This window comes from Periplaneta americana, chromosome 1, assembly GCF_040183065.1.
Source record: "Periplaneta americana isolate PAMFEO1 chromosome 1, P.americana_PAMFEO1_priV1, whole genome shotgun sequence".
NCBI lineage: Eukaryota > Metazoa > Arthropoda > Insecta > Blattodea > Blattidae > Periplaneta > Periplaneta americana.
This window is the reverse complement of record NC_091117.1, coordinates 57,838,452-57,910,540: the sequence shown is the minus strand read 5'-3', so window position 1 is coordinate 57,910,540 and position 72,089 is coordinate 57,838,452.

Sequence of the window (72,089 nt, the reverse complement as noted above, 5' to 3'; positions counted from 1 at the left end):
CTGGTCTAGATAAATTGCACGTTAACGTCATGTCTTTATATTACAAATTATATTAAGTCTCACCGAAATTTCAGCCGACATCTCTAGGGCGGAAAGCCGTAGCATTAGCCGTTCGACTAACGGTAAAATCACTCGTCTTCGGCGAACCCAGGTTCGATCTCCTGCTTTGATTGAGATGAATTCGTCCATTTTCTGCCCATACTGAATATCAACTCTAAATAACATAGCCATCTCATTTCATCTACAGTACCTCTTTCCCTTCATTCCATATTATTTGATCTCATCAAGAAATATGAAACAAGATGATTTATTTTCCTCGCTGGCACCTAAAGGAGATGATTAACCAGATAGAACTTTCTCCTTCAATGCTCGCGATTATGGACAAATGAAGAAAATGAGATAGAACAGACATATTTCTCTAATTTCTTTGCGGCTGCAAATCCACCAGTCACTTCGTATATTTACCCCCAGAAAATCATTAAGTACAATAAAAACTGAAGTCTGAGTACAAAAGAAAATGCAGATCTTTGTGACTTCATAAAATTGCGGTTCGTGCTATGAACATAAAATTACTCACAGCATAAGACACATTTTCAGGTTTATGTCTACTTATTCGAATATCTTACTTCATTGCACAAGCCGCCTCTTATGGCGAAGAACTTTTATGAAGACAGACTGCCTTTATATTCTTCTGTATTTAGAGTCCACATCGCATTGCGTGTTAGCAGGATTACTGCTCTGTTCGCAATCCTTCCAGTACAGGATATCGTGTAATAACATTTACGTCCCGCTAATACAGTGATCGTGCTTGTCAGCTTTGTTGTGATTACTCAATCCTCACACTGTAACGGACAAGAAGTAATAGCAATGCTTTAAGTACGGTATTTGTAACTTTCCTCATAGTGTGCAGCACATCAAGAGTATGGACACATTCTTAGATTGAAGCCATAGAACAGACAGTTCTGTGTTTAGGCCTTTGGCACCCTGAGGAAAGTGAATTTTGGAGCTCCCTTTCCCTTTCACTATTTAGCAAAGGGAAAAAAAAAGAGTGAAACAATTCTGTTAGTTCGCCAAACAAGAAGCTATTTGTAATAATAATAATAATAATAATAATAATAATAATAATAATAATAATAATAATAATAATACAGGGACATCATTTTATCTTTACTAACATTTTTAATATTAACCTGGCTATATCTTTGGATTAACGGTTTCTACCCTTTTCCACGACTGGAGTTCGATGATACTGGCGTAAAATACAAACAAATCACTTCACTAGATATATAGGAGGGAAAAAAAGTAGTTCATCCATTTACGTAAACTAAGAAATATCGCGATTTTGAGTTTGATAATTTTCATTAGATTTTTCTTTAATCAAAATACAGTACTGTATTAACAATAAGTGTTTTTACTTACGAACTGAGCTATCCATTCGGATGTACTCATTATGCAGTGTACATTATACTGTCTACAGCACATTAGCGTACAATATAGAGAATGAAGTTAAATTGAAAAATAATCATAATATGGATATTGAAACAGAATTTTTAAAATAGTGGCCGTTCATTTCGAAACAGGCTTCAGTTTTTTTTTTTTTTTTTGCATATTATCGCACTATATACTATTGCACCTAATTCCAGTTACCAGTAACTCATGTTGAAATAATTCTGTACCTGCTCTATAAAAGATTACCTTACGTACTGTAAATTCAATCTTCACTTCTGCCCGATCCGAAAAGATAAAATTACTCAGATATGCTATCTACTGTCCGTCCAAGTGGTTCTGTCGCAGAGTCGTAGAAAGGAGGAAAACCACGTCACAATTAATTAACGAGGCCCTTTTATTTAAGTTATTTTAAACATTTGTATAACATTACGTAGACGTCCAATTCTTAACAGAAATTAATGTTTTCAGAAAAGAGCTAAGACAGCCCAGACACTAGCCTTTACAGAGGGGAGAGCGGAAGCGGGTGGGGGAAACCGGGATGCGACATAGGCAAACGGAGATTGTCACGTGGGTATGAAACAATCTTATATTTATTTTTATACCAGAAACTGTTCATTCATTCATTCATTCAATCAACTGCGAATTAATGAATGGATAATTTTGAGTTACTGTGTGTATTAAGATCCGTTATAGAGCCATTCTTGATATGCGTCATTTCCATTCTTGATGTGCTCCATTTCTATCTTTCCATTATTGATCTACATCATTTTCCCATTCTTGACCTGCATCATTTCATTCTTGATCTGCATTGATCTATATCATTTGCATTCTTGATCTGCATCATTTTCATTCTTGATCTCCGTCATTTTCATTCTTCGTCTTCATTTTCATTCTTGATTTCCGTAATTCCTATTCTTGATCTCCATAGTTTCTAGTCTTAATGTCTATAATTTTCATTCTTGAGCCCATAATTTCCGTTATTGAGCTGCGTCATTTTCGTTACTGATCTTCGTAATTTGCATTCTTGATTTCTATAACTTTCATACCAAATTAGGATATACTGCCATATTTTGGTCTGTATTATTTTGATACTTGACATTTAATTTTCGTACTTCAGTTACAGACTACAGTAATTCCAAATAACACACCCCATGATTAATGTTTCGTCTGTATAACCAGGAACAATGAAACCATTCAGAGGGAAGCCAGTGTCACACGTCATTACCTGCACTTTATGGTACGACAGCATTCTTTAGAGACCACCACAGAGGCGGCTCAGCTGTTTTGTCTCGTGAGGGTCAGTGCTGGAGGTGAATGTCGCCATAAGCCTGCTGTTTTATTGCCTTCATTTAGAGCTACACGAAGGAGTGACCGCATTATTTAGTGGCTGTGGTTGCTATTGTCTTGTCCTCTCCTCGCCTTACTCGACTCACTTTATCTTCCGACGTCTTAACTCGTTCGTTGAGGCCATTAAAGCAGACTGCAATAATGCTATGTTGCTGTATATGTAAGATTGTTACATTGATGTTCTCTTCATGGACGGACTTTTCACACTTTTTCGAGAAGAGAATTTTTACTGTTTCCTTCTCCAAGATGGGTAGCATTTGTTTAGCATATGAATCAGCGTTGTAGAACGTTGGAATCGGTGGTCTTCAGCCTTTTGTAGAAGAATGCCGCATTGAAAGCAACCAGTTGCATGCGTAGCACGTAATTATTGTGAAAAATAACAGTAGTGACACCAGGTCTTCAAATTCTAAAAGATCAGCTCTAAGGGACAGTAGACTGAATTCATGTGTGTTAACATGGACTGCAGCCAGGAAGTCAAAAGGAGGATAGCAACGGCAAAGGAAGGTTTTAATAGAAAAAGGAGCATCTTCTGCGGACCTCTGGAAAAATAATTGAGGAAGAGACTAGTAAAGTGCTTTGTGTGGAGTGTGCACTGTAGGGGGCAGAAACATGGACATTACGACGAAATGAAGAAAAACGAATACAAGCATTTGAAATTTGGATATGGATAAGAAATTAAGCTATGTTGGAAAGAGTGGGTGAAGAAAGAATGATCAGAAAGAGGAAAAGAAACTGGTTGGGTCACTGGCTGAGAAAAAACTGCCTATTGAAGGATGCACTGGAAGGAATGGTGAACAGGAGAAGAGTTCGAGGCAGAAGAATATATCAGATCATAGAGGACATTAAGATATATGGATTATATGAGGAAAAAAAAAGAGTAAAGCAGAAAATAGGGAAGACTGGAGAATTCTGGGTTACAGTGAAATACCTGTCCTTGAGCAGAACACTAAATGAATGAATAATAATGTTGTTAATCTAAATAATAGTGTAGTTAAACTGAATGACCATTTTTTTTAGGTACGAGGTATCACTTCTTAGCCCTCGATAAAATTTATGCATGGGTTTTCCTACTGCAGAATTCCTTCAGAGAGGATAAAGATTATGATAACGCCTAATGGAGAAATTACTGTATGTAAATTAACTATTACAAGATCTCAAAGTGAACAGTGTCAATTTGAACACAACTGCCGTGACCACACAGTTGGTCTTTGGTGCTTAGTCGACTGCTGACAAAGGCAGGTCTGTAGTTGAACAGAATTATTCTAAAATGACATAACCTGATCAAAACTGGCTGCATGCGACTCTTTGGCCCAGTTCAACTTACGAGTTCAAAACGTGCAAACTGGTAGATATGCACCAATCTTCAGCTCGAGAAGTGCACATCCGGGTTCCGTGCGGATTGCACACACGATCTGTTTCGTGACACTGGTAGCGTGATCTGCCAGTGGCAGACAGGAACTAGTGTCAGTAGCCGAGACGTTTGAACATACAGGCCTATTCAGTAACAGTGATGGACAAGCAATGAAAACCATGTACTATTGAAAGGCAAAACTTGAGTATTTTCTACAAAGAATCATTTCATGCCTGCTACTCATGCGTTATGGATAATCTATTGACTTGGAATGAACATTCTGGTCTTACTGCTAAAAAAACTAAGAGAGATGTTAAATATAAAACTATTAATCTTAATTTATTACTAACTTGCTTATTCATATCTTAGTTATGCTGTCTTTTTATGAGATAATTCTACTGACCAAATAGCATATTTATTGCTCTAAAGAGAATTATTAGATCACTCTTTAAATTAAACAGTATGAAGTCATAAACTTTATTTTAAACAATACTCAATTATTTTAATATCTCCCTCCATTTATATTGACACATGTTCCATTTTATTTAAGTAGAATGAGAATAAATACAACAAGAATCCATATTTTCATAACTGTAGCATGCAAAATGCACGTCTAGTTATTATCGCTGCTCTCTCATGGTTAACATTCGGCAGGTCTTTGAGCGGCCTCGTGCATAACATTCGGCAGGTCTTTGAAATTTAACTGTATTATTGTTTTCAATTTCTTATGTCGCCGCTCCAATCACTTGCCTCAATCTCAATATTGCAACCAACAAGCTGGTTCCATTATTAAATGACACCTACTTGTCTAATCCACGTGGACTAAAACCGAGGTTGCAATGTCTTGTGCTGAGGACGAACATTAAGGTATGTGATTACAAATTATTACTATTATTAAAGAGTTATTATTGAGAGTTAAGAATGTCAACGTACTCGTATATGAAATAATAATAATAATAATAATAATAATAATAATAATAATAATAATAATAATAACCCGACTACCAGGTTTCAAAGAGATGCACAACAGCCAAAACTTACTGATGATGAAAAGAGAATCATCTATGAACCTTGCATTCCTTATTTTAGCAAGCACTATAACATCATAGCTAATGGTTGGTCATTACACGGGCTTCTTTTTGGAGTTCGTGGTACCATCTCCAAATACACTTATAAGCTTTTAAAATCAAAGGGAGTCACATTTTACAATGTTGAAAAAATCCTTATAGAAATTGTAAAGGACTCAATTCAAATTTTGCAATTCATCTCTATTTAAGTAATATGATTCACTTCAATTTTCTTTTGAAATTTATTGTATTTATTTTCATTGTCAACTTTTATACATGTATTTGTTGTCTGGATCCTTGTGGTCACCCTTATTTTATTTTTTATTTAATAGGGTTATTTTACGACGCTTTATCAACAGCTTAGGTTATTTAGCGTCTGAATGAGATGAAGGTGATAATGTCGGTGAAATGAGTCTGGAGTCCAGCAACGAAAGTTTTCCACCCCGGAAAAAACCTCAACCAGATAACTTGCCCCGACCAGGATTCGAACCCGGGGCACATAGTTTCGCGGCCAGACGCGCTAACCGTTACTCCACAGGTGTGGACTCACCCTTATATTGAAGGGCAGATTGTTTTATTTTATAAATCCGATGTGTACACGTGTGTATATATACATACAGGGACATCATTTTATTTTTACTTCAATTTTTATTGTACCTGAGTTTTTTAATGTACTTCACTCCCACCCCTTCTACTAAGGAAGTTCCAACTCCACACAGAACCAAGACCGCAGATAGTAAGCAGTACTGAGTTACTGAGTATAGCACGTTCCAGAAATATGTTCGCGTTTTCCAGTGACGAAACAGCTTTCAATATTGAATCATATTTTCGCACAGGTACTGTCCGTTTGCCTACGTCGCATCCCGATTTCCCCCACCTGCTTCTGCTCGCCCCTCTGTAATAGCTGGGTTGTCTTAGCTCTTTTCTGAAAACATTAATTTCTCTTAGGAATTGGAAGTTTACGTAATATTATACAGCTGTTTAATTTAACTTAAATAAAAGGGCCTCGTTAAGTAATTAACTGTCACGTGATTTCCTCCCTTTCTACAATCCTGCGGCATAACCACTTGGACGGACAGTAGATAGCATGTCTGAGTAATTTTATATTTTCGGGTCGGGCAGAAGTGAAGATTGAATTTACAGTACGTAGAGTAGGTACAGAATTATTTCAACATGAGTTACTAGTACGAAGGACGAAACTGGCAATTGGAATTAGATGCAATAGTCTATAGTGCGATAATATGCACAAAAGAACTGAAGCCTGTATCGAAATGAACGGCCACCATTTTTCAAAATTGTGTTTAAATATTCATATTATGATTATTTTTCAATTTAACTTCTTTCTCTATATTGTACGCTAATGTGCTGTAGATAGTATACACTGCATAATGAATACGTTGGCATGGATAACTCACTTCGTGAGTAAAAACACTTACTCTTAATACAGTACTGTACTTTGATTAAAGAAAAACCTAATGAAAATTATCAAACTCAAAATCGCGATATTTCCTAGTTTACGTAAACGGATGAACTACTTTTCTTCCATCCTATACCTAGTAGAGTGATTTGTGTTTTACGCCAGTATCATCGAACTCCAGTCTTGGAGGGGGGAGCAAGCGGTGTTTTCGGTTCTCTAAAGGCATAGACAGGTTAATATTAAAAATGTTAGTAAAAATAAAATGATGTCCCTGTATATGTATATGTATTTGTATGTATGTATTTTTTTTATTTTAGTAGGTTATTTTACGACGCTTTATCAACATCTTAGGTTATTTAGCGTCTGAATGAGATGAAGGTGATAATGCCGGTGAAATGAGTCCGGAGTCCAGCACCGAAAGCTACCCAGCATTTGCTCATATTGGTTTGAGGGAAAACCCCGGAAAAACCTCAACCAGGTAACTTGCCCCAACTGGGAATCGAACCCGGGCCACCTGGTTTCGCGGCCAGACGCACTAGCCGTTACTCCACAGGTGTGGACTGTATGTATGTATGTATGTATGTAAAGCAATCTGAAATCGAAATACAGTATATAGGCCTACTTACTTACTTTTGACTTTTACGGAACTCGGAGGTTCATTGCCGCCCTCACATAAGTCCGTCATCGGTCCCTATCCTAAGCAAGATTAATCCAGTCTCTACCATCATATCTCACCTCCCTCAAATCCATTTTTAATATTATCCTTCCATCTACGTTTCGGCCTCCCCAAAGGTCTTTTTCCTTCCGGTCTCCCAACTAACACTCTATATGCATTTCTGGATTCGCCAATACGTGCTTCAGATATTATTACTATCGGCTACTATTTTTTTTTGTATGTCTCTGCTTACTTCGCCCACGCTGTTACTTGAAATATCGATTGAGAAATGTTGGGATTACGGGTGATGAAGTGATGGAAATTTACAGGTAGTACAGGATGAAGCACCGGAGTTCATTACTGCATAATCGGATTTTCACAGGCTCGCTCGCAGTCCTCTGAAATGTCGTGCTCGAAATGTGTAATGGCTAGCGAACCACAAGCCACGCAGTGATAAAGCGAGGATCATGCGTTGAAAATTGAAATATCGTAGATATTATTCAGTTTAGTCGGTCGTAACTCCCATGCACTCGTGGTCTGATCTCTACAAACCGTCACTTCCTTCACGGAATGAAAACATTTGTACACACGTACAAACTAGCAACACTTTCAGTGATTCCGTAACACTGCATTAGGTAATTTATTCTCTATTGTTCACATTGTACACTATAATGTAATTTCACCACCACTTTAATCGTCGCTCGTATTCAGATTCGACGTCTTCGACTAGTTTCGGTCGTTATAAGATTTTCGAAATTTTAAGGAGAATTCTAGGGAGGCCTACTCCCATGCCGAATCCTGGGACTCATCTCGTCAAAAATTCCATTAGTTTTGAATTAATCCATCAACAATAAATATCCGCTCAAATGAAGTAACGCAAAACTGATTTTATATTAAAACAGTGCTCTAGCTAATTCATATCTCATTTACGAAGGAAATCCTACCTTATTTTATGACCTCGAAAGTTCTCTTTTCAACCAAATTAGACAACTATTAATTTCAATCTTCCTTAGAATTCATGATTAGACCATGGTTATCGAAAGGAAAATAGAGAAGGTAAACGTGCGAATTCGAAATGAGGCATTATAGCAAGTGGGTGCTTCAAATACTTGGGGTGTACTACAGGCAGAAACATAAGCCAGGAAGTCCAAAGGAGGATAGCAATGGCAAAGGAAGTTTTTAATAGAAAAGGAGCATCTTCTGCCTCTGGAAAAAGAACTAAGGAAGAGACTTGTGAAGTGCTTTGTGTGGAGTGTGGCATTGTGTGATGCAGAAACATGGACATTACGAAGAAGTGAAGGGAAACGACTATGAAATTGCCTGCGTCACTGGATAAGAAGAAACTGTCTACTGAAGGATGCACCAGAAGGAAGGGAGAACGGGAGAAAATTTGGGGATACAAGAATAAATGAGAGATAAACAACATTAAGATACATGAATCATATGTGAAAATAGGAAAATGATTGTGTAGCCTATAAGCGAGGTAAAAGTGAAATATATACTAAGCTTTCAAATGTTCGCGCAATGAAAGACAACAGATTAGCGTTAAATGTAATATTATATTGTTACTCTCAATATTCTTCAGAATTCTAAAATTAACTGAAGACTACAGGAGAAAAATAATCAAAGTCACAGCTCTCATATGGGTGACATCATCCAATTCAGTATATTACTGCGAACTTAAGTGTTCTTTTTTATATAAAAACTGGTATTATCACCTTGATAGTCATCCTTTCCTACTTTTCCATTAAGAACGACAATAAATTTTGCAGTTATATACTGAATTAGAAGATGACTTCATCCTTAAGACAAATGACTTTGATTGTTTTTCCCTTATACTCTTCAATTGATTTGTGATAGCTAAAATAAGGTAAGAAAACAGAAGCATACAAAAGAATATTGATTGTTTATAAATTGTTTTGAAATATTTGACGAGCACTTTTATTTGATTTGAAATCTTTATATGGCGAACTACAAATTCGATTTAATTCTAAGTCACACAATTTGGATCAGGCACCACGCTCGGGGGTTCATTTACACGTTGTCTATCGCGCCATACTTTCGTTCGTTCAATCCCTTATTTCGGAATATTTTATATCAGAAAGCTTCGCAGCAATAAAACAGAAGCACACAAAAGAATATTGATTGTTTATAAATTGTTTTGAAATATATGACGAGCACTTTTATTTGATTTGAAATCTTTATATGGCGAACTACAAATTCGATTTAATTCTAAGTCACACAATTTGGATCAGGCACCACGCTCGGGGGTTCATTTACACGTTGTCTATCGCGCCATACTTTCGTTCGTTCAATCCCTTATTTCGGAATATTTTATATCAGAAAGCTTCGCAGCAATAAAACAGAAGCACACAAAAGAATATTGATTGTTTATAAATTGTTTTGAAATATATGACGAGCACTTTTATTTGATTTGAAATCTTTATATGGCGAACTACAAATTCGATTTAATTCTAAGTCACACAATTTGGATCAGGCACCACGCTCGGGGGTTCATTTACACGTTGTCTTTCGCGCCATACTTTCGTTCGTTCAATCCCTTATTTCGGAATATTTTATATCAAAAAGCTTCGCAGCAATGCAATTTCAATCACTGGTCTAGACTGTGTAATGTCACAACAGTGATACAGAAGTCGCACTGTCCGGCAGCAGTCCCACTTGCACTATTTATCCATTAATCTGCGTAAATTGGTGGAAAATCGCAAATATCAAGATTTCATTAACGCTTAACATAGCAACGTACACAATCCAATAACAACAACACACAAAGCTCTCTCTAAATGTCCATCACAGAATTTTGTTTCACAGAGTTCGAATCGTACCCTCCCTGAATGTTTCACTTAAAAAAAATTCTCAAAATTAGAGTATGAACATTCAACTGATTCCTGATAGTTATTTAATTCGCATCCATACTTTTCACTTAGTCTTCATGATTAACCTGTGTTGTTCCGTTTCATGCTAATTATTTGGTCAATATTATTAATTATTTTCATTCTGGCACCTAAAAATCCGTTCCCTGATAAATACTAAGTAATGTTAGTATTTTAAACGCACATATATTCTGTAAATTAGTAAATATAACAATAACTTAGCTTCCGCCGGGTTAGCTCTGTGGCAGCACGTCTGCCTCCAGAATAACCAGCCCGGGTTCGATTCCCAGTGGGGTCAGACATTTTCATGTAAAATTTATACCTCGGGACTAGTAGAGATGGCGGTGCACAACTTCTAATCATTAAATTGTGCACCAATATGCCTGGGTTAAATCCCAAATCTCTCCGCAGTGCATATGAAGAGAAGGCATATGTCACTGTTGATAGTTGACGTTAAGCCTGGCGGCCACCTTGGTGCTATTCGACAGGAGTAGGCAATGTGCCGGCACCAGGTTTCCCCTTCTCCCTTCCTCACAATCATCATCCTCACCCATTAGGAACCCGAATTACCCAAGTGAAGTGGGTAGGCATTACACACACACGCACGCACACACACACACAATAACTTAGCTGAGAACAAAAGAATGTAGCCTAGTGCAATTCAATAAAAATATTAATTCCAATATTCATTTCTTTATAATATCATGATTCTTAGCTGCTTTGCCACATACAAAACCCACGAACCTCGGTTTCTTCTCAAACCGCGTCTCGACTTCGTTTTAGAAATCGCATAAAGATTCAGACCTCGATCGCGGTTTAAAAGCCGAGGTTTGGAACCATGATTTCGGCCGTGTTTTAGAAATCGATCCTTTGATTACACTTGAATACTAATCCATGTTTTTATTTATTCCTACAGCTTCCTCCTCTATCCCCGGATAACAACACTTTCAAATGAAACAAGTGGTACTTGGTCTCAACTGTCATACATTCCGTGTAATTACTTCGATCTCTTCTATTACTTTTCAACTTACATAAACAACACTAAAACAGAACAAACTGATTACTAATAGTACGGGTTGAAGTAATAAGTAATTACCGAAAATCATTAGTAACACATCTGTTTATAGACACCACAATTGTGAGGGCGCCAATCTGGTCTTTTTAGTTCATAGAGAAGGATGACAAACAAATAATTAGCCGGAAGACATATATCTAAAAGGTTCCTTTGTGTTCACCACTTAACATCGATTAAATAAGAGTATCGATGAATTACGCTACATTACATAGGTTTCAACACTCCCTAAGTCTCCTACACAACAGAGTTCTTTACTTTTGTAATTCAAACATCGGCCACCGGTATATCGTAGAAATGCACGCGCATAGAAGCGAAGCAAATATCCTGACCGATTTCTTTTTCTGGAGATTTTTCATTCATGCATAGTCTTTTCAAATGTCACAGATTGACATAGAGCCTCTGGCTTCATTTTCTTCCTCGAGAAAGCTAAGAAAATAATTTACACTGCCGTACACCGGGTTTGAAATAGGATACTCAAACACAATAGCAAGCATGGCAAGCACAAATACGACGTTTAACTGGGAAGTTGAAGATTCAACAAATCGTACAAATAGGTACATATTGAAAAACATTCCGTCAATAATCTGAGAAACAAAAGAAACTGGAATAATGCATTATCCTCCTTTATGTGGTAGCTGTTAGGTTACGTCCATTTTCAGTATTTCCCCTTCATAATTTTCTAGGTTTCTTTCAGTGGAACAGCGAAACTCGGAGTGAGACGAGTGGCCAACAGGCTTGGAGCTCACATATTCAGTTTCTCTCAGCTTTGAACTCCCTTGCAAGGACGCGTACCTTTTAATGTCTCTTCTCCCATTTTCCTTTTCATTCATTCCGGTCATAATGTATTAAAATGACTTAGATAAAAATACAGTATTTCATTAACTCAGTGAACTTTATAGGTTTATAAGGGAATTTAAAAGAAAAACTTCAACAAACAGTTAAAACTGCGGAAGAGTTCCTGAAGCTGAGCATATTTGTTAGGCTGAGTGTACAGCTGGCGACCTTTTAGTCTTGATCGTGACCGACTGGAATATCGTGACCCGCTCGTTATTCCATACCGCACAACAAAGGATTCATGTGATGCTGTCCTGCACAAACACGCTGTCGAGAATGCACTGCGAAGAGTTCGAGAACCAAGTCGCAACTTGCATACTTCAGGCAGGCAGGCGCGCGCGCACGTACACGCAACCAAAAGCTACGCATATACAATATACATATTATAGAGTTATTCATAAACTAGAAACTTGTATCTGAATAGTTTGTTATACCAAATGAAATACAACAGCAATGAAACAATTTTTAAGTTTTATCATCATCATCATCATCATCATCATCATCATCATCATCATCATCATCATCATCACCACGGCATGGCGCGTCCTCAGGTTGCGGATAGAGGAGACGGCCTCCAGATATGGAGGATAGCTGTGAATATATTGAATAAGCAGTCGTGAACAGCCGATAAGGGTGGTCCTCCAGCTTGAGGGTTGGGCGAAGGGCTAACAACCCATCACCGTAAAAAAACAGCTTGTTACAAATCCATACAATGAGATATGAAGATAGAGAGTGGATTCATTTTCCACAGGATAGGGACCGATGACGGGCTTAAGTGAGGGCGGCAATGAACCTGCGGGTTCCTTAAAAGTCATTTGTAACTAAGTAACTATTATTATTATTATTATTATTATTATTATTATTATTATTATTATTATTATATATGAGTCACATTCAACCACCTGAGGTCAACAAAGAGAAACAACAAATTTATGAGCCTACTATTCCGTATTTTCGTAAAAAATACCAGATGGAAGGCACCTGGGAAGTACATGTTTTAATGATCGGAGCTAGAGTCAGCATCCCAAAATTAACTGTAAACACTCTCAAAACATTTGGAATTCACGATAGGCCTTATTATCATTCTTAAAATAATTAACTTAGAAAGCATGATGGAATATTCAGATTGTCAATTTCTATAAATGAATACAATATAATATTTTATTACTCAGTCAATGACAAATCAATGTAAAACAATGACTTATTTTATAGTCATTAAGTTTTATACATGAATTACAAAATTGCGAACGTTTTCGCCTATTCAGGCATCCTCAGGCAGAGTTGTACAATATCTCAATGTCACATACGTAGCTATTGGTGGTGACTGCTATTTGAATTAATGATGTACAAGCCATCTCCATTAATAAAATGTAATATTACAGGTAGTAAACTTAATAATGTTAAAATGTTGAAACCATTTAGTAATTAAACTTCATAATATGTGGAAGTTTAATTACTAAATGGTTTCAACATTTTAACATTATTAAGTTTACTACCTGTAATATTACATTTTATTAATGGAGATGGCTTGTACATCATTAATTCAAATAGCACTCACCACCAATAGCTACGTATGTGACATTGAGATATTGTACAACTCTGCCTGAGGATGCCTGAATAGGCGAAAACGTTCGCAATTTTGTAATTCATGTATAAAACTTAATGACTATAAAAGAAGTCATTATTTTACATTGATTTGTCATTGACTGAGTAATAAAATATTATATTGTATTCATTTATTAAAATAATTACTTCAAGCATTAAAAGGTCAGTGGTAATTTTGAAAAATAATTTATACGGAATATCATAATTTTCCCCTTTTCTATTCGTTAGTGTGCTATTGTTTTAAATATATGTATAGTTTATATTATTTCTAAAATTCAAACTCTAAATTCACATTTAATTTCACTCATCTATTTACTGTAATCCGTTATTATTCTTGTATATGTAAAATTCTTTGTTTTTGGCAACCAAGGATGCTTGGGCAGACGATTTATTGGAAATAAATTATACATATTATTTTATTTTTTTTTTGTAAATTCGTAAGTACCAGAAAATATTGGTTTCCTTTACAAATGTGAACTGAACTTCTTCAGGATAATTCCACAGTAACTTACGTTACATTCAAACATAATGATTTATGAAATTAATAGGCCCTAGTTTAGCTTACTGAAAGAAAAAATAAAGTTTTTTGGCTTATGTATTGCATTTAGGAACATTCTTCATGACAGTAACTAGTAATCTGAAATATAATTCAACAATAAATCACAAATAATGAATTATATTCCCAATTACTGATTACTGCCATGAAGAATATTCCTAAATGCAATAAATAAGCCAAAACAACTTATTTTATTTTTTGTTTCAGTATATCTAATAAGTTCAAAATTAATGCGTCTGAATGTAACGTGAGTTACTGTGAAATTATTTTTCAGCTTTACTACAGCGCTCAAATATATTGTTGCATATTTTTTATTGTAAACTTATAGGGTGCTATTCATAGACATTTCGCTAGCTCGCACTACGAGCGTGCTAAACTAGCCCCGGCTATCGACGGGTTACTTGTACAGGATTCATATCATATCATATCGCTAACACTGGTTTATGAATACGAAAAAAGTTAGTTCGCTGATCATCCACCGGAAGCCCGCGCTAAGAATGTCTATGAATACGGCCCGTAAAGTTTGTAGTTTTTTGTAAACTTACGAAGAAATAATTATGCAATATTCTTTTAACACAAAAATATATTTTTTTATTTATTTATAAGTTTGCCATACAAAATATCCAACAATTTCTTTGAGCCCTGTCTAAATGTAAACATGCCGGTAACTTAGATTTGTTTTAAGCCCGGCCCAGGACACAATTCGTGGATTTTTCTTATCAGCTGTTGCACTACGTTAGCCACACAATTCTGCAGGCACTTTACAAGTCAATTTCAGTCAGCTTTCTTAACTGTATTGAGAATACGGTGTGTTAACCATGGTTAGATACTTCGTAGGCTACAGCAACATATCTTCCACGTTCAAACGTATTTAATGAAGAAGGCTTAGACCACAAATAAATTACATATGTCCGGTCTTGGCGGCGCTTTCCAGAGATTACACAACCGACGAAAAATGTCCGTTAAATTATTATTAATTGTTAATAAGGATGAAATAGCACGGCTAATACGTAATATTAGTGAAGATTAGCTATATCGAGTGTCCCGGAACATTTTACATCGCTGTTACATGTAGTCTATATGAGAGTAGAACGTAATAGGAGGGCATTTTCAATAGCCTAACTGTTTTAAAATTTAGTTAAAATTCTCTTCATTTTCTTACAAATCAGATAATATTACTTATAAAGTTACTCTTAAGGGTACACCAAGGTGAAATGTAATTTTTTTGGAAAAAAAAATACGATTTTCCGTTTTTATCGTTACAAATTTTCTTAAGGCCTAAAATAGCCTTTCACCATTTTCATACCCATAAAAACTGTCAAATCACCTGCTAGAGTTAGAATAAACTTCACGTATACCAGCTACACCAAACCTTACATCAATACTAACTGGTCACGGGAAACTCAGATCTTATTACTACAGATTCAGAATTTCGGAAAGCCCAGGATGTCCTTGCGGAGAAGCTGACCAAACAGTCGATCATCTTCTGTGGGATTGTCAAATCTTGAACCAACAGCGCTCTGTCTTCAAGGCAGCAACAAGGAGTGGAAGAAATTGGCCAATAAATTATAGAGACATCATAAAAGAGCACTTGAGGTCGTTTGTGTTCTATATTAACGCCATAAACTTTGAACAATTGTAAATAATATATGTCTCAATTTTGTAACATGCGTATACACACTCAATAAGCAAAATATTATAACCACTATAATTAGGCCTATAATTACTAAAAGTGTATATATGTAAATAGTGTAAATAGAACTAGTTTCATTAGCTGAAAGATGGTGAAAGTGAAAATCCAATTACTAAAAGTGTATATATGTAAGCAGTGCAAATAGAACTAGTATCATTAACTCAATGCTAGTAATAGTGAACATTCAAAAGTGAAAAACATAATGAACATCAACAAAATCTCGAAACAGTGAAGCAAAAGACAATGGGACACCAATGAACACAAAGGTGATAAACAAGTTTGAATAAACCATGTAATATGACTATAAGTTATGGGGCATGGTGAATATTAAACGAAATAAAAAAACGTGTTTAATCTATACCTAATAGTTACAAACTTATGAACTCATTTTTCTGGGCTTACGTTTTTTGTACATTTTCCTTTACTAAAATTGCTACTCTTCCTAAAATTAATGCAGTAGATCCATGGATTTTGTGGATGTTCTTGAATGTACACTTAATAACTTTTTCTAGCAAAACTTTCTCCAGATCTCATATTCACTTTTTTCAGTTGGTTATGTTAATGACGCTATATAAAATACTATGTTATTTATCGTCGATGGAATTGGTGATAGCGAGTTGGATTTGGCAAGATGATTCGCCATAGATTGCCTGACATTCGCCTTACGGTTGGCGAAAACTTCAAGAAAAACCCAACCGGGTAATCAGCCCAAACGGGAATCGAACTCACGCTCAAGCACATCTCCGGACCAGAAGGCAAGCGCTTCTGCCGACTGAGCTACGCCGGTGCCTGATCTCATTTAATTTACATACATAGGCCTACATATTTTAATATACTTGCAATTTTTTTAGTCAATCTTTATACTCGATTCCATTAAATATTTCTTTCTTGCTTTTCAGCAAATGTAATGGAAACCCTAGACGGAAAGTTTCGATTTTGAAAGTTTTATAGGTGTGTAGACAAAATTTCAGACAAAAATTTTGAAATTTGTGGAAACAGTAACCATTCTTCAAAATACCATTTCAATTTACAAAAATATTAATAATAATTCAAACATTCCTTAACCGAATTAGATCTTTGTATAGAGACTATTTGTATATCTACAGCATGAAAACTGTACAAATATTCAGATCTCTAGTGTGAATAGTTTAGAAAATGGAAATTTCTCATTGCTAGGGCCTACCGTTAATTAAAATACCGTATAGAAACAAATCTTAGTTCCGCGGATTCCTTTTCAATTACTAGTGGACCCTAAGGGGTCCGCGGACCACGGACTGGGAACCGCTGTTTTACAAAAAAAATATATATATGTATATATATTAATACATACTCCACATTGCATTACATAAAGCACACTGCACTATCGTTCGGTGTTTCAAATATTATTTAATAGGTATATCAAAAGGACTATGCTATTTACTTTTCAGAAAAATAAACTGCACCTGAACATTAAAACCTTCATGTGCTAAATTTCAGGAGTAGAATAAATCTAATCGATTCGTCACTGTAAACATTATGTGAAGCCAACGATTTGTGTCGTATTTTCTGAATGAAATATTTCTTTAAGATTGATATGTTTTACGACCGTACTGGTGCATCGAACTTACATTACGCAAGGCTAAATTCCTTTGCATTATCAAGCCATCTCCGATGAGTGACATTGAAGGAGTTTTTCATAAACGACTCGCAAATTATGGACCGAACATCATTATGTCACAAGCTTTCCTTGTCCTACATGTCGACCGACCTCCAGCGACGTTTGACATTAATACTGGGCGACTGACGAATATTTTGGTTTATTTGTGCGCTGCTAGGGTGTAGCAAGTTTTTTTTAATATCCTAATTGCAGTATTTAAAAGCCTCGCTCATATTTCACAATCCTTTTCCATGTTAGGAAGCGCTCGAGTTGCGTTTAATCTGAAAGTGGCGTAAGGGTCCAGTGTTTGACACGTTAAATGATGCTTTGCAATATTATAAATAGCAATATTCTCAAACAGATATTGATGTGTATGGTTATTCAAAGGTCAGGGCATCTTAAAATCGCCTGATAATCACTCTTTTTATAAGAGGTTATTTAACTACAATTTTGGGGTTGCCAGTCGTTGATGAAATTTGTAAAGGAAGATCGTTTTTTTGATGAGATAAGTCCGGGGTTTTTCCATGGAATTATATGATATTCGCCTTGCAGTTGGGGAAAAGCTTCGAAAAAACTCAATCAGATAATCATCACAATCGGGATATTACCACAGTGTTAGATACAGGCACGAAGCTTGAGTTGTGAGGGTGCTAGTAACAATAGACTGTGCCGGTACTATTTTGCATTATCTGTAATGAGGCGATATTAGCGATTCTAGTGGTTAGCAACTATCTATGGATGCATATTTACTGCGTATTGAGCTTCGTGACTGTATATACTAGAATGTGGTGTTAATGTTAACAAAATAGTACTTTGATAAACAACAAATTAATAGAAGAAGTAAATGAGTTTACGTATCTTGCCTACAATTTAACATTTTTTTTTTTTTGGTGAAACAGATGTAATTTCTAAAATTTGCAAATACAATAAAACAATGGGAATAATATTAACAAAATTATGAAACCTTCCCTCGTACAGCGACACACAAAAATACGTTTTCACAAAACTTTAGCTAGACCTGTATTATGTTACGGAAGTGAAGCATGGACAATGAGAAGTACGGATATCAGCAGAATAACGGCCTGTGAAATGAAATTTATGAGAGCAACACTAAGATATATTCGCTTGGACCACAAAAGAAATGAGCATATCACGCAAGAACTTCAATTACAACCAGTCTCACAGTTTATAAACAAGTACCAGCTGCAATGTAAAAACCATGTCCAACGAATGAATCGGAATAGACTTCCAAAAGGTATACTTCAATTCCGTCCCCAAGGCAAGATATCTTTAGGCCGTCCAAAAAAGGTGGACCGAGAATGACTCACTGAGACCGTAACGGGTCTTGGACCTTGTAGTTGTTTGTATTATAATGAGATGATGATGATGATGATGATGATGATGATGATGATGACGATGACTTTGATAATAAGTTACTTTATTTTCTACTCCAATGGTTAACTTTTCTTCAACAATTAAATATTCCATTTTAAATAAATCTCCACGGCATGAAATTTTAAATCGAAATATGTATCACGAAGACATCTGAAAGCGAATGATACATTTAACGCCTTAAAAATATTGTCAGACATAGTATATTATAGGAGGATGGAGAAAGTTACACAACGCAGAATTGCCCGCATTGTATCCTTCACCTGACCTAATTAGTAACATTAAATCCAGACGTTTGAGATGGGCATGTAGCACGTATGGGCGAATCTAGAAATGTATAGAGTGTTAGTTGAAAGGCCGGAAGGAAAAAGACCTTTGGCCAAGACGTAGATGGGAGGATAATATTAAAATGGATTTGAGGAGGTGGGATATGATTGTAGAGACTGGATTAATATTGCTCAGGATAGGGACCGATGGCGGGCTTATGTGAGGACGGCAATGAACTTCCGGGTCCCTTAAAAGCCTTAAGTAGATAGGGCCTATAATAAATTTTAAGTACCTATTCAAAAAAGTGCAATTTTCATGTGAAAACGCTTGCTTAACTACGTATATTAAAAACAAATCGAGCTTAGTTATACCCATTTTGCATTATTCGCCTAAGTTTCACTTTCTACATTAGTTTCAATATTAATATTTCTTTTGTAATTTATGTATTCAAATTGCGCATAATGATCTAGGAGGCACTGGCGCACCTCGGCTTTGTGGGCACCGCAACCAAATGACATAGCATTTTGTATATAATGCAAGGCCAATTCGCACACATTTCGTAGGTAGTAGAGAAAGTAATACATTTGAAATGTAGATTAGTGATAAGAATGAGAGCTCCATTCTTCAACTGATCCAGCTCATAAGCTTAGTCCTTTTGAAGTCTTTCAGTCTTACTTGAATAATCTGATTACGTAAGGCCGTAAGGTAATGCGTTAAAATGCTGCTCTATAGGCTACACACGAATATGAAATGCTATGAATACCTTAACACACCCAAGTTATAACGCAAAATTATACAACAGTACTAAGTTATTATTATTATTATTATTATTATTATTATTATTATTATTATTATTATTATTATTATCATCATCATCATCATCATCATCATCATGACTTGCAATTATTCAAAGGCAAAATAATATACTTTTTGCCATTACGTAAACAGCTTAGAGTGACTATTCAACTTATAGGATGGATTTGCGATATTGGTCAATAACGTTTCTGAGCCGCCTTGAAAATCAATCAATCACAGTTGTGTTTCTTCATAAGACGCTTTGTGAAGAATCCCTCTGCTACACCCTCTACCTCAAGCTCAGTCACTTCAGTGTCAATCACAGAAAATAAAATACCTACAAAATTTAACTTTCAAAACTGCGTTTCCAACAACTGTAACTTCAAGTAATAAATAAATGTCTATAGAAACCTTCCGTGTTTTTATTCTGTTAATGTAATATATCTTACTTTTGAGGTTAAATAGTGATGTTTCGCTGAGTAGTTGGCTATAGTATTTACTGTCACCCTCTGAGAAGTTTAGTGCTGAGAGGAATGCGGTTCCGACTAGTCTAGCGCGGCACTGGAGTGGGAGGGAACAGTGACAGCGGCAGTCTGGAAGGAAGTACATTCATACTGAAAGCATTCGCCCAATTTACGAGAGCAGTATGCCTATTAGTTTTCTAACGTATTTTTGGCGAGATAGAGATACAAGTATTGTAGAAATTTTTATTATATATATATTCTGGTGAAGTTAAGGCCATCAAACTACCAGAAATACAAATACAATAAAATAAATAAAAAGAAAAATCATAATACAACTACAATAATATAAATGAAAAGAAGAATCATACTATAAAATTTAGTGATTAGTAGAATTGAATTAAATTTTTAAAGTAATCAATTTAAATATACTGTACTGCTGAACTCACCTGAGAAGTAAAACTAATTGATTTGTATTTTCAGATATTACCAACAAATGATTTTCGCATAACATTATAGGATTCTGTTTTTCACGATACCAATCACACATATTCTGAAATTCCAATAGAATAAAACCAAAAACTTTTCCACACCATGTTTCCTTAAAAATGACTTGTAACAGTGAAATATTTAACATGAGTAATTCATATAATATTAACATAGCTAACATTAGGGAGACGTTTGAGCAAAATTTGCAACAATATATTTAATAATATATCAATAACAAAACCATATAGGCCTAGGTAAACAATATGTATATGAAATATTCACAGACTACTACAAACTGAAGACTGCATATTTTTGGACGATTAATACTTCCCACTCCGCTCGGCTCGGCTTGGCTGTAACAACAAAAGAATATACCTGCAACCCCCCCCCCCCCCCGCACCGATGGCAAGATTACCACAGGTCCCAGCGCTAAACTCGTCGGAGGAAGACAGTAATATGCCGTGATAGATAGCAGTTTGTTTTTGATCTTCATTACAAGGAAACTTAGTAGACTAATATCACAGTCTAGTATATACAGTCACAAAGCTTGAGTTGATGAGGGTACTAGGAACAATAGACAGTGCAGGTACTATTTCGCATTGTCTGTGATGAGGCGATAGTAGCGATCCTAGTGGTTAGCAACTATCTATGGATGCATATTTCCTACGTATTGAGCTTCGTGACTACTCGTATATACTAGACTGTGACAATATCTTAATTATTATAATTTACATAAGTAATTCAGTTTTGCAAGTTATTTAATTTTATTCGTTGAATAATCTTATTAAATTGCACTCATGGTTCCATCTTATTAGCATAATTAGCCAAAGGGCTCGTGAAATTATGCTAATACGATGAAACAGCACTCGTCCAATTACTACAGATAATTATAAAAACAAAATCGTTCACTTCTTTATTTTAATACTAAGCATATTATTTCAAGAATAAATATAGGCATACGATTAAAAGATGGCAATAAAAAAAAAAAATAATAATAATAATAATAATAATAATAATAATAATAATAATAATAATAATAATAATAATAATAATAATAATAATAACGCAACTGAACTGTTATGTTATCGATCAAAACCAGATTGAAGCATTATATATGCATGAAACAAGTACTGCAACTCGGTCCTGATCTCCATACTCCTCGCAGAGAATTGTGGGAGTGGAGATCGTTCTTGAAGGGTACGGTGCCCCTTGCGCTGGGTCGGGTCGAGTGCGTGAGCATTATGCTGCCGTAATATTGCTGCCATACATCACAACACAGGTCGGGGCTATTAACAAGGTTGCCACATTTCACTTATATCATGCATGATAGAGCTTCGATAACGCGTTTGGGACATTTCCTCGTTTCCCCTCTTGCTAACGCTCCGCGCAGGGGTGAACACAGAAATATAATAGGCCAACGTCACTGTTCAGCCCGTACAAACCCCCGGAAATTGCAGTAGGGCCTATTACTGATGTCTATGGTTGAGAAGGGCGGATGTCCATTGTTGAATGTAGGATACTGTTTGGTGTGCATGAATGTTAAGACGTAATTATTCAACTACACTGTAGCCCGGAAGTAATAAAGTAGCCTGATGTTTATCGTCTGCATTAATTAAAAACATCAGAAGGCATTAGAAAAAAATGCGTTTATAATAGTTTTTTTATTCTATTTTTAAATTTATCATTGTTCTGTATTCTCTCCGCAAATCATATTGTATTTTATTTTTAAGTCAACCTCTGCTTTGTATTCTGGATCCTATTCTAGTGGTCAGCCGTAGATGTCGGCCAGATGTCCCAAATTGTGGAATTAGTAGTAGTAGGAGAAGATACTGTTTGTTCATTACTTTCCGATGACCAGTATATTATATTACTGATAACAGAAGACTATAGTGATTTAGAGTATATAAAATAAAATTAATGAAAGACTATAAGAAATGTAGTTTGAAGATTAACACGTATAAATGTTTGTATTTAACAACATGCTCCATTACAGAGTAATACTACATGTTTTATTTTTTTCACTTTCCTACGATAAATATACATTTGGATTTGTATTGGTGAATACTCCCGATTTAGTCTATTTTGCCTATTTACATTGGTCATACCTAAGGAAGATACAGGATTAATATATATATATATATATATATATATATATATATATATATATATATGGCTTAACCTAAATAAAAAGAAAAGAAAGTATATATACATGATAGGAATATATTGCAATTGTGAGTTTTTTAAACAAATTGTTATCTTTATAAAATTTGAATGATAAATATGTGTAACCTAGCAATAAATGAATTCCTACAATTGTTCAAAATCTACTGAATTGATGAAAGTGATGAATGGTTGAAGATGTAATTTTATAAGCTGACATTTGTTAGGTGGCCACTTTGCTGTCTTCGAAATGCTGTTTCTTAGAATTTCCCTTTGTTTCCTTAATATTGTGCAATCATATAGAAAGTGATCTACAGTCTGACTTCCACTATTACACGGACATGTTGCACTCTCCAGTAACTTGAATCGATGGAGGTAGGCTCTATTCATCCCGTGTCCTGTCACCATTGACGTGAAGATGGCAGTAATATTTAATTCCATCTTAAGCCTCTCTTTTACATTAGGGAAGTAGGATTTTGTTATCGCTGCCTTTGTGGTGTCGTCCCATTCTTTTTGCCATTTTAGTTTTCCTTCTTCTTCTATTTCAGTTTGAATGATACTTTTTGGAGTTTTGTCAAAACATACTGCTGCATCCTTGTTTTGTGTCGCTGCCTTCGCTAGTCGTTCCGCAAGTTCATTACCGTATGTTCCGACGTGGGCCTTGATCCAGAAGAATTCTATCGTCCAGTTTACCTTCTCCAAAATTAAGACTGTAATCGGAGATCACGGAGAAAATATAAATTTTAAGACTGATGGAAATATATTTAAAAATGTAATAAATACGCAAATTTTTGGAATAAACATTAATTAAAATTTATACGTAAGTGATGCAGTTAAAATAACGGATAGGGCAAATGAAAGTAGAGGAGCAATATAAAAATTAAATTACTTTTTTTTTTCAGGAAGGAGGGTTCGGAATAAAATTCTAAAACAAGGACTACAATTTGCATTACAAACAGTACGTGTCGGTACAAAAACATACGAATCAGAAATATGGGAGTTAAAATCAAAATTACTTTCGACCGATATGTTATATTTCTGGCTCTCCAAGAATTTTGTAGAAGATTTAGAAAAAGGAATAACGTGACGAGATAGGTGTATAACACAGGCTCATGGAATTTCAAGATTAGCGCTTTGAAATTCGCCTTGCTGTTGGACAACATCTCCAAGAAAAATCAAATCCTGTACCAGTAATCAATAGAAACGGGATTCGAGAGCCTTCCAAAGTCTTCCCTTCCCTTTTTCTTTCTGCTGACGGAATTCAGCGCTCAAAAATCTACCGAATTATGACGATATTCGCGGCATTGTTCGTCAAATAGAAGGACTTTGAACTTTTCAAAAAGTCACAAGTTATTTCTGTAGACAGTGCATTTCTTTCTACCATGACAATACGTCTTTCACAACAAGCAATTTATAACAGAAATCAGAGATAACAGTGAATGTAATTAAATACATGGAACATGAAACCTTGCTTTCACACAAGTGCAGGTAGATTCCACTTGCTAGATACAAGAGAGAGAATGGTTCCTGCCTTACTGAAAACAACACTATACTAGCTGCTAGTGATCAGAAGACAATCGCTTCCAAACATGTTTTAAATAATTGGTACCGTACTCGAATTTCATTATCAGTTCCAGGTGCTACGTTGTCACTATTTCCTACATTTATATGCAAAATATATTTTCCACATAGCATTTTAAATATTCCATTAAACAATAATGCCTTGAACAACTATATAGTCCGTGTCAGCTTACTTAATACCCTAAGGGTGAAACCTAACCATTTTCCCCCCATTACTACATAAGCTAGTGGATTATGGTGATTTTCTAGTTTGAAGGTTGAATTTTCTTTTGCCAACTTCGTTTTTATAACTGTTATGTTGGCAGCAGTGACACAAGTTGTCAGTAGTTTAAATTCTGAAAATTCAAATTGTTCTAGATTTCTGAGCCCATTACAGGAAGCTAGTGAAATTTGAACATACTAATAATTAATTAATATCAGTATTAATATTAATACATAATAGTTATTGTATGTGTTGCTTTGTGTTGTGGTTACAATTTCAAGATTAGAGTCAGGTAGGCTAAGTGTAAATAAATATAACATATTTCGTGTGATACATGCCCTTGAGTAATCGATAGAAATACCATTTCACATTATAATGTCTTTCGTATTTAGACTATTATTACAATAATGGAGTAAATATTCTAAAGCATACATTTCAAAGTGGACTTCTCCTGGCACCACATTGTCATAATCATCCTATCACATCATCGGGGTAATGTAACTCCGCCTTCCAGGCGCCCCAACCTCAGAAGTGGGTTACAATTAAGCCACGGCCAGGAGAGAAGACCAGAAATGTCGAAAAGACAACCTGGTGGCATTGGATAAAAAAAAAACATTTCAAAGTGGCATTCGTTTTCGGAATTCATATTAATCATTTCACGTGATCAAACAAAATACATTTTTAGGTTAGGTCTAGTGATTCGTAAACTGTTTAATCAAAGCAATGAATTTCATGTTGCCAGACAAAATACATTTTAATATTAGATCATACAGTAATCTACTAACTACTAACATAATGTGCGAGAGGTCCTGAAGAAAAATATACTCTTTCACAAATTATTATTGAACCTTGTAGAAAACACCTCCCCAACATAAAGATAAGATGTGGTAAACAAGCAAGACATCGTTATTGTTAATACTATAGTATTATTATTATTATTATTATTATTATTATTATTATTATTATTATTATTACTACTGTACATGGCATTGTGTGATTTTATCCTCTTTTGGTGATATCTAGTATTAGTTGGCAACACTGAAGAGACGGCCAAATTAGTCTTTTAAGAATTACTCTTGCGTGATCCTCAGTATATATATATAAATTTTATTGTACAGGAAAGTGCATAATAAGTTGACAGTACTCAACGTCGTCAACTGATGAAAATTTGGTTCAGATTGCTATTATTTAGTAGAATGTACAGTCTTAGAAAAAGTTTTGTCGCACAGATGCTTTATATGTCCTAGAAAAGAAGCAGTGAGACTTATATTATAATTCAAATCTGACAAACCTCTTCAGAACCTTCGCAACAAATCTACAATCTAATTTCGATTTGATTTCACCGCTGCAGTTTTCAGACCTACAGTGACACACAAAGCAGGAAACATGAAGAGAAAATCTTTCCTACAATTTTACCAGACCGCTGTCATTTATGGATATAGTTATTTCATGTACCATAAACTGCGAATTGGGGCCACTCAATGTTGACATACTACGAGTATAAAATGGAACTTGCTCATGTTTAAAATTCCAATAGCTGTGATATTTGTTTTACAGCGGTTCAGTGACTTCAAAATATTGACGGACACAGATCCCGTATCGTTGACAGCAAACATCTCATTCCAGCTGCATGTCATGTGCCGTACCTGGTGCCACATCTAGAATTCACCTGTTTACTGAACTGTGAAACATTAACTGTACAAACTTTTCAACAAAGGTATGACAATTCTTGGCAAAGGTGACGAATAAAATGAAAAGAGGAATAGCTTAGAATACCAAAATTGTTAATCTGTATGGCGTCAGCTATACTGACCATAAAGAAAAAAAAAAGCAATGGAAACTTTGATAGAATAAATAATATAATCTTACGAAGGCTCTGTATTCATCGTGCATTTCTATTGCTTATAGATTCATTAATTTCATTTAATGTTCTGCCCAAGGGCAGGTCTTTCACTGTAAACCCAGTTTTCTCCAATCTTTCCTATGTTCTGTCTTCCTTTCCGTTTCCTCATATGATCCATGTATCTTAATGTCGTCTATGATCTAATATCTTCTTCTACCCCAACTCTTCTCCCGTTCACCATTCCTTCCAGTGCATCCTTTAGTAGGCAGTTTCTTCTCAGCCAGTGACCCATCCAATTCCTTTTCCTATTCTTGATCAGTTTCAGCATCATTCTTTCTTCACCCACTCTTTCCAACGCAGCATTTCTTACTCTCTCTGTCTACTTCACACGTTCTATTCTCCTCTATATCCACATTTCCAATGCTTCTATTCGTTTCTCTTCACTTCGTCGTAATGTCCATGTTTCTGCTCCATACAATGCCACACTCCATACAAAGCATTTCACTAGTCTCTTCCTTAGTTCTTTTTCCACAGGTACGCAGAAAATACTCTTTTTTTTATTAAAACCTTCCTTTGCCATTGCTATCCTCCTTTTGACTTCCTGACAGCAGCTCATGTTACTGCTTACAGTACACCCCAAATATTTGAAGCTGTCCATTAATAATAAGCTACAGTAATTACGTGATGTTGATGCGTGAAATGGCCGACAGATTTTGCCTGAAGCCCTATATCAGGGATAAGGTTTTTATGTGCCGTAAATCTAAGGCATGGGACGTAAAGCTTCACTTCTGTCCTGGAGGAATCCATGCTACTTTGTGACTTTTTAAAATCTATCGCCCTAAGCCATGATTAATCCACGAACCTTAGATCCAAAGTTAGCTTCACGCCTATTCCAAACACAACTCAGTAACCAAAAATGTATAACAGAGCAAAACCGTAACATGCAATGTAGGGGTAAAGGAACTGACCACCATACCTAGGATTCCCAGACGTCCTGTTTTTCGCTAATGCGTCCCGTTGTCCCGAGAAAAGTCTTCGGGACAGCTTTGTCCCGTACTCTAGAGTTCTAAACTGAGATAAAATGGAAAAAGTTACAATGTCTATTCTACACTAAAAATGACAAATATTGCACTTCATCATTGCATTGTACAGACCGATTATTTAGTCCTGACAGCTCAGCGACGCGAAAGAGGGGAAGTAATAGGAGGAGTGGGGAGAGTTCCGGAGTAAAGATAGGGCGAGCGGTCGGTAAAGGCATGCGAGCGAATAATTCAAACACCCCTTGGCGTAACTAAATGGACTCGCCTGTCCCACGCGCACATCTCTGGCGACTGTCAGGACTAAATAATCGTACTGTAGATGTGCTATTATGAAACAATGATTGTGAGTTATTAATTTCTCAAGGCGAGTGATGGCAACATCAAACGTTTAGATGAAGTCTGGGTGGATCTTTTTAAAAGTACTGAAGGAAAACTCTCAAATTTGAAGAGGGTAGTGGAGTTCATTATGGAACAAATGTGTGTGTCGAAAGATTATTTTCTCGCATAAACGTTCTATGGACTGATGAGAAAAATAAATTGTCTGTAAGAACAGTAAAATCAATGCTTGTTCTAAAATCATTCTTCAGTGAGGATTGTGTTGCTTTTCATACATGATTTTTCAAAATAAACAATTGTAAAGTGAAATTAATTCTTCAGAAAAATATTGCAAGGCCAAGGAGGATTGGTTTATAAGAATATTGTCATGTGAGTAACTTAGTGTATTTTGTAGCTATTTCTGTAATAACTTAGTAAAAACAATTTGAATGAAACTTACATAAAGAAGCTTAAACTTAACAGAAATATGCTCAATAACAATTTTATTACAGTATTTGTTTACTTACCATTAGTTAGTTAGTAAAGTGTTTGTGTAGTAAACTTTACGACACACACACATACGCACACGCACACGCACTGAAAGAGTGGCATTTTGATACGTATGCATACTAAACTTACTCAGTGAAAACTGATGTGTCCCGTATTTTTTTTTCCAATATGACTGTTACGTTATTTATATTTTAGAAAAACATCATGTGTCGTCTTATGAAAAGCAAATTTCATATAATCAGTTACTTTTTGAATTTAATTATAAAACTTTAAAATCCCAACGATTAATAAATAATTAATAAATAGTCAAATTTTACTCTATAAGATTGTTAACAGTATATTGAATAACTGTGATTTTCTTAAATTCCTTCAGTTCAATGTAAAAAGAACAGAATTACGTCATAGGCAACCTTTTGTTATTCCAGTTCCTAGAAGTGTTTTCTCCAAGAACTCTCCGTTGTTTGTTATGTGTAATACTTACAACTCTCTGTCTTTAAACTGCGATTCTCAATTAGATTTCAGTTTTACAGTTGAAAAATTTCATACAATATTAAAAATAATTGTATTTCCTAAGATATTTAAATTATAAAGAAGTGTATTATAATGTTTTTTACTCTAGTTTTTAAATAATTTTATATCATTATATTGACATTTGGCACTATATTAACTGCAATATTATATTCTAGCATCTATTACCGGTATGTATTTTCTTTCTTTCGTTTGTGTTGTTTGTTTTGTTTTTTCTTATTATGTATTATGTATCCATGTAAGCCACCTATAATTGGAAGCTTGCTTCTGTTGGTGGTGGATTTAAAATAAAATAAAATAAAATAAAATAAAATAAAATAAAATAAAATAAAATAAAAACCCTCCATATCCCATTATTTCCTGAGTATTGCCTTATTGGTGTCACTTATGAGGTTCCGGCCAGTATTCGGACTGTTGACTAAACATACAAAACATGATCATATTTTATGTGGTTTTCACGAGATTTAAAACCGACGTCCACATTCCACTATCAGAAAGAATGTCGAAAATAAAACGGAAGCGATTTCAAGTTGTGTTCCACACGTATAGTCCTATCCTATCAATAAATACAAAACAATAAAACAAAGAGATTTTATGACTGCTCTGATTTTTCTTTAATAGGCCATAGTAGCACATAACCGCACCTACATTATGGCATGTCTCGTAAATTGTAGACTTCATAGCAGATGGCAACTGACCTAGCATTAGGGTAATCTAAAACGTGTGTCAGTTGAGCGAGTTGTCCTCGCAGCTGGACCCTGCTCATAAGACGCGCTATTATAGGTACTCGGTGTTAATGCGTTTGCGTACAATACGATCAACGTGAGGTCGGGTCACGTGAACTGGGTGGAGCTGCCCGCGCATGTGACATTCCCGGGAACATGTTCCGGGTCTGCGCTGCAAAATGTCAGGGAGAAGGTCTCAAATCACCTTTATCTGCTATCTGCGTGTGCAGTACTTGCTCCCTGACCGACTTTGTGCGCCCTGTGACGTAATCACCTATTATTTAGTGATTGTCTTATGTTTGTTTTGAGTACCGTACTTTACATAGTAGGTGCGGAAAATTTTGCATCCTAATAGGGACACATTTACGAAGATAATGTTATGTAAACAATGATAGGCTTAAGTAACGGTTCAAGTCAACGCAAACGTTGCGGCTGGACTTGAGAAATGAGACTTGATCAAAGATTAGCCAGCAAATAATTATTTTGCACTATTTTTTTCTTCCAAGGAGAGGTTGCGAAGAGAGAATCACATATTATAGGCTAATGCCATCCGCAGCAAGTTTTATTGCCTGACAACGTGCGAATTAAGATTTCTAATGAGGGTGGGATAGGAGAATACCACACATAAAATTATTATCCTCATTCTATACGGCTCAACGCTTGGTCGCATTGAGTTGCTTGTCTTGCATCTTGATCATAATAATAATTATATCCATGAGCAGGCTTAACATAAGATGTTTAATTCCTAAGTTATTGATTGTTGTCAGCTTGCCGGTGATGATAATACATCAATATTATTTTCTTTGTTTACTTTATACTTTATAAAGTATACTCGCATTAAAACAACTATATTTTGTGAAAGGAGATAGAAGTTATCCCTGGCAGGGATGTTAATACGAATTTATGAGAGGGAGATAACTTTCCAACAGGAGGAAAATCCCCCTTCATCCCCACGTTAATTCGCACCCTGTTGCCTGGACATATATCTAAACACTAAGGGTGCTATTCATAGGCATTTCGCAGCACGCGCTACGAGCGTACTAAGCTAGCCCCGGCTATCCACTGGTTACTAGTACAGAATTCAAATCATATCCTATCGCTAACACTGGTTTATGAATACGAAAAACGCTGATCATCCACCGGAAGCCCGCGCTAAAAATGTCTATGAATACGGCCCTAACGGTCTTATTAACAAACCGTGTATAATTTTTATACGAGACTTATCCAGAGTTGGGACACAAAAGTTACTACTAATAAACCATACATAAGCGACGGATGTACAAGCAGTATGTAACTATACATAGGAATAATTATTCCTTTGCAGTACAGTAGTTATACTCCCTGTTTAAGCGTTGTATATAGAAAAAAATGACCGCCTTTTAACAGCTATTCGTATCGATTGTCTTTATTTTATGATGATGATTGCCTTGTAACCACAGAAACACAAAACAAAGAACACAGAATAATTACAATAATATTGTTATAGCTGTCCTTTTTGATCAAAATATAGCATGGCAATCGATCAGGCCCAGTTTTACTATCGATAATTATCGCGGCACATTAGCGCACACTATCGGAGGCAGTAGAGAATCTCAGTTGTTTTGTTCTTTCGTAATAAAATAATAACGAAATTATGACGTTTCTATGTAACAGTTGTATTGTTTACACTACGGTACGTATATAATGATTATTAGTCAGGAATTTACACACGACTTATAAACGAGCTATTCCCTCTGTAAATATAAGACAGTTAAACATCTGTATAAGAGTTTTTATTAGTAAGACCGCTAGTTTGTAAGCATAGACGGTCAGCTATTTTTCCAAAGATTACTTCAATCAACAGAAGCGGCCCTAGGAAGAAGAAACAAAAATTATTAACGGAGATGCTTGAGGATGTGGAATGAAAGTGAACTGCAGTAGGAAAGATAAAATTAAAAGCAGAGAGATTTTGAAATATTTACAGAAGATAACTCCAGAAAATATAACAGTATAGTAAAATTTGTGCATAAAGTATATCGAGAAAAAAACTTATAGCTAGCATTACTGTTATATATATTTTTTGAAATCTCCAGGAACACATTAAATAAATGTTGAACTAACTAAATGTGCCTCTCAACCTCAACTTAAACTTTCTAATGTAATATTGAAAAAGTGAGTAGCTGTGTACCAGAAGGAGTGGGGTTAGGAATTGTAATAACGATATTTAAAAACGACAAACTATTGTAATTACACAGGAATAAGTTTGTTAGGAACCTATTCTAAACTATATAATAAAATTATAACGCAACATACTTGATCTATAGCAGAAATAATTCTAGAAGAACAGTAAATGCCGGGTGTGTACAAAGTTACGCACGATTTATATTCATGCAAGCATACCCCATGTACAACGATTATTATTATTATTATTATTATTATTATTATTATTATTATTATTATTATTATTATTTTGTGAAGTTGCTGTTGAGTGCGAGTAGAATTAGGCTACATGGTTATGGTTAGTTTCAGGGAACTATGGTGTTGAAGCAAATCTATACTAATAATAAATCTGTAGCCGAAATTTTTCTGGTAATTTTCGATTTTCCAAAAATAATTGGTCCTAACACCTATATAACACTAGTCTACAAATTTTAACTTTGAAAATTGTGCCGAAATGAAATATTGATATTATCCACATATTTGCTATGCTGAATCCAAAAATGGAACCCATTTTTCAACAGCACCCTCAGATTTTCAGTTATTACCCTTATTACACTTCTGAAAAGTTCGATACTATCTAAGCAGTTCACACTTTTAATATCTAATGCAGAATGCATAGACATAATATTCCAATATTATAATAGTGTTAGTAGTAGAAATGAAGTATCCTTCATGTTATAATGATGTAAATGGCTACTTACATTTACGTAGTAGAAGGCAGGCGTCGCTTTAAAACACTTTTCTTTTTGTGTGTTGTTGTATCCTCTCTTTGTAGGAACCAGCAGTAATCACTCATCATAGATGGATCCCATCTCCCCTTATAGCGCTGTTCAATCTGTAAAATGTCTTGGTGAAAGCGTTCCCCTTGTTCGTCACTCACTGCACCCAAGTTTTTAGGAAAAAAATTTAAATGAGAATGCAGGAAGTGAATTTTGAGAGACATCCTGCATCCCAAATTCTTATAATTTTGAAGGAGACTCCGAACTAGTTCGTCACTATTTTCTTCCTTCTTCTTGCCCAGGAACCCATTCACAACACTTTTAAATGACTCCCATGCTGCAAGTTCGTTTGGAGTTAATTTTTCTAAAAAAGATTGGTCACCCATCACTTTTTTAATCTGAGGTCCAATGAATATTCCTTCTTTTAATTTTGCATCACTCAAGCCAGGGAACATTCTTCGTAGATATTTGAAACCTTCACCTGTTGTGTCCACACCTTTCACAAAGTTCTTCATGAGTCCTAATTTAATGTGTAAAGGAGGGAGATATATTTTTTGTGGGTCAACTAAAGGTTTTAATTTTACATTATGTTCTCCGGGAGTGAAATTTCTCTTCTTGGCCATTCCTTGACTACATAGTGATGTTGAGTATCCCGGCTGTCCCAGAGACATAGAAAACAAGGATATTTAGTGAATTCACTCTGCATTCCAAGTAGAAGACCAATAACTTTAAGATCCCCGCAAATATTCCAACAATGGTTTTCACATTTAATGGCTTGAAGAATATGACACATGTTTTCATATGTTTCTTTCATTGCCGCACTGTATGCTACAGGTATAGAGGGAAGTTTATTGCTATTGTGTAACAAAACGGCTTTCAGACCAATTTTAGAAGCATCTATAAATAAGCGCCACTCTTCAGCATTATATCCAATACCTGGTTTTAACATCAGCCCATTTACATCGCTGCATGCACAAACTCCAGAATCTGTAACTATGAAAAATGGTAATAGGTCCTTATTTCTGTTTCTAAATACTGAAACATTAGTATCTTCATCCAGCACCTTCCAATCCTGAAGACGAGATCCTAGAAGCTCAGCCAGCTGTTTAGGTAAGTACAAATCACGTACCAAATCGTTGAGCTCTACTTGCGTTATTAAATATGGCTTTTCTTCTTCCTCTTCATCAGGAATGTAGACGTCATCCCTTGATGTAGAGGGCTGCACATAATCAGATGACAATATGTCAGATTCCGATTCTTCTTGCCATGTAGAAGGTGGAATGGGAACAGGTAAATTTTCTCCATGAGGTATTGGTCTTATAGCTGATGGAAGATTAGGATACTGAATAAGTCTCTTATTTTTTTAAGAAAATCCAGTAACATTGGTTAAGCAGAAATAACAGTCATCTTCGTAGTTGTTTTGTTCACGCCACACCATTGGTACACCGAAAGGTAAGTGCTCTTTCCTGCCCTTTAACCACTGAGTCAGTCCTGCATTACATGTTTTACAACTCACATGGGGTGCCCAGACACGACCCCGATCCCCAAGGCCGCAATTGAAATAAAATTTATATGCCGTCTTAACAAGATTAGTAATTTCGCGCCTCTGAGATTTCGGAGTAAACTCACCACATATGTAACAAAATATATTCGGAGGGTTTTTACAACTACGCCTTTGCTTCTTCATTTCATTTCACACAGAACAACTCACTCTGCTAACAAAACTTCTACACCCGAACTGAACAAAGTACAGACTGACTATCTTTGTTTTCATTACCAGGCACCCTCTAAGTCTATCTTATCTTTCAAGTATCAGCAAACCATAATTCAGATGTGTCAAGTTAAGAGGGTCTTTGTTTAATGGATGGAAACCAAAGAAGTGCTACATATATACTAGGTATTGAGAACTGCGTATAAATTCTATATTTATAATGCTAAATTATTTAAATTTATTTCATATGTACCTTGTTAAGTGGGAATACGTATGATACCTCAAAATTAAACTTAGGCACCTGTGGCTTCCACTAGTTTCTTCAAGCGGCCGGTAATGGAATCCACAGTCTTGTGGAGGAAGTCGCGTGGGGCATTGGTGATAGCGCCCTGAATCCGTGCCTCCAATATTCTATATTGTCTCTGGACGGATTGTGACAGTCCTTCCTTTAGCTGTATGCCACTGTCTCTGAACGAGAACAACGGAATTCCACACTTAATAGCGTGTACCAATCTGCACTCGCTCGCGAACAAAACAGGTGATTGACCATCTTTGCTATTGTTGCGCGAACCACCTCTCACGGCCACTATTTGCACTACAGACGCGTAAAAGTTCAAACTCTATTTAATGACCTATATGTACACACTATTTTCATTATGGTTCCATCGATATTAAAAATGCTGCAGCCAATTAATAATATCTAGTTGCTTCCCGCCCGCACTGTATTTATGGATATTCATAAAATGTAATATTGTTGCAGTGCTCAGAAACTTGACGTGATGGAAAAAATCTAATTACATATTCGTAATCAGCGTATCAGACTTAGTAATAATCAGCATTCTGTTTGTCGGCACAAAAAATGCTGTAGACTAGTGTAATTAACCACCCTGAAACCGAAAATAGCATTTTTGAAATTTTTGTTTGTATGTCTGTCTGTATGTTTGTTACCTTTTCACGCGATAATGGCTGAACCGATTTATATGAAAATTGGAATATAAATTAAGTTCGTTGTATCTTAGATTTTAGGCTATACGGCATTCAAAATACTTTATTTAAAAGGGGGGTTATAAGGGGGCCTGAATTAAATAAATCGAAATATCTCGCTTATTATTGATTTTTGTGAAAGATGTTACATAACAAAAGTTTCTTTCAAAATGATTTCCGATAAGTTTTATTCTTTATAAAATTTTGATAGGACTGATATTTAATGAGATGAATGAGTTTTAAAATTAAAATAACGCCATCTAAGACGGTGCAATGAATTAAGAACAAATGACTTCGTCTATAAGGGGCCTTGGACAACAACAATCGAAACAGGGACCTTGGACATCAACAATCGAAAGCTATTAAACATAGCCTACAGAGAATGTTTCTGTGTTTGTATGAAGTGATATCAGAAGCTAAATTAACCGATTTGTATAATTAATTATTATTTTGACCATTGGAAAGTGTAGTTTCTCTAGATGGACATAATGCTATAATGTTATTACAGTAACGTCTGAGTAAATCGAGGTCAGGTAAGATTAAAATAGCTTCTTATGCACAGAACATTTGATAGGCTATTTTGTAATTCGTTTTCTGTATTTCTTAAAATAATATTTATGTACACTTATTTTAATCTCAGAGAATTAACGAACAACGAGAGTGTATTGATTTAGTATGCAGTAATAGTACGTTAGCTTAGCAATCCATTATTTTATAATTCAAATTTTAACTATGCTCAATTGAATCGTGTTAAAATACATAAAATATATATGCAATAAATGTCATGCAAAAAAAATTGTGTAATGAGCGAAGCAGATTATCTTGCGCTGTTGTAAAAGTTGTTCCCTGGATAAAACGTCCTATTTTAATTATGTAATTACTTTATATTTATTTCTAACAGGTGCAGCGGAGCGCACGGGTACGGCTAGTAAAATAAATAATACTTTTTAGCACGATAGTGTGTTTTTTCATCGTTACACCAAACGGCCGCCACGACTGTAAGTTCATTTTACTGAATTCAACCTAGATAAGTATGTTGAAAAATTGCAAATAACTGCTCTAGAGTTGTAATGAAAACCACTGCCTTCTATGTATGCTACAATCCTATTGCACAATGCATGCAAAATTCGTACGCAAAGGCCAGTGATAATTAATATACATTATACGAAACAGATCACTGCATTTGAAATGTACTGAACTTTATTTAAACAACTCAAACTTCACTTCACAAAAAGAAATAAAAATTATTCCAACTGAACACGAAATATTACAAGTACCTGAATCATTTTTACTCCTTCACATTGAAGTTGATGGTGAAGTTTGTACTTTGGCCAGACTGCTAACCTTCAGTCAGCTGTTCATAATGTAATGTTCGTACTGTATGTTAAGATTTTTAAATATATTATTTTCAAAATATACTATCGTGAAAAATATTATGTACAATGCACGTTTGTGAAGTGCATTACAAAATCTCGGAAATTAAAAAACTCGCTCTGATCGTTTTTCAAACTTTACCTCGATTTTGTAAAAACTACTTCCCAATCTTGTATCGCAATATATTATTTGGATTCAAAATCGGGCGTAACCTTTTACACTCTCGAAATTTAGAAAACTAAGATCCATTATATGTTTTTTTACAACAATTTGTAGGAAATAGAAGCGAATATAATTTAGGAACACGTACCACCATTTCCCGTAACTATGGTCCATTCAAATTTTGTATTCCGTAACGTAGTACCACAGTCTAGAATATACAGTGACGAAGCTTGAGTTGTTGAGGGTACTAGGAACAATAGACTGTGCCGGTACTATTTCTCATTGTCTGTGATGAGATAGTAGCGATCCTAGTGATTAGCAACTATCTATGGATGCTTATTACCTACGTATTGAGCTTCGTGACTGTATATATTAGACTGTGGTAGTACCTCGATTATCTATACTTTTGCTGCACTGTAATTTTGAAGTCAAATCACTGCAGCTATCTACGAACAGTCTATGTTACTTCTACAATATTCTTTGAATAGTTGTATCGTGGACCATAGTTGTGTTCAGGACCATAGTCATGGGAAATGGCGGTATGTCATTTATAGATTATGAAAACGCGTTTGCCAAACAATACGACGAAAATTATGGGAGGTATTACAACGTAAAGTGTCCTAGGCAACTAATTAATAAAAGCAGCTCAAATTTTATACACAGTGTTCCAAAAGTCATAGTGGGGTTGCAGATAATTATATGAGCCGTTCAGAGCAGAAGTGGTATAAGTCAAAAATGGGTAATGAAGGTTAAAGTAAACATTCTGTAAAATACAGCATAAAGTAGCAATTAATATTCAATTTATTTAAACTGTTAGTAGTCAATGGATAGCAAGAAGGACATATTAATTGCTACTTTGCGCTGTATTTTACAGAATTTTTACTTTAAACCTCATTACCCAATTCTGACTTACACCACCTTTGCTCTGAACGGCTCATATTTTTGTCTGAATAGCGGTAAAAATGTAGGCCTAATATTACTGCCAGATGATAATAAAACTTTCAAAGTTTTTCGTCTGTAATTTGGGGCTAAGAGGGATGAAGTTACAGGAGAATGGAGAAAGTTACACAACGCAGAACTGCACGCATTGTATTCTTCACCGGACATAATTAGGGACATGAAATCCGGACGTTTGCGATGGGCAGGGCATGTAGCACGTATGGACGAATCCAGAAATGCATATAGAGTGTTAGTTGGGAGACCGGAGGGAAAAAGATCTTTGGGGAGGCCGAGACGTAGATGGGAGGATAATATTAAAATGGATTTGAGGGAGGTGGGATATGATGATAGAAACTGGATTAATCTTGCTCAGAATAGGGACCGATGGCGGGCTTATGTGAGGGCGGCAATGAACCTTCGGGTTCCTTAAAGTAAGTAAGTAAGTTTGAAGCACTGAAGGAAACAAATGACGGTAACAATCAAACAAATGCAATAATTTTCATTTTTACAATTAATTATACAAGATTGATGTCCAAAATAAAGTGCAATATGTTTCGTGGCTGGCAAAAAACCTGTGTCTGTGTAAATAGGTATGAGTTCATGGATGTACTACTATTACCGAATGTAGATATCCTTAACTCAGCCTCTGTATGTACACCTATGCCATACTCAAGAAAGGACTGTTTTCCCTTGTTCCAAATTTGTATTAGCGGATAAGCAAACTGTGTACAGAATATTTTGAGAAGAGTCCGTTGTCCTAGACAAACAGCGCTGCGCCGTCACAGCTGTGTTTGGCTCCAATAATCGGCTGCACCCACGTTGCTGTGGTATCATTATTCAAACAATCGAGAATTGACCTCCCGAAATGATCAAAGGACCGGGCGGCCAGCTGCAATGCTTTGACCACGCAAACACACACTACATTAACGAACGCGCCGACTATGATGGGTGTCAGTTACGCAATTTGAAATGCAAATCTCCCTCGTTGCTGTTATGATGTGAACCTATATATTTTAAAATTTTGATAAGTAATTTGTTCTTTAATAGCACTTCTGAAAGACAGCATTACTCGACACAAATGAAGTCGTTACACGGAACTCGTATAACAGGGCTATCCAACTCAAAATGAACCAACACAGATGTAGGATATCCAAAACCCTTACTCGTTCAACGATTTATCAACAATATGATATTTATTATATTATAGATCACAGACAAAGTACATACAAGTAATCAATTGAATCCTTACATTACACACTTTATAATAATTTTTTGCACAAAGATATAGTATTATTTAAATACAATTTCTACAATTTACATATTTAATAAACAATTTTTTTTCACTTGCTTTTAGTTTTGTGCAAGACTCAACTCATTCTAGTATGTAGTTACAATCAGTATTTGTTCACCTTCCTATTTCTTTATTTATTATATATTTATTTATTTATTTTCTTTTTTTCATTCAATTCTATTTCATTTATTCTTTCCATTCTAATTTTTTAGTCAAAAAAATATATAAACCTAGTTGCTTTTGCAATTTTGTGCTATTATTATTCATCAGTTCTTTATAGCTATTTCTTTATTTATTTGTAGGAACTGTTCATTTATAAATTTCATCCGTATATCTTTTATATTTTGACATTCAAGAACGATGTGAATGTCATCTTCTCTCTGTCCACATAATGGGCATGTGCCTTGAGGTATATCGTTCAACGATTTAATAGCAACATATTCACTGCTGCACAGTGTTGCCAGGTTGAGGGATTAATCTCTCGGCGTAGGGATATTAAATGGATTGAGAGATTTTTCGTATAATTTTCAGAAAATGTAGAGATTTTTCAAAATATGGAATACATAGGCTGTAGCGCCACGATTATTATTATTATTATTATTATTATTATTTATTATTATTATTACCCATATTATTATTATCATTATTATTATTATTATTATTATTATTATTATTATTATTATTATTATTATTATTATTACATTACGGATGGAACATTCGAGTCCTCGAATCCCGCGAATCTTGAAAAGCATTCGAGATTCGCAAGCTCGATTCTTCGCACTTTTTTCATCATTCGAATCTTTCGAATCCTAACCTAAAAAAAACTGTTCTAACCCCATAGACGACCAAGAATAAGAAAGGAAGGCGATTGTTGCAATTTCGGTGAGATCCGGATCACCAATATCACTTTGTGGTGGCACTGAGTGCCACACTGTTTTCAGTATGCCATTCTGGAACGTGCATGAAGGATTGGAAAGATCGAGATTCGGGAGATTCGAAAACCTTTTAGGATTCGGACTCGAGAAAATGTGGGATTCGTCCCACCACTTATTGTTTTTATTGATTGTCGTTAGTTGTTGTTGCTGCTGCTACAGTTTGTGTAATTATTATTATTATTATTATTATTATTATTATTATTATTATTATTATTATTATTATACTATTATCATCATCATTATATTCTTCTGCTGTGTTTATTTTACTGTAATTATTCATGGTTTTGATGATTTCCATGGTTTCATTTATACTGATTAATCCGTGTTCGATATTAATTAAATATTGTGCAAATTTTTATTTATTCCTGTTGAACCGGAAATCTGATTTATGCTCGTTGAATCTGGTTTTAAAATCCCTTTTTGTTTGACCTATGTATTTGAAATTACAATTCTTATATTTTAACGAATATAAGTCGCCATTCGAGTATTTATCGTTATTGTGTACCCTGTTGGGGATAATATTATTTAATTTATTGTTGGTATTAAAAGCTACATTAATGTTTTCTTTAAAAAAAATATACAATTTATTGTTGATGGTACCGCGGTATGTCATAGTTTGCCAGTTTTTCTTTTTGTTTTTGTTTTTTTCTATTGGTTTTAGGGTGGTAGTTTAATTATTCTTTTATTCAGGATATTGATAATAATTCTTTTTATAGCCATTTTCTTGAGCAATTTTTATTATGTAATTTAGTTGTTTCTTGTAGTTACTACGACGTAGGAGGACGTTGATCAATCTGTCTATTCAGTATATGAACTTGCTCATTTTTTGATTGTACGGATGATTAGAATTTATATTGATAGAATAATAAAAAGGTAAAGGTATCCCCGTAACATGCCATGAAGGCACTTGGGGGGCATGGAGGTAGAGCCCCATGCTTTCCATGACCTCGGCACTAGAATGAGGTGGTGTGGTCGGCACCACGCTCTGACCGCCTTTTACCCCCGGGAAAGACCCGGTACTCAATTTTATAGGAGGCTGAGTGAACCTCGGGGCCGTTCTGAAAGTTTGGCAACCAGAAAAAATCCTGTTACCACCTGGGATCGAACCCCGGACCTTCCAGTCCGTAGCCAGCTGCTCTACCAACTAAGCTACCCGGCCGCCAATGATATAATAATAATAATAATAATAATAATAATAATAATAATAATAATAATAATTCACTTTCAAGGGTAGGTCTTTCACTGCAAACCAGCATTCTCCAATCTTTCCCAATTTCTGCTTTCTCTTGGTATCCGCATATGATCCATATATTTTACTGTCATCTATCATCTGATATAGTTTTCTGCCCCGAATTCTTCTCCTGTTCACCATTCCTTCCAGTGCATCCTTCAGTAGGCAGTTTCTTCTCAGCCAGTCACTCAACCAATTTCTTTTCCTCTTTCTGATCTGTTTCAGCATTAGTTTTTCTTCACCCACTCTTTCCAGCACAGCTTTATTTCGTATTCTGCCTGTCCACTTCACATGTTCCGTTCTTCTCTAAATCCACATTTCAAATGCTTCTATTCGTTTCTCTTCACTTCATCGTAATGTCCACGTTTCTGCCCCATAGGCCTATAATGCACTTATTATTATTAGCCTATTATTATTATTATTATTATTATTATTATTACTATTATTATTATTATTATTATTATTATTATTATTATTATTATTATTATTATTATTATTATTATTATTGTACTTTATTGCCAGAAGTATATACTGAATTGTTTATATAAAAACACTAACACCCCCAGAAAGAGTAAAGGCTGGTTCACAATAAACCGGGAAATGAAATGACAACGAGAACGAAAATATTGTTCAAATAAATGTATTTAAATGTGAGCATTCATAATTAACAATTGTGAACGCTTACATTTAAATACACTTATTTTAACAATATTTCCGTTCTCGTTGTCGTTTATGTTCCCGGTTTATTGTGAACCAGCCTTAAGTTACAAAGGCTACTCGTGCTCAGGGGTCTTTCCACATTATGGATGGTAGAAGTGGATTTTCTGTAGCCTATATATCATATCGTCGGTTTCTTGGAAAAAGTGACCAAGTCCAAAATGCAAAATTGTTGGGAGAAGGCATTTAAAGGTTTAATGATCCAACCAAAGATAACTGTACATCTTTAGATGTTAGTAATTAGTTATTTTGAAGGCAAATGTGCTATATTATTAGTTTTTAATATAAAATTATATCTTAAATTTTATAATGCTTGGAAGTCTTCGATGTAACTTGGTCACTTTTACCAAGAAACCGACATATGCAAGTTTTGATCCATTTATTTTGATAATAAGGTTTAGAAAATTTATTAATTTATTTTTTCCGGCTTCTAGTGTGAACTTAAGGTTGGGGTGCAGGTTAAAGCATTAAGGATTTCTGTATTAGTTTGATATCAGACTACTAAACTACTGGTATTACCAATATTCTTCTTTGACGTCTTCAACTCTATCAAGGATGCTGGATATTTTTCAGAATTTAAATGACTAATTTATACGACACGTAAATGTAAATATATTTTCATTTCTATCGTTATAGCCTTAAATATATAGCAAAACGCGAACCACAGACTCCAGCCCATCTGAAGTCCAGCGACGGTCGTTTAGCCGCTCATGTCGTCCCGTCGAGATTGAAGATTGCATTGCCAACTCAAGTGAAGGAGACATTACATCTCTGTCAGAGTGCAGCTGAAATGCACGTACATTACACGGCACCAGACAGACATACTGGGTGGGCTCTTCCAACAGGCATCCTACTCGTTTCACTGGAAGGTCACGTAATGCTGGAAACCTTAGGCCTGCACTTTTTAAAAATCTAAATGTATCTTAATTAAACAACTTATTAATCATTTGTTACAACTTATACTACGCAATTTCCAAGACGTGAAAAAGAAAGAAGAAGCCAGCACATGTTCCTGCCATAACAATGCTCGTCTGAATGAAAGTCAGATGTTATGAACTACGAGCATTTCTCCACAAAGCTGCCTAACAAGGCATTCAAAATGAAAGAGGAATTACGTCTTGCTGATCTTGTGAAGAGAGTTCTAATGAGTTCAAAATACCTATAGTTCAATGCAATAATAAATAGTTCAAACACGGATTTGCGGAGTTGATATTTCGCCAGAACGGATGCAAGAATGGAACACATGCAAATTTTACATTGCGCAGTAACTGAGTCGCCTAGAATCAAACTGTATTTTTTCAAAAAATCTGATTTTTCAGGAAAGACGAAAAACTAGTGCCTTTGGACTACAAACGGTGATTTCACTATCAAAGTTAAGGCAGGTAAAGTGCACTTTGATTCGAAACGAGCAGTTTAGCATATTCTCTGCTGAATTATGCACTGAAACATATCTTAATCCCATATTTTATAACGTGGAGAAAGTGCAGCTTGATTCTAGAAGACTCAATTCACCAATCAGCATTTCTTACAATATATCGAGAGTCATTGTGTTGTGAATGTTTTCTTGTGTTTCTGTATATTTCCACCACATCACACCCAATTCAAGAAATATTAAGACAATAATTTTGAAAATCGAATTGAGATGGTGGCCAATAAGCTTAGACATTTCCTCTCAGCCCCTTTTAAAATGATTCTCCTACCATTTACCCTTCCATTCATCCATCCATCCATCCATCCATCCATCCATCCATTCAAGTCTGATTCAGTTACCCGGATTTCTCTTGTAATCCTTCGATATAAACGTTTTACATAAAAAAGTAGTTTATATGAATAAAATATATCGTCGTTGTTCCTGCAATAACTCCTATGTGCAAAAAATATATATACTGTATATTTTTTTTTCAGTAGGAAGAAAAAACACATTTATTCATTCTATGGCATCCGTACAAAGGAGACTGTGAATTCTTACATTTTCGAAACAAAGAAATATATTTACATATAGGAGATTTTATTATTTGCTGTATCACTATTTAAGTTATTTAATAGCGGAAAAATCTGAAAATCGATAAATATGTCACATAGGAATTATTGCAGGAACAACGACGATATGTAACAGAACACAGAAATAATAATAATAATAATAATAATAATAATAATAATAATAATAATAATAATAATAATAATAATAATAATAATAATAATCGTGGCGCTACAGCCTTTTAAGGGTCCAGATTAACCAGCCGGCTGCTGGTCTCACGTCCACCTGTCGAAGTGTCGAAGAAAAGGTGGACGATCATCCAACGAGAATGGAGGTGTCGTGTGGTTAGCACGATTAATCCCCTAGTCGTTATAGCTCGCTTTCGTAATCGAATTTCACTACCTATCGTAGCTCCCCAAGTGCATCACGATGCTTGGTGGGCACCGATCCCATACAATGGCCGAAATTTGATGATCCTCCAGAAGAACTCGAACCAGCGTGCGAGTCCTATGAAGGATGCTTTAGATTAGACCACGACGCCGGATTCAGAAATGTGATTAAGTACACTATACAGTATTACATCTCCTACAGATGGTCTTATGTTTATCTTTTGTTTCGAGCGGCAATATTGCAATATTAAGACAAGAAGAAACCATACTGTAGGCGCCATATGGTTGATTATAATGCTCAAACCAATGAGGACGGAATGAGGTAACTGATTGAGACCTTGAAAGCAGAAAGATTCGAACTTCTGTATCTCGAATTTTCGATATCTCGAGGTAATAATAATATCGTACATAATTTGTTTGCAAAATTTATTTCATAACTCGAAGTACTGTTACTCGAATTTTTCGATATCTCGAAGGATATTTTATTTCTCATGTATCTTCAACGCGAACTTCTGGTTAAAATCTTCAGTACTGTACAATAAAACGAAAGGGATAAGCGTTGAAAGTATGCCTTTCCTTTTAATACAAACGTCAAGACGTGAACAATATCAGTGCTCATATACCTGTTAGTTGGGGACAGAACTTAATGCCTCCTTCCACCCCTCATGGAATCCTACTTCTGTATTTTAATACAGTTAGATAGGAGTAAGACATAATAACTGCAATATACACAATGGAATCCACAATGGGGAAGGACGTTAAGATATTCTAACATTATACTTTAGAGTAATTTGCTTTGAAAATTAGATTTTTTTTTCGTTCGTCCAAATAAAGACACAAAAACTGAGGTATATGACCATTATGTGAAATCATCTGCTTCAAGGACAAGTTTAAGACAGAACTATTATTAACATTTTGCTTATTAAAAATTAGAGTTGAAGTTCGTCTCTATTAATTATTAAATGATAAAATCGACAGACTGAAAGCAAAGATCAGGCAATCTCCAAGTTCCACTGTTCGAAAACTGGACTAACTGAACGTAAGTTCTTTGCATTTATCTGTGTAAGCTTCGCTGTACAATTTCGAACCTTAAAAGGGAAATGTTAGTTACTACAGACCTAGGACCTGCAACTGCAGTACTTCGGGTATGGTAATAAGAAGTCATAGTCATAACCAGAGACCGGAAGTTAAGGAATTATGAATCATTAAAATAGGCAGGCAAATAGGTATCATAAATAGCTAAAATAAGCAGGCAAAAAGCTACAATACGCAATAAAAGGCAATTACAAAAACCTTGTACTAGATCCACAATCTTGCACTTTCCACGAAGGGATTTCGGCAGCAAGAAAACCTTTACATAAGTCGAATACAAATTGAGATTTTCGACTCGATATTGCAATTACTGTTAGAAGCAAAGAAATCTTCTTCCCAGTAGCCTTGGGAAGTGCATTTGTGCGAGATCGTGCGTATTTGCTTGGTTTCCGCACAAAACCAACCCGCGGAAAGTCTAAAATTCCACATTCAGTATTCCCAACCTAACACACATAATTTCCTTCTTCTTACCGCTTAAGTGACATATTGATTTTACTGCTTTAGGCTCTTAATATATTATTTTTAGAGACTTTCAATATAGTAATAATTATAAATTGGAAACTTACCACTACAATTTCACCTAAATTGCACTGTTAATTATTGTTTTTAAATATTTACAAAAATTTAGTAAACTCTACAACTCCATTAAAGTTACTGCATTCGTGATGCAAGTAACATTAAGGAAGTCGTGAAAAAACCAAGATTCCAGACTCATCATAGACTGGGGGGAAAAAAGACAGACGTATATCACGGCCTGCTGGAGTACAGTAAACACAGAAAACATTTTAAAGCAACAATGTTGAAGATAGATATTTTTGTTTTGCAAATTTGCCGTCATTGAACAGAAACCAAGATGGAGATTTCATTGCAACTAATTAGAATTTCCTCTTTCGGGTATGTAATAAACGATCTTCGCACAAAATAATGTACGATACACGAGCGGTATGTTTTCTTTCAATTTTCGGAAATTAAAAAAGCTCAACTATGTTTCGCTTTTTCAAACTTTTCCTCGAACATGAAAACTTCAGCATACCGCTCTTGTAACGCATATTACTAGTTTGTGTTTGGTTGCACTGATATGTTGCGACATGAAATATTTCTTTTCGTAGTTCACTGACTGCTCACATTTTTTGTACCGGTATGTAAGTACTTTATCGTCAGTACAAAATACGTCGGATCCAAAAGTATTAACGTAACTTTGCAATTTACTGCGTAAAGGAACACTAATTTCGGCATCTTGCTGCTAGCTACAACAACGTCGCAATGAAAACTGAAATAAAAATAACCGTTAAAAATAAGGCACTCATTGTTGCCTTGTCAAATAAACAAAAGCGATAATAAAACGCTTACTGTTATACATTTTTGCACGGCAGCACTCACTGTTGCAAAGAGAATATGAACTGACTGAAAGGCAATAATACACATTCGGTGAAGTCACTTCCATTGTAGTGGTTATAGAAATAAATTAAAATATACCTGTAGGCAATTTTTAATAATAAATTAGTAAATAATAGACAAGTAATCAAATAAAGGCAAAAAAAGCATTTATTTTGTAAATTAGGCATTTATATTAAAAAAGGCAGAAAAGGGCAACATAAAACTGTGACGTTTCAATCACAAAGGTATATTTTGTACAGATTTAGGCCTACTTTCAAAATGAAGACAGATTTAACAAATTTAAAACGGCATTCTGCCAAAGTTCCGGTCTCTGGTCATAACATTTTAGATTAGTCCGGTGCATCTGGAGTAAAGAGAAAATGTTCACGAAAACATTAACTTTATCAATATGAAACTGGTCACAAATAAGTACTGACTTTTACGCATTGAATTCAATTCTTTGTTATTTTATTTGTACAGTACGTAGCAGCAATTAATTGCACTATTGATAATATTGAGGCTCTTACGGCACATTTTCTGTCACGAATTTTCGATAACTGGAAGCATTATGCATTTACCAAAACACTTCGTTCGACTGTATGATTTTGATAATTCATTTCCAGGTATTATGAGAGACGTAGCTATCAAGCACCCTGATCTTGAGTAGAACCCTATAGGTACTCGCTAGCCCTTTGAAGACTGCCAGCTGATCGAATGCTCCAGCAGCACATGTTCCACAGACGTCGCGCAGCCTGCTGCAAACAAGGCGCTACAGCTGTCTTAGCGATTGGAGGAGTATCAGTAGCACGTGTTTCCTCTGTGGGTCGGCCTTCAGCAGGCGCCTGCACAGATCTGCCTGGTGATCAATGCCCATGTCTCAAGTTCAGGGCCGAGCGGAAATCTGTGATGAGAGACAGTCCCTGATGTGTAAGCCCATCATCACACGGAGTTCATCATCGAGTTCATTTGGTTAGCAGATATTACACGAAACACACCTTACAGACGAACATTTTAAGCATTTACTTCATCTATCATCTAACTACATAAACTTTCTCTACATTAAGACATTTCATGTAGATGAATTCGATAGACTCGTGAAGATACAGGGACATTATTTTATTTTTACTAACATTTCTAATATTAACCTGGCTGTATCTTTGGATCAACGATTAAGAACCGGAAACACCGTTTGCTACCACCTTCCACGAATGGAGTTCGATGGCGTAATATACAAACAAATCACTTTACTAGGTATAGGAGAGAAGAAAAGTAGTTCATCCATTTACGTAAACTAGGAAATATAGCGATTTTGAGTTTGATAATTTTCATTGGGTTTTTGTTTAATCAAAATACAATACATTATTAACAATGAGTATTTTTACTCACGAACTGAGCTTTCCATGCGGAAGTGTTCATTATGCAGTGTATATTATACTGTCTATAGCACATTAGCGTACAATATAGAGAATGAAGTTAAATTGAAAAATAATCATAATATGGATATTTAAACACATTTTCATTTCGATACAGGCTTCAGTTCTAATGTGCATATTATCGCACTATAGTCTATTGTACGTAATTCCAATTACCAGGTTCGTACTTCGTAATTCTGTACCTACTCTATAAAAGAGACCTTATGTACTGTAAATTCAATCTTCACTTCTGCCCGATCCGAAAAGACATAAATTACTCAGACATGCTATCTACTGTCCTTCCAAGTGGTTGCGTCGCAGCGTCGTAGAAAGGGAGGAAATCACGTGACAGTGAATTACTTAACGAGGCCCTTTTATTTAAGTTATTTTAAACAATTGTATGGGTATAATATTACGTAGACGTCCAATTCCTAACAAATTAATGTTCCCAGAAAAGAGCTAAGACAGCCCAGCCACTAGCATTTACAGAGAGGCGAATAGAAGCAGGTGGGGGAAACCGGGATGCGACGTAGGCAAATGGAAAATGATGCAATATTGAAAGCTCTTTCGTCCCTGGAAAACACGAACATGTTTTTGGAACGTACTGTTTACTATGACCGTAAGGCTATTATGACTGTATATGCGGTCTTGGCTCTGTGTGGAGGGATAGGAGTGAAGTACATTCAAAAACTCAGTACAATAAAAATTGAAGTAAAAATAAAATGTACCTGTATAAGTTGCACATTGGACTGCAAAAGAAATGCCGATACTTACCCGTTAGAGTTCTAAGAAATGTTTATTTGGCCATTTTACAGTATATTATTCAATATGACATTATTGTTTGGGGTGGAAGTACAAAAATTAATCTTAGTCCGTTAAATTTACTACAGAGACGAATAATTATAATTTGTTTGAAGAAACGTTTTGTTTATCCTTCTTCTTCTTCTTCTTCTTCTTCTTCTTCTTCTTCTCCTTCTCCTCATTGTATAGGCCTATGGCCTGTTCATTCCAGACATTAGGAGTCTTTCCATCTTTTCTTTGGTCTTCCAGGCGACCTCTTTCCATCTGCTGGTACATTATCCCTTGCTATGCGTAAAGTTCTGTCTGGTGTCATGCGAGATACGTGATGATTGCATTTTTTTCTTCTTCTATTTACCCAATCACCTATTGCTTGAACGTTTAGCTGCATTCTAATTTCTTCACATCTTACTTCATCTCTTCTTGTTTTCTGCATAATTTTCCTTAACACACTCTTTCGTTTGTTTTCAAAATCCTTTTAGTTTTTTAAATATCCGCTCGTACTTCACAGGCATAGGTTGATATTGGGCGAATTACAGCTTTATAGATTTTTACCTTGGTTGATTTATTTAAGTATTTGTTGTTCCATATAACACCATTCATTCATCCTGCAATACTTGCTGCTTCATTTGCTTGGTGCATAACTTCATTTTGCAATGCCCCCCAAGCAGTTATCTCAGCACCCAAGTATGTTATCGACATTAACTGTTCTATTATTGTTCTCCCTATTTCCAGTTTACATCTTAGGGGAAATTTGCTTATGGCCATTGCTTTTGTCTTTGTTAATGATATTTTCATGTTATACGTTACATATCCTAGATAGAATCCATACAGTAATCTATGTAGATCATCTTCCGTATTTGCCATCAGAACAACATCGTCAGCATAGCACAAGATATTATGATCTTTATTTCCTATTTTGTATCCATCCTTAAATTTAATTTCCTTTATAATCTCATTCATTACTAAATTAAATAGTAATGGACTAAGAGTCTTCTTGTCGAACCCCTCTTTTAACTAGTATCTTTTCAGATATTATTCCCTCCACTTTTATTCGATTAAAATTACACGTAAAATTATCGTTAATCAATAAAATCAGTCCATTTGGTACATTATGATCTTCTAAAATATTTAAAACATCTTTAAGTTCCAATCTATCGAAAGCCTTCTCAAGAACTATAAAACATAAAAAGGTAGGTTTATTATAGGTCCTACTTAATAGCTTTTTCTATAACCTGTTTTACTATAAAAATATCCAACTAAATTAATTTATTCTGAATTGAATGTATTTAATATTGAACAAATTTATAAATATACTGTTAAAATTTTATCATAAGAATCGTAATAAGTTTATATTACAGATACATAATCATGACACATGTATCCTTAAAGAGGTCTCATGTCCGAAGTTCTGCGATTACTACGCACTTATCTGTATTTAAAACGCGTTTATTTATTTATTTACTTACTTACTTATTAATTTATTAGTTAGTTAGTTTATTTATTTATTTATTATGAGTTATGAAAAGAGTTCAGAAGGATGTATCTACAAGTTGAAAGTACTAGAATAAAAATTGTCTTGCTAAATAATTTTATATTACCACTCGGATCAGAAAAGATCTCGAACAGGGTACAAGGGTTAAAGCAACTACATAAAGTCGGCTATGTCTTACGTTCAGACTATACATACTCTAGATGCTGAGCATCTTCAATTCCTACCGTAAACAATAGCTCCATATAAAACATGTTCGAGCTTCATATCCTGATCAAAACCCGAGCATGCTAAACGTCGTTGCTGACGCTCGTTGACTGGTTAGTGTCACGCATATTTTGAAGCGCTCCTAATTCGGTAGCATGTAGCTCTTGCGCATGATCTTGGCCTCTTAGCCTTGCCGATATGGAAGTTGCATCCGTCTGGATGCAGTGAACATCCATCATAAGGGAGTGGTCTTTCTAATTTATGGAACGGGTCGCGCTCTGACACTTACAAATGGCGAAATAACGCACTGCGCGACTGAAAAAAATTGACAAGGTTTCTATCAGTCAACACAAGAGTCAATGTATAAAATGAAGTGTTTTTCCTAGAAATGTTTTATCTGTAGCGATATTAATCAACACTAAGTCTGACGCTAAGACAAGAGGGATGCTTTGATTACCGCTTGTGAAATCCACGGCTCTCCAAGTATTGAAATGCTAGGAAACATTTCGCAATATTTCTTGACAAGGAAACGTGCTCGGGTTTATCGCAATTTTCTTGCTGGCTTACGAGTTACGAGACTGAAGAAAATAAGTTCACCATTTTATCCTTATACGAATTTAAAAAAAAAAAGAGTAAGCATAGCGATTCTGAAAGAAAAATTATTTCAAGATTTTCGGAGAAATAGGCTACACATCTAAATCAACTTTAGTTCCTTTTTCGTCAACAGCTGCCAGTGTTCAAAATTTAAAATTTAGCGATAAATATAGACTAATAATACAGAGTGAAAATTGTTTAGATCCCAAAAGTTGTAAATGTCCACCTTTGAAAGAAGCCACGTATGTCAAATATCTGGGTATCATTATTGATCAGAATTTAAAATGGCCTCATCACATTACTTATCTTTGTAAGAGGCTTCGTAAAACAATTTATAAATTCGTTAATCTTCGATGCTACTTACCTATTAGAGTTCTACGAAATGTTTATTTGGCCATTATTCAGTATATCATTCAATATGGTATTATTGTTTGGGGTGGAAGTACAAAAATTAATCTTAGTCCGTTAAATTTACTACAAAAACGAATAATTAAAATTTGTTTGAAGAAACGTTTCGATTATCCAACTAAATTAATTTATTCTGAATTTAATGTATTTAATATTGAACAAATTTATAAGTATACGCTGTTAAAATTTTATCATAAAAATCGTAATAAGTTTGTATTACAGACACACAATTATGACACAAGACGAAATATTAATTCAACATTAGTAGAACCTAAATATCTCACATCTGCTGGTCTAAAGCATAGCATAAATTTTGGCCCTCGGTTGTACAATGCTTTAACTAAATTACACCCAGAACTTCTAACATGTAACCCACTAACATATAACAAGAAAATTAGAAACGTGTTAATATCTTCAATTTGATTAAATAAATTTATAGCCTATGTGTATGAATTAATCAACCTATAGCCTATTATATTTGTATTCTATAATTTTGAAATATATATTAATCCTACTTTTCACATGCGATATTATTCTTCTCTAGTGTTAATATTATATTATATAATTCCATTGGCGCTGTAATTATATTTTAGTTCCTATTTTATTTTACTTATTTATTATTATTATTATTATTATTATTTATTTTAATATTATATCTGAACTGCGACCGACCACGAGCGCTGCTCATTCGGTCTCAAATTTTGTTAATACTACTGTATCTTCTTTTTATATTGCTTGTATTATTTTATTTCTATTTCTCTTGTTTGTTTTGTAATTATATTCTTTATTCTGTATATTTAAATTTAAATAAATAAATAAATAAATAAATTTTTTCAACAGTTCTAATACCGAAGAAGTGCTCCTCTCCACATCAATTTCTCACTACTACTCTACGAATTTTGTTCGTATTCAGTAGACTCACCAAATAGGTAGACAAAACTTGCAAGGCAAAAAGTACTTCAGGCGATCTCATTCCTGTTCAAATCTATATCTGAAAATTCTGAATTGAGCAAAACATATTCTAACAATATGAGAAAATTCAGACGTGACAAAGTCAACTGTATTTAAAATACCGTTTGAAAACACACATCATAGGGGGATCCTGCTTTTTCATCATAATTTTTTTCGATTTAGGTATGTTTCGTCACACTTTACACTTTCGTCCCACTCCGATTTGTCACAGTAGGGCCTATATAAATTAGTAACGGCCATATTCTATCATTTATTAGATATCGACATAGACAAAGCTTGTCCATTTATTGTTGGCTTATTTTCATAGATATTCTACGGAATGGAAATATAAAAATTGTCGATTTATCCTTCGAAGAGGTGGAAAAATTCAAATATCTTGGAGCAACAGTAACAGACATAAATGACACTCGGAAGGAAATTATACGCAGAATAAGTATGGGAAATGCCTGTTATTATTCGGTTGAGAAGCTTTTGTCATCTAGTCTGCTGTCAAAAAATCTTAAAGTTAGAATTTATAAAATAGTCATATTACCGGCTGTTCTGTTTGGTTGTGAAACTTGGACTACACTTTGAGAGAGGAACAGAGATTAAGGGTGTTTGAGAATAAGGTTCTTAGGAAAATATTTGGGGCTAAAAGGGATGAAGTTACAGGAGAATGGAGAAAGTTACACAACGCAGAACTACACGCATTGTATTCTTCACCTGACATAATTAGGAACATTAAATCCAGACGTTTGAGATGGGCAGGGCATGTAGCACGTATGGGTTAATCCAGAAATGCATATAGAGTGTTAGTTGGTAGGCCTGAGGGAAAAGGACCTTTGGGGAGGCCGAGACGTAGATGGGAGGATAATATTAAAATGGGTATGAGAGAGGTCGGATATGATGATGGGCACTAGATTAATCTTGCTCAGGATAGGGACCGATGGCGAGCTTATGTGAGAGCCGCAATGAATCTCCGGGTTCCTTAAAAGCCATTTGTAAGTCAGTAAGTAAGTAACCATCACTGACTCATTCCCATCCCGTCCCAAAATTAATACAAGTTATGTCGGGCAACATACGGTACTCTAAGTCTAAATGAGGAAAGAAAAATTTAATTCATTAATCGATACCAGAATTGCTTGAATCGTGAAAACGTATCAAGACTACAAAGACGAGAACAGTATTCTCACATACTTGCATTGCACACAGTTTGGCTGGGCATTTCGCGTAAATATCATTAACATATTCTGATACTTTGGGTATAACTCACTATATCAAACACACACGCAAGAAAGTATTTTCCATTCTTCACTCATTAAAAAGATTGTACCACTATCCAGCTAAATTAAAGCAGACGCTTGTACAGACTCTTATTATGCCTCATTTCGATTATTGTGGCGCTTTATTCGTGATCTCAGGGTGGATTTATCCCAGAAACTGCAACGAGTTCATAATCCGTGTGTTCTTTCATTTGTAATGTCCGCTACTACGATTCTTTCGATAAATTATTGTGGCTCAGGTTAAATGAGAGGAGAAAGTTACTGCCGTTTTATTACTAATCTATTTTTTTGCGTACATTTTATTCAATTGTCGGTTTCTGGTTTAATTACATGAATCCTACTTAATTGTAATCTAATACTAATATGTATACTAATGGGTTTATTTTTATTTTTACTGTGTACATTTTTATTGAATTATCGGTTTCTGTTTTTATGTGATTCGTATTTGATTCTAACAACATTAATATGTATTCCACTATGTTTATTTTTATTTTATGAGGTAAATTTTTGTGTAACTACCTCTTTTGATCTCATCATGTACCTAAATTGTATCAGTATGTAATTACGTAATTCCGATCCAGTTGTATGTTCAACTATGTAAGCAAGTTTTAATCCTGGCTGAGTGTAAGAGAATGCCTTACGGCCTTAACTCTGCCACGTTAAATAAAGCCATTATTATTATTATTATTATTATTATTATTATTATTATTATTATTATTATTATTATTATTATTATTATATAGCAGCAGTTCTGACAAATACAAATCTACTGGTCTCCATGTTTTGTTTCATTGCTAATTGTTTGAAATTCGGAAAATCGAGGCTGTGACGGAACTCGTTGTCACAAAGAAAAACCGTGCGACGAAATATATTGTGTGACGAAACATGACACTGTTACAAAAACAGTGACGAACCTGCCGTGACGAAACATATCGCCTAAACCCGCACAGGGGCCATCGGACCAGGTTGAGAACAGCTGGGATGGAAGACTAGGGATGGTAGTATAAGAATAATAATGTTAATGTAAGAATAAAGATCAACATAAAGACGCAAGTAATTTTATCCATAGGTTGAGAAGAGAAGTTTGGTTGCATGTCTCTATAATAGTCGGCAATAAGTGTTAAACAAAGCACGTTCTACACGTGGGATAATAATATGCTTAGAAATCATATCTGACGTGTCTTATATACGAGTACCTTTAATGTGGGAGCAACACAGAAACCTTAATTATCGAGAGCAGTATCGCACACCCTTAAGAGGCGCCAGTGAGGGTGGAACAGAGCAGCTGGACTGTTGCGAGGGTGTCCTCCCCACCTTACAAGCCCTCCCCCGCAGGCGGGACTGCTACAGAATACTATACGTCTTTGTACTACTTAAAATCCACCCTCGGCATCTGTCTGGAGGGGCACGCTTGTTGCTGTGCAATATGGGCTCAAGGTACCTGCAGAGAGAACTCTCTTCTGTGACCTACTTGGGAATTAAAAGGCCGCGACAACCCGCTAAGCCTTGGCGAGCATAATTTCGATTGTTGAAATATCACCGTCGTCTTCCATTATCATCATCATCATCATCATCATCATCATCATCATCATCATCATCACCACCACATGTAAAGTATTTTAGTTCTTTCCACTACCATATATATTACTATTCTCCAACCAGGAGATAAACCGTGAAAGGAATGTGCTTACTATTGCGACATCAATTGGAGCAAAGTAGATAATATTAGAGTTATAACGTCAGTTTAAAAATCATGCGCTCTCCTGCATATTTTATTTCCTGTATGGAGGGATTAAAAACCAGGAGATTAACAGTGATCTAATTTTGTAACTAGGTATCATGTCCACAGGTGTGGACATGATACCTTAATGTTTTAATTTTAGCCACATTACCTGAATTATTGATTGCCTTCCTTTTGAAGCCGTGTTTAGGTTTTAGAATATAATCCAGAGGGATTCAAAAGCCAGACGACATAGACAAACTCCGTTATTAGTGCAAATAGCGAAAAACTGAAAGAGTGAAAGTGATTGGAAATAGGTAGTTTTCAATCTAATGTGCTTGAATTTTGAAAGTAGAATATACCGTTGAGGCTGTACAGTAGAACGACACATCCATCAATCACAATACTACCAAATTAGCGAATTGTAAATACATGTTATTGAAAGTTAAAGCAGATTAGATTCGAAACTACATATCCAACAACTTTCCCCTTTTTTCCCCATTATTCACTTTCTGCACTAATAACAGAGTTTATCTATGTCTCCGGACTTTTGAATCACTCTGTATATGCAAGCAAAATAATCGATTTATTGTTTGAGTCTTCTTCTTATTTTGTTAACTGAGCTAAAGTACACTTCGTGTTGTGCAAAAAAAAAAAAAAAAAAAAAAACCGGCGCGACCCTTATAGCTGATACAAAAGAATCCTGTGCTGTGTATTGTGTCAAACTGTGGTAATTTCAATATGGATAGTGAGGCCAGAGGTATGTACTGCTATTTAATGTAAAAATACGCAGTTATCTTTGCCGAATAGAGGTATAAATGTAATATTGATGCCAGAAGAAAATAAAACTCTCAAAGTTTTTTTCGTCTGTAAGTTTGAGGCACTGAAGGAAACAAAAGACGGTAAGAATCGAACAAATGCAATAAATTTCATTGTTACAATTAATTATACAAGATGGATGTGTTTTGTGACTAGCAAAATTTGAATCTGTGATTCTGAAATCAGCTACAAGGGTCGGTCCGGTTTTTTTTTTTTTTTTTTTTTTTTTGCCACTACTGTACTTAACTAACGAATGAAAGCGTGAGAGGAGGAATCAGCAAGACAGACTAGAAGAATGCAAAGAAAGGGACTTGTGCCACTATCACAGTACAAATCTGTGCGCTCTTTGAGAGCCACGTGGGTCCTGGCAGATGTTGCCACGCGCCACACAACGGTGTGGACCTGGTCCAAATGGTTTGCAACCCTAATTAAAAGCCATCATTGACGGACGCCTTCCAGAGATGTACGGCCATCCTGAGCGACAGATACCACAAAACAGCAAGCCATCCACAGAGATAGCCTGCACGTAATGGATATGGGCTGATGTAAGATACATGTCCCACTCAAAATATCGGTTTTAACACAAACATGCGGAATTCTCAAAGCTTATTCCTCGTACCTGTACAGTAGAAGGTGATTTCTTCAAAAACAGGCTAATCCAAGTGGAGATTTTGATTGAAAAAGATGATTTAGATACTACAAAAACGATTATAAACAAAAAATAAACAGATTTAACCATACATGGTAGTACAACGTACGTTATGAAAATTAATCAAATATCGATATTAATACTGTTCGGTTTTTATTAGTGTAAATTATTTCATATTAACGAAAGATGGCAATTAATTGGCGAGGACCAACTCTACGCGTTCAGTGTCATGGTTTCACGTGTCTATAGTCTAGAGGGCTGCTAGCGAAGTCGCTCCAGATCAGGGGTGGTAAGAAAGGAACGTTAACTGAAGTCGCTCCCGCGCGGAACCTATTTACCTTCTTGAGGCGTCCTACACTGTTTATGAACTCGCTCCAAGCCCCTTCACCTCGAAGGTCGTGGACTACATCTTTCAAAATTACATAGATCAAAACAATACTTTCTCTCCAGAAATGTGGGCACAGTTCTCAAAAAGTTCAGTCCGTACCGCAAATAACTGCGAAGCGTTCCATGCTAAGTTGAATGGACAATTTTACAAGCCGCACCCACATATTTTTCAATTAATTGAAGTTTTAAAGGCTATTCAAGTGACACGCACCTTCTAATCAGACAAAAAAACAACGAAAAAGCAGAGTAATAAAGCCCACGGAAAAGAGACTTTCATGTTGCATAAAATGATGGAATATAAAACACATTCAATAACAAGATGCGAATTTACCTTTTTAGACTTTACCATACCTTTTTTTTTTTTTTTTTGACGATGTGACTCTCCACCAAGTAAACTTCTGTATCAAACATTTTTAAGTCTGCATAAAATGGGAAGGAAAATGTTTATACCTGGACGGCAGCGAGCCCATGTGATCATTGGGGGTGTGCTACTTAGGACCGACTTCATGAAACCCCGTCTAGAGGAGTCCTTCTCAGCCTTGGGCCACAGCCCTCCGGGAGAGGGGTATATGAGCATTTAATGGGGCCAAGAAAAAAATACAAAAATAATAATAATTTTAAAAGTTGTTCTAGGAAAAATTAAACATCCCAATATTTTGCGTTAAGGTATTTATTAACGTTTGAAACGGCGTTTTTATGACTACAATTTTCTTTGTAATAATGTTAGCTGCAAAATCCTAGTACAGAGCATTGTACGCATAAACAGCAATAACTCAGTGAAAGAAATGTCAAAATTGAGTAATTTTTAGAAAATTTATGGCATTTTGAAGAAATAAAATAATTTTTAATTAATTATTTTTTTAAGGAATCAAAAAGTGAAATTTAAGTTTCTGATATATAGTTATGTTAGTCTACTTTCATATGTTGTCTGATAAATATCTTAGAAAGGTTGGTTAAAAATGTAGATTTTCCTCCAAAACGTTAATACATACCTCAAATAAACATATTCATTCACCCATTCATTGATTTCTGCCCAAGATCAGATCCTTCACTGCAAACCCAGTATTCTCCAAACTTCTATCTATCATCTGATATCTTTTGCCCCGAACATTTCTCCCGTTTACCATTCCTTCTAGCACATCCTTCAGTAGGCAGTTTATTCTTAGCTAGTGACCCAGACAATTTTTCGTCTTCCTGCTTACTTACATCATTATTCTTTCTTCATCCGCTCTTTCTAGCACAGCTTCATTTCTTATTCTGTCTGTCCATTTCACACGCTCCATTCTTCTCCATATCCACAATTCAAATGCTTCCAGTCGTTTCTCTTCACTTCGTCGTAATGTCCATGTTTCTGTCCCATGTAATGCCACACTCCACAAAAACATTTCACTAGTATTTTCCTTATAATCTAGTAGATATACACCCCAAGTATTTGAAATATAAATTCATAATATAGTAGCGTAGTTGGTATAGGGCTGGCCTTCTATACTCGAGGCTGCGTGTTCGATCCCGGCCAAGATCGATGGCATTTAAGTGTGTTTAAACGTGACAGGCTCATGTCTGTAGATTTCCTGACATGTAAAAGAACTCCTGCGGGACAAAATTCCGGCACACCGGCAACGCTGATATAACCTCTGCAGTTGCCAGCATCGTTAAATAAACCACATTTAATTTAAATTTTCATAATGTATAATATTATTTTCTTTTAAATTGATTATTACCTACAAATCTTTCTCTCCCGCTTCGCTAACAAAGGCAATAAGTCTTCGTTAGAATATAGACCTAATCGAAAATAAAGAGAGAATCAATTTGCTTTTCGTTCGTTGTTGGTATCAATAAGAACAGCAGTCGCTCGATGTATCTCTGAATTTTCCATTGTCGTCTAACTTCAAACTAAATGATTAAGAGCTTATTAAATTTAAAAAATAGGCTACACTTTATAACTTTTAAGTCAGGGGGTCGCACTAAAGTGAAGTCATCATCAAAGAGGTCATTGCCCATATGCGCATACTTTACATAGGAGAAGCACTGACTTAAAAATGCTTCTACAAAAATTAGCGTTTGTGGTATCGGCCCCCTTTCCACTGAGAATCTCAATTGAGAAATAGGTTTGCATATCCCGATTTCTTGTCTTCCAGGTACCAGTTTACGAGCATTTTAGTGATTGGGGTTAAGTAGCGGTAAGGTAGTGGGGGATCACAAACAAACGTCTCGCTCAAAAGTTGGTCGCGCCTTCAAAAAATTTGAGAACCACTGTTACAGTTTAGATAATTGGCGTGTAAATCAACTTTCTAGTCGTTCGGTTGGATGTGTGCTTAGATTCGTCCTTCACGAACAAAGCACTGTCTATTCATACAGGTTGTATTCATCTGTCATATCGTATATGGGTTAAGTGTCCGAATTTTCTCCAGCATTCACTTAGAACGCCACGTGCATTATAGAATGGACGCCATGCAGCGCATCCGTCCGGGATATTCGGAGGAACAGAGGTAAATATTATCAATCATTGTCCCTCCAGAACTAAATGCTTCCTTTGTGCAGCCATTGTTAATCTCCGTGGGATATAATCTACAACAAGCAGATATGAACACTGAGATTATGCTGATCAACGTGATACAATGTCCTGACATCTGTATCATACTGAGCTACATACATGTACCACTAAATAGAAACACTGAAGTTCATGTAGGAATCGACACAAGTCACGATATCTCGATTTGTCTAGGGAAGGCAGCATCTATTTGCCAATATCGTCATTTTACAACTAAAATTTACTGAAAATCAACAGTCCTCAAATAGGTTGACCCCTGGAATTCGGAATTACAAGCATCAGAATATAAAGAAAAACGATTTGAGTAAAATAATTATTCGCAATGTACATTTAAAACAAAAATTTATGTATTAACATATAGGAGACAGTGTAGAATTTGAAGAAAGGCCTTCAGAATTTTCACCACAATTTTCTGAATCTCATAAAAGAGAATTTAAAAAGATTTAAGGATATTACGCCTGCATATGAAATTTGGTAAACATCCCCTTGCTCCAAACGGTAAGCTTGTAATACCCCAGTTGTAAAGCGAACTGCCATATTTTTCACTGAGGTATGGAAGGCAAGGTACATATTTAGCTCGCATGTCACCATTTATTGCAGCGTCTGATTCGTGTCTTACTTGGAATGGAATTGAATTTTACTGAGAGAGGCACGGATGACCCAGCACTGCGACCTATTGAGATCTATTGCGCTAATGAGTTGCATGCCACAGATCCCCTACGCGCATCGCCCTAACCACATGACTCCCTTAACGACCGGTCCCTACAGTCGACAATCCATATACCACTCCTGCTCCGGCAAATTACCCCCAAGGCAAAACTCCTCCTCCGAGTAGGTCCGCCTCGGGTATCATTGCAGAAGCCATCCAACATCGCTGAACATCGAGAGAGTCAGCAGCTTCGGGAGGCCGCCGGTAGAGTGATCTGAAAAACCAGAAACGGGATGATGAGGAAAGGATGATGGGGGAGGAAAGGAAGTGGCGGAGATGAGTGGGGTTCCAATCGCCTGATAAAGTTACCTGATATTCATTCATAGGAGTGAGGGGAAAACCCCGAAAAACTTCACCCAGGCAACTCGTCCTAACCGAGAATCGAACCCGGGACCGCTAGGTTCGGAGTTAAACTCACTAACCCTTCAGCCACAACGGTGGACCGTGTCTTACTTAAAGTATATCGTTAGGTCTAAGATCATCGCTTTCTGAGTTCTTCTATTGATGGAGATTATATACACCCTTCTATGAGAATCGTCTTCAGACACACAATGGATCTCCTCATGTTCTTCCTATCCTCTTCAGGGGGGGGGATTAATTTTACATCAATTTCCGATTCGTTGTGCATTTATCTGATGAAACTGTTGAATTATAACATCGGTAACACTACAAGTATCAGTTGACAATTAATCTATAGGTAACAATTTAATTTATATAAGTTCACACAGAATAACGTTAATGTACTTGTAAGGTACATCATAATATGAGCTGCAACCATAATTAGATTTTACGTATCTATGATAAAAACTAAATGCTGAAAGTAACGGGTAATTACTGAAGAATGTCAGAACACCGACGCTTATTCAGAGTGATATTTCTTCAGTGCTTGGTCAATTACTATAGAATATACCCCTTTTCATGCCACTTAGTTTATGGAGGTCACAGCTTTTCAGCCGTCGAGATCACGAGGCATTCGCGCTTAAACAACGTTGCCTAATTGTAATGTTAAGACTCAGTCGCTGTTAGTTACGGTAAGTTAAATATTACATGCGCCTACACAAAGTATTATAGCCACGAAGATGAGTCGTATGAACGAAGTCGTGTAAAAAGAAACATAACAATGGACAAGCTCGTCATTTCACGTGAAGTGCAAAGTTCGAAAGCGAAAGAGGGAAAAGGTGATTTTTAATGAATGGTAAAATATCGTAAGATAGCTTCTAGTGAAAAACGCAAAAAAAGATCCTGTTTCGTAAATTCAGGGAAAATGGAAGAAATCTGAGAAATGAAAAATTACCGACAGATTTATCTGCAAGTTAACTTGTCCTGAAACCACAGAGATTTATTGAAAACAGTGTGACTGTTTCACCATAAAAGATTTCTGTTCTTAAAAATGACATCCCGTAAAATGGTCACCAAATGTAACATTCAGCAGCAAGTCGAAGTGATGATGATAATGATGATGATTTTTAGTAGGTTATTTTACGACGCTTTATCAACAGCTTAGGTTATTTAGCGTCTGAATGAGATGAAGGTGACAATGCCGGTGAAATGAGTCCGGGGTCCAGCACCGAAAGTTACCCAGTATTTGCTGTTATTGGGTTGAGGGAAAACCCCGGAAAAAACCTCAACCAGACTAATTTGCCCCGATCGGGAATCGAACCCGGGCCACCTGGTTTCTCGGCCAGACGCGCTAACTGTTACTCCACAGGTGTGGACTGATGATGATGATGATGATGATAATAATAATAATAATAATAATAATAATAATAATAATAATAATAATAATAATAAGAAGAAGAAGAAGATGAAGACGAAGAAAAAAAATGACACAGAAAATCTAAAGGTTCTTGCAGATTTTTGGTCCCTTTGCGTTTGTCAGTGGCACCAAGATTAAACGTGGTAGTGTTGAAGTAGGTTGCAATCTCTTGACCAGGTCTGTGCAGTCTGGCAGCTGAAAGGTGAGGTAGCAGCTGTCTCTTTAAAGCTCCGTCCTTCAAGGAATGTCTGTTAGCATATGGCGGAGCAGAACTCAACACAAAAACTCTATATTTCCTGTAACGGAAAGAACACCTCCCCCACTTGCCCGGTATTTGCCACACGTCTCCAAGGCTCCCTGCAAGGTGGCAGGAAGTGTGCCTGCTTCCACTTCTTTAAGAATTCTCCTGACGCCGCCGCCATCTTATGATTCATACGGAGGGTGATACCAGCGACCGGAAAATTTTAATTTGTTCGTTAAACCGACCCCGCATACAGAATTTCAAGGACATTTGATATCTTTGCTTTACGGAGATCATTTCTCTGAGATTGCAAAATCGAAAATCAATACTGAGGTTTCTATAGTTTTTTTTTAATATATATGAGGCGCTCAGCGCACAAAAGGCCAAACCCACAAAATTTGCATACTCAGTTTATTGCCTTAAAGAGCTTCTCTTATTGTTCCCTTCAAAATATAAAACGGCCTAAACATCATTCCAGGTTTTTGTATGAGATTTCAGCACAAGTTTCGTTTGTGTATCGCATTTCGAGTACTGTTACAAAGAGGTAAAGTGGAAATATAAATTTTGGGTTCATTGGAGCGAGTCTTGATGGGAGTCCATCTGCATGTAAGCAACAATTTCGCACGACTATCCACAAGTAGCACATATACAGGGGCTCTTGTTTGCTGCACATGCGCAGTGTGTTGTAAGCAAAACTTTTACAATAAGGGAGCTCCAAATTTTATTTCCGTATTTGTACACTGTACCCTTCTTTCCTAGAGTTTGACTTAAGTGCGTCTTGTCTTAAATCACTTTTCAGACATTTAACTATCTCGTTCATTTATTTAGTGTTCTGCCCAAGGGCAACCCTTTCACTGCAAACCCAGCTTTCACCAGTCTTTCCTTTTTCTGCCTTCCTCTTTGTTTCCTCATATGATTCATAGCTATATCTTAATATCGTCTATCATCTGATATCTTCTTCTACCCCAACTCTTCTCCCGATCACCATTCCTTCCAGTGCATCCTTCAGTAGGCAGTTTCTTCTTCTTCTTCCTGATCAGTTTTAGCATCAGTCTTTCTTTATCTACTGTTTCCAACACAGCTTCATTTCTTACTCTGTTTGTCCCATTCACAAATTCCATTCTTCTCCATACCCACATTTCAAATGCTTCTAGTCGCTTCTCTTCACTTCGTCGTAATGTCCATGTTTCTGCCCCATACAATGCCACATTCCATACAAAGCACTTCACTACTCTCTTCCTTAGTTCTCTTTCCATAGGTCCGCAGGTGATGCTCCTTTTTCTATTAAGAGCTTCCTTGGTCATTCCTATTTTCCTTTTGACTTCCTGTTAGCAGCTCATGTTACTGCTTATAGTATACCCCAAGTATTTGAAGCTGTCCTCTTGCTCTACTGCTCTACTTAACTATCTAAAGAGTTTATAAATTGACGGGCCAGTTCAAAATGGCAACAGCAACTCCAAATTTAAAGTTTTCTGAAAGCTGCACTTAAAAAGATACATGTCGCTGTGAAAAGTCCAATTAATACACTCTAATTATTTACTATATAGGCCTAGTATAATATATTATAGAGTATCATTAACAGAATTTGGAGTAGATTACCTGTAATATTGGATTTTTCACAGTAACATCAAACTTTAAAATGCATATTTATCAAAACTTTAAACTTCGAGTTATTTCCCTTTGGAACTTGTCCATCGAAATTATCCGTTATATTGTATTTTATTTCCAACATTAATTTTCGACTTTTTAATTAAATCATAGACCTACTCGTTACAAACTAGAAATGCCACTTTAATTTGAATTAGTTATAGGTTACTTAAGTAGGTTCATAATGAATACTATAGCGTTATAATTGCTAAACAACTGTCACGCGCCTTTGTTGTCGTAATTAAATACTAATAATTTCCAAACCATTGGTCCTACTTCTAATCTGAAACCGTACAGACCTATAGAAATCTTGAACTTCTTTTTATATCTTACAAACATTATGTCCAGATCTGTACCCTTGACGGGACTTCGACATACATGTTTGCAGTATTAAGTAACAAACAATGCTAATAATTTTATTGTTAAAATATTGTAAATATAAGTAAATATAACCTAATGCACAATCTTAAGTTGTTCATTTTCTTACCATTTTACATAATAGTTAGTTTTTTCCTTCTTAGCTTTCATTGATTCTTTACTTGAATTTTTTTTCTTCTGTAAACTGCCATTGTTTGTGTATTTGTTTGCCTTTTTTCTTACTCTTTTAGCTCTCATCTTCTATTTTGTTCTTTTATTGTTTTGTATGCTTTGTCTAATGGCAGCCTCTAATTTGAGGAAGCTCTGATAAATAAAAAATAAATAAATGTGATATGAGTAATATTGTGATAGTTCTTTTTGAGAATGTATTACAATTTTACTGAGTGAGAGGAAGATCGGGAATGTACTTGGACAAGTTTCTGCACAAAACCAGTCCCTTTCTCCCTCAGTAAAATTGTAAAAAATTATCAAAAAGAACCATCACAATATTACTCGTATCACAATATTACCAATCTTTACCCTATCACAAGTTTAAGTAGTCTTACACTTTTCATTCCGTTACCCATTTTTCACTAGTGACCCTTCGAAACACGTTTTTTGTAAGAATTGCAATACGTAGACATAAATACAAAAATTGTAATATACTGCACTATAGCACACCTTCATAAATTAAATCGCCTGAGAACGGAACATGAGGCGAACAAGGAATGAAACGTTAAGGCCAAAACGGTGAAATCTCATAATCCGTTAATTAGCAAAAATCATGTTGAAAAGGAAAAGAAATTGTGGAAAGAAATGTATAGCAAAACCGTTGGGTAGAATAGGGCGTTCATAGATCTGTCTTACATACCAAAGTACTAGTAACCATATTGTACACTCCTGGTTCATTGAAATTTCTTGTTTGATTCGCCACTCCTCAAATTTCACAACTGATGTTACAAGCCTAGCTGTAATTATCAGTATACATGGATTATAGCTTCAAGCAGTGTTCTACCGGCACTTGTCTACAGCATGTAGTGTTTGAATAACAACATGTGTAAGTTGAGAATTTCTCTAATGAAATGCTCGCAAAAACTAAATACTGCTTGTTCAATTAATTCGCTTCAACACAAAAATAAATTTTATGCGCGCAAATTGTTCGTTGACATCGAAGGTCATAGGCTCTCTCTTCTCAGCAAAACCGTGTTAAAGAGAAGAGCATTCAGGCTGGCTGTGAAAATTCATTACAATTCGGTTATGTTCGCCCTTGCACAATACTAAACATTCGAGACTAAAAATGATACGAAGATAGATAAATGTGCACGTTTTTAACAGTATTCATACTTTCATGATATCTGTTTATACAACTGTTTTAATTATTTAGTGTACTTTAATTAGTCTATATTTTTAATAAATATTGCTTTATTACGCAGAAACTTTCATTATCAGTTAGTACTTATCCTGAAAACAGTTCTACATTTTCTGTTTAAGTTAGAATTACTTCAACTTAACACTTGAATCTTTTACTAAGTTACTAGCCATATATTCTTTCCATATAACCGGAGTGTGCTTACATACAAGATTAGAAACGAGTATGGAACACTGTTTGTAGCTTTCCTATGTCCAATTTTATAAAGAAACTCTACATACAAAATTCATAGGACGTAAACGTAAAATTCTGAACATTCCTTCAAAACTTTTTTTTTTTTTTTTTTTTTCATTTTTGAAGATTATATCAAGAGGTCAATTTTTTTAATGGTATCATGTACTAATTTTTAGGTTGTATAGATCTCAAAAAGTACGACTTCATTTTTTACCATTGTAAACTACACTGTATCCCAAAAGTCATGGTGGGTTTTCAGAGGATTATATTTTTTTGAATGAATAAGTCTACAATTAGAAATATAATATTGGTGCCAGATGAAAATAAAACTCTCAAAGTTTTTCGTCTGTAAGTTTGAGGCGCTGAACGAAACAAAAATAGGGTAACAATCGAACAAATGCAATCATTTTCATTGTTACAATAAATTATACAAAGTACATGTCCAAAGAAAATTGCAAAAAGCAATACCCTAGTTTGATGACAATGTGATCTTTCAGCAAGATGGTGCTCCTCCACATCATACCAACATTGTTATGGATGTTCTTAGTGAAAGATTTCCATGTCGCTGGATTGGGAGGGGTGGATGGAAGTAATAACCTTCACGATTGCCGGACATGACACCTTCAGATTTTTTTTTTTTTTTTTTTAACTCTGAAATGTTCTTCGGATGGATTCTACCGTTTCATCATTTTGTCGATGGTCTTCTAGTACGCTTTTTCTCCAATAGGCTTGCAGTCACTTTTAAATGTATATCCCAACAACGAATGTTATTCTCGTGTTGTGGTTCTTTGTTAAATACGCTACGAAAAGTATTGGGAATAAATTTGAATAAGAAACAAAAAAGAGTTTCCTTCCCAGGCAGTATTCGAAAGTCTTAGTTTCCAGTCTATCGTGTTCTGGAGTGAACAAGGCTCTGAGATCAGCTACATTGGTCGGTCCGGTTTTTATTTGCCACTACTGTATGTTCACTTTATTTAAAATAAAAATCTATTACTTTTTACTGAAAATTAGTTTTTAACATAGAATTTCTCCTAATTGAGACGGCTATCTAAGTGGATTCTCTCTCTGATTCTCGAATTAACTGATTCGTATAAATAATAATTGTATATTACAGTATATTAAAACATTTTTTCAATTCGATCAAAACTCGATTAATCTGTCGATTAAATTCAAATAGTTTATCGATTAAATATTTTGATCGATCAACAGTACTAATAATAAGGATGTAATTGTTTGCTTTAATTGAAGTGTTGTATCAGTGAAGTTATGATTCACAGTGGCAGTAAAGAATTTCGATCAGTAAAAAGTTTATAGTATCAGTGAACTGTGTCATAGTGCCAGTGTAATGAGTGAGATGAGAGTGAAATAAAATTGTGAAAGTGTATCATTGCCAAAATGATATAGTGTAAAGGAAAATTAGGTTCACTTATTAATTACGTTATTTTAACTATTATTATTAATTGTAATTATTATCTATAATTAAATTACCACTGCCACCAGATGTTTGCTCACTTGCAGTGTAAATAAATACATACATATCATAACAATGCAGAAAAGGTGCTATTCGTACATAAAAGTGCCGCGTTTGTAAGGGATCACTCTGCAACTTCATCCATTCAAGCCTTTGTTTTAGAACCTCTATATGCGAGATTTATTTTCCCGTGACAGAGAATGACGTCACCGCACTGTGGGTTGTTGCTAATTAATAGATACTTAATAACATGGTTTCGGTTCAAGCGAAGTGGAGTTCGAACCCGAACCTGTTTTAATTGGGGACCATTTTTTATAAATATTAATTTAAGGTCATTTAAACGAAGAAAAAAAAAAAGTGAAAGGAAACTGTTTGATAACTATTAGAAATATTAAACCTACTATTAGACAAGATTTATCTGCTTGCACACGCTGACTTATTACGCTGCACCCTTCAGACCACAAAGCGTAGAGAGCACACTTAACTTTCTAGCGTGTGCATCCCAATTTGATATTTAACTATCTACTTTTTACTTACTAAAATGCAAAATCGACATATATTGATTCCTCTCGCTATGCTTTAATTAAACATAGGAAGTTAAGGCAATAAAAAATGGTATTTTAGGCACCTAAAAAAGCTCTAAAATAACAAAAATAGGGCAATAAAAGGCAGTGAAATTATACTGAATCATCGATAATTAATGAGGTAAACATCCATAAGACCATAAGTAAGTTACCAAAGTGCACTGAAATAGTAATATGCATTACAAGAGCGGTATGTTGAAGTTTTCATGTTCGAGGAAAAGTTTGAAAAAGCAAAACGTAGTTGAGCTTTTTTAATTTCCGAGAATTGAAAGAAAACATACCGCTCGTGTATCGTACATTATTTTGTGCGAAGATCGTTTATTACATACCTGAAAGAGGAATTTTTAATTAGTTGCAATGAAATCTCCATCTTGGTTTCTGTTCAATGACGGCAAATTGCAAAACAAAAATATCTATCTTCAACATTGTTGCTTTAAAATGTTTTCTGTATTTACTATACTCCAGCAGGCCGTGATATACGTCTGTCTTTTTTTCCCCCAGTCTATAAACGCGAACTTAAAACAAACGCTAAGGTTATGTAATGATTTATTTTTCATTTTAATATTTTAACAATATTATTTATATAACATATTGCAGTAATAACATCGGCATCTGGAATCTTGTTGATTTTTTCACGGCTTCCTTAATGTTACTTGCATCACGAATGCAGTAGTTTAGTGAAGTTGTAGAGTTTACTTAATTTTTGCAAATATTTAAAAACAATAATTAACAGTGCAATTTAGGTGAAATTGCAGTGGTAAGTTTCCAATTTATAATTATTACTATATTGAACGTCTCTAAAAATATGTTAAACGCCTAAAGCAGTAAAATCAATATGTCACTTAAGCGGTAAGAAGAGGGAAATTGTTATGTATGTTAGGTTGGGAATACTGAATGTGGAATTTTAGACTTACCACGGATTGGTTTTGTGTGGAAACCAAGCAAATACGCACGATCTCGCACAAAAGTATTTACTACTCGTATGTTCTATAGACTTGTTTCACTTGTACTTATTCATCCAAAACTTAACGTCCATAATTTGAGTTACAATAAACAACAAGCAACTTTTTAAGATTGACGCAAAAACTTCTGTCACATTTATTGGACAAAATCAGTGTGACGATGTTTAATGTAACAATAAAAAGATGTCGGTAGAGTCTTACCAGCAAGCACCGTCTTTGTCCACTACAAATTATATAGTTGGACTCACCGGGATTCGAAACTGGGTCATCAGCGTGGAAATCCAACGCTTCATGTATTCGACTAATAACTGAGGTTTGTTTAGTCAACTGTACGAAGACAGGTTTGAACTTCACAAGTGACACCAATAAGGCATCACTCATGAGGCAACTAAGCCAGGAATTAATGGGGTAGGTCAGTGCTGGAGTCAGGTAGCAGTGCTGGGTAAGGACAAGGTCGATTCTGGAGTAAGCGAAACAACAACACTGCATTGCAACAGGGTGTCTCATATCTATGACTACTATAAGAACTGCAATTTCCTTAGTTTCGAACGCAGAAATAAATGCAGTATTGTTGAGTGGCTAGTCATATAAAGAAAAAGGCAAAAAAGGTAGGCCTATATATAAAAGCAAAAAAATGGCAAAAAAGTAAATATTAAAGTAAAAAAGGCGTAAACGGCAAAAAAAAGGAAAGATCAAACTTCATCAAAATGCTTCATTTCTCATGACTTGCGCACATTTACTAAAAGCCTTTAAATATGAACATTCAAATAAAATAGGCATTTTCCTAAACATCCGATGTCTACTTATAATAAAAAAATCGTACAGCGGTTTTGGAGTAACGGTTAGCTTGTCTGACCGTGGAACGAGCGGGCCAGTGTTCAAATCGCGGTTGAGACAAGTTTACTGGTTGATATTTCTTCGGTATTTTTCCTCAACCTATTAAGGGGTTAGGTACAGCTTATAGCAGTAATTTTTTTTTAAATATTCGACATTTTTTTCTCCATTACTCTATCTTGGACAATAATGAAAATTAGTATGTGTAAAACACTGTCCTACTGCTATATGAAAGAAATATTTTTACGATTTAAAAAAACACATTTACATTTCTTTTTTTTTTTTTTTTCAAAATTCAGTTCACTGTGCAGTGATGAAGCGTTTCCCACATAACTAAACAACTATTCAACCTTCTGTGATTAACGTTTTTCTGTTTGTTTATGCATGTCATATCTAATAGTAATATGCGTTACAAGAGCGGTATGTTGAAGTTTTCATGTTCGAGGAAAAGTTTGAAAAAGCGAAACGTAGTTGAGCTTTTTTAATTTCCGAGAATTGAAAGAAAACATACCGCTCGTGTATCGTACATTATTTTGTGCGAAGATCGTTTATTACATACCTGAAAGAGGAATTTCTAATTAGTTGCAATGAAATCTCCATCTTGGTTTCTGTTCAATGACGGCAATTTTGGAAAACAAAAATATCTATCTTCAACATTGTTGCTTTAAAATGTTTTCTGTGTTTACTATACTCCAGCAGGCCGTGATATATGTCTGTCTTCTTTTTCCCCCAGTCTATAAATGCGATCTTAAAACAAACGGCTTCCTTGATGTTACATGCATCACGAAATACAGTAACTTTAATGGAGTTGTAGAGTTTACTTAATTTTTGCAAATATTTAAAAACAATAATTAACAGTGCAATTTAGGTGAAATTGCAGTGGTAAATTTCCAATTTATAATTATTACTATATTGAACGCCTCTAAAAATAATATGTTAAAAGCCTAAAGCAGTAAAATGAATATGTCACTTAAGCGGTAAGAAGAGGGAAATTGTTATGTGTTCGGTTGGGAATACTGAATGTGGAATTTTAGACTTTCCGCGGGTTGGTTTTGTGCGGAAACCAAGCAAATACGCACGATCTCGCACAAAATATGATGCAAGATCACTTCCCTACCTTTTGATAGATTGTCTGATAAAAAATAAATTCATTTAAAAATGGTCAAATATCAGTACTTTCTTCTAACACAAAGTAATAAAAGAAAATATATCATTTATTAAGGAATGTAGTTGAAAGAGCATGACATTGTAAACATGAGTTTCAGGAATAAAATAAAAGAGAACGTGAAAAAGTTAACAAGTTTATGAGTTATGAGGGAAACGCTTCATCACTGCATAGTGAACTACCGTCATTTTGAATTTGGAAAAATATATATATATATATATATATATAATTTTTTTAATCATAAAAATATATTTTTTTTCATATAGGAGAAAGGCAGTGTTCTACTCATACCAATTTTCATTATTGTATAAGATACAGTAATGGAGGAAAAAATGTAGAATATTTCCAAAAATATTACTGCTGTAAGCCGTACCTAACGCCTTAAGTGCAAATGATGGGTAAAGTTAGAAGCTGGAACCTGGCTGGCAATATCACCATCTCTTTCAGACGCTGTATAAACGTAGCAGTTGACAAAGCGTCGTAAAATAACTAATGAAATAACTAGAG